Source organism: Tamandua tetradactyla, chromosome 24 (genome assembly GCF_023851605.1).
Source record: "Tamandua tetradactyla isolate mTamTet1 chromosome 24, mTamTet1.pri, whole genome shotgun sequence".
Taxonomy (NCBI): domain Eukaryota; kingdom Metazoa; phylum Chordata; class Mammalia; order Pilosa; family Myrmecophagidae; genus Tamandua; species Tamandua tetradactyla.
Genome location: NC_135350.1, coordinates 4,230,429 through 4,302,517, shown reverse-complemented (window position 1 = coordinate 4,302,517; position 72,089 = coordinate 4,230,429). Strand labels below are relative to the sequence as shown.

General features: G+C 35.9%; 2 long non-coding RNA genes across 2 annotated transcripts; both read right to left on the bottom strand.

Annotated features, from left to right (window-relative positions):
* Window positions 1–31,032: 31,032 nt before the first annotated feature.
* Window positions 31,033–37,907, bottom strand: LOC143667998 (uncharacterized). The gene is made up of 3 exons (XR_013168228.1): window positions 37,796–37,907; window positions 34,175–34,273; window positions 31,033–31,160 (listed from the first exon to the last, which is right to left on the bottom strand). It is a non-coding gene; the product is annotated as an uncharacterized LOC143667998 (long non-coding RNA).
* Window positions 37,908–68,981: 31,074 nt separating this feature from the next.
* LOC143668422 (uncharacterized) lies at window positions 68,982–70,488 on the bottom strand. The gene is made up of 3 exons (XR_013168437.1): window positions 70,173–70,488; window positions 69,848–69,889; window positions 68,982–69,269 (listed from the first exon to the last, which is right to left on the bottom strand). It is a non-coding gene; the product is annotated as an uncharacterized LOC143668422 (long non-coding RNA).
* Between the last annotated feature and the right edge of the window lie 1,601 nt (window positions 70,489–72,089).

The window sequence follows — 72,089 nt, the reverse complement described above, 5'->3', positions numbered from 1 at the left end:
AAGTGAATAGAGAACAATTCTCACAATTAAAAGTTTGATTTCTTATATGTATATGACCTTTAACAAATACGCATGGATTTTTAGTACATATTTGCATATAGTGTTTATGGCTGCTATTCAAAGAGAAGTTATAGTTACTAGAATTTACTATAAAAATTAGTCTCAGTCCTAGGAAAATTTTCTATGAATTTCTTTGACTAATGTTATATTTATCATCCCATGGATTTGGCACAAATTATCCTCTATGTATTAAACTCTGATTTAGTTTGCCTGTCCATATAGTCTCAGTTATCTCTGAGTTAGAGATGGGAGGCCCCACAGAGGCCGCATCTCTTACAATTCCATAACAATCATCAATTATGATAACTACTTGATCCATATGACATAACTATCATCCATTCCAACTTTCTCTCCCATCTAATAGGCAAGTATCTTTTGATTCCATAGAGTTAAAAGAGGGATATACATATAAGTAATTATGAGAATCGTTCTTGATCTTAAACCATGTAGTTTGATCATTTATTGTCACACACAGTAATTCATTACTTATGCATATGGGTCTTTCTAAAAATGGAAAGGTTAAATTTGATACTATTTTTCCTTCTTCCTTAAGTAGTTTTGGAAGCCTTGAATCTACTGGACCTGGGAATCCTAAACTAGCATTCAGATATATTGGTAAAGTTGGATCTGCCCATGTTAGGGCCTGCAGGAGAGGTGGGTTAGAAATATAAACCCAATAAGCATAATTATGTCCCTGCCCTTCAGCAATTAAACTTATATGTCCTTTAATGTACATTACCTATTTAGTTATTTTTGTCAGGGCTGATAGGTCTGGGTTTTATTCTTTTCAAGGGAATCCAAACTGAGGTTCCATCACCCCTCATATGTAGAGCAGGATATATATAAATTAGAAAATAAGACATCCTTGAACTATAGGCATCCTTGAAATATCTTTCCCAAATGGAATTGAGAAATGGGGGTTGTGTATCCACTATTTCTAAGAAAAAATGCTTGAGATCTTAGTAATCTTATTAAATATATTTTAGTTAGTTTCAAAAAATGAACAAGAAAATATCTTGAGTTGCTCTTAAAACTACTATTCTTTGATTTTGACAACATGTACAAAAGATCAAAATGAACAAATTAATTCTGGAGCTAAAAATGTTCCACATTTATCACAAAAAGCCAATCTTTTTTAAAATAACAAGCCCAATAAGCTGCTTCCCAATTGGTGTTTTTACAAACAAAATTCCATCATTGCCTTAATAAACAATTGTGATTCTAGGATTGTAGCACATGTTGGCTAATCAGTTATTTCTTATAAATCATTTTAATCATGGAAAAATTTATGACTTTAGAAATAAAAATTTTAGATGCAAGAATGATTATGTCATCATTCGTTTTGAACTTACCCTTAAACAGTCTTGGTGCTTTATGAAAGATATCTGCAAATTGTACTCTGGAAATTTGTGCTTATACTGCATGCTGAATCTCCAAAATAGAAATAGGGTATGTCTGTAACCTTAATGACCACTCCAGAAGCCTGAAAATCTATTCTCTCTAAGATTATGAGATAAATCAGTGTTCTGAGCAAGACAAATGAGAGGTCCTTGTACTGTTCATAATTGTGCCTTACCCTATACCTAAAAAGCAGCATAAATTATACTTATTGAAGTAATAAAATTTCCCTATTTCACATACTGTATTATTATTATTTTATTTATTTATTTATTTATTTATTTATTTTTCCCCTCCTCTGCGACACACCCCGGGTCCCCCGTCTCGTCCTAACTTGCGTGGCCTGTCCTTACTGGCAGGCCGTGATGTAGAGGACCTCCCTTAGGAAATTGTTGTTTGGAAACAACATTATTGTTTTTTTTTTTTTTTTTTTATTAATTAACGGAAATAAAGAAATTAACCCAACATTTAGAAATCATACCATTCTACATATGCAATCAGTAGTTCTTAACATCATCACATAGATGCATGATCATCGTTTCTTAGTACATTTGCATCGGTTTTGAAGAACTTTAATAATACATACTGTATTATTAAATGTCCTTACAATGCTGACTGATTTTGATACGGTTGTGTAAACACATAAAGGGAAACTTGATACATAATGGCAATTGGACATGTGTGAAGACGTTTCTTAAAACATTTTCATCAAACCCCAGGATTATATAATTCCAAGTTAAGCAACATCATTTGATGGAATATGCACAAGAGAGAAAGATTTTAGCTAAATAATCATATTTAGTAAGTATATTGTGTCAGACTGCTTATAGCATTTAGTAAAAGTGGTCTGAATTTACACAAAGGGTTCTCATGTCTTGAGCAAAATCATGGGAATGAGGCAGGAAGTTGTATTCCCTAAACTTAAAGTTCACCTAATCTTTTAGTTGTTCCTTTGGTTTTCATTATAATGTCTTTGAGAAATATGGCTTCAGGAAAAAAATAGCTGTTATCAAATACTACTCCTAATATAATATAGAGGCAAGCATAGGAAGGAAGGAATATTTAATTACTCATTTCATAGCTTTTATTGTCACAAACCTGTACACTTTTAGATGTTCTAGTGTCTACCCACCAACATTTTTACAGCATATTATATCTGGGAAATTGAAACAGAAATCTTTTAGTTCTTATCTAATTAAATCCTCAATTTAAGGCTGGTGAAATGAAGGTAGCTATTTTTATTCCCATTTCACCATGAGAATTCAGTTGTTCCAGATTAAATGAATTGCTTAAACTCATCGGTGTTTAATCTCTTTCCAATATATACGTTCTCCTATCATAAGAAAAATATACGTGGGTGTGCATTCACATGCAAAACAGTTCTGCTGAAGATAATACATACGAATTGTTAAATATTCATTAGGCATTTTGTGCCAACAGATGATTAGCAAAAGCCACATTCAACTTTAGTGATTTTTTCTTGAATGATTTTTCTTTGTTGTGGTTTTCTGGTTTCTAGCATTATTTTGCTGTCTTAGAGAGATTGACTCTGTTAAGAAATGTGTTTTCAGTGCCTCTAAGCAGCACACAACATATTCAATATTCACATAATATTTTTAATTTAACAGTGAAAACTTATATTCCCGAAAGAATGTCTCACTTTACACATGAAGTTTTATATTTTTTGTAATTTACTGAGATATTAACATGGAAATGGTGATGTTAAACAATATTTCTGATAGCTGTAAAAATGTAGTGGGAATCATGATTTCATAAGAAGAAAATTAGTTATGTCCGTAAGATTATTGTATAATTTCCCACAGGATCTCTACATCAGGATTGGTTTTATTATATCCTAAAATATGTTGCCTATATCCACTTTAGATATAATGTAATGCTGAATGCAACAATATTATAAGGCAGCTCACAGTGCAAGCAAAGATATCTGTTTATAGCACGATGAATAGTTATGAACTGTGGGGCTCAAATGGCTTTGCTAGCAAAGCATTGCCTCCTAATTTATTGTTACAGCAAATGGAGACCTCGTTTTATATGGTTTGGTAGTTTGCATTCAAATATACCAATAACTTCAAATACAATCACTACTATATAGAATATTTTATTGCAGAATATAAGATGGAATTGCTGAGCTGTTGAAGGGTAGACAGCTTCTCCATCAGCAGTTTTGTCTTAATTTTTTCTTGCTGTTTTCAATTAACTTTTAAAATGAATTGTATTTTTTTTAGGAAAATGAAGAAGTCTGATTTTTCAGAGGATGTCGTATGCTTTGCAAATGTATAAAAATGAAAAATTCCAAATATCCTTTTTTAGAATTTTAGAATTGTGTCATTAGTTTTCTAATATTTTCAGTAGCTGACAAGATTTTTATATTAAAAAATGGCAACTTTGATCTATCAAAATATTACATGATTAAAATTTATGGAAATAAAATATCTGTAAATAAGAGATACATGAAAATGGAAATTTTCCCTCAAAAAAAAAAGAGCATAAATGGCGGTGGGAAAATAATGTATTACCATGTGTACAAATTTAAATTTTCAAACAGGTTATTCTATCTATCCCTTTTAAATTACTTATAGAAAGGTGGTGATGTTAATTTGATATGTATATATTTCTATTTATCCATGATTAATGAATTATAAAATATGTAATTTTATTCTTAAGTATATAATTCATGACTTCTGAGTCAAAATTAACATTTACCTATAAGGTTTTTTCCAAGGATTGGTAAACTATTGTGGAAAATATCTCTAGGTTATTTTGTGTATGACATCATAAAAGTATTATTGGACAAATCATTTTAGCATGAATATAATTAGGAGTTCATCAAATTTCAAAATGTTCTTAGGTATAAACAATTAAATAAAACAAACTTTTACTTAATTAAAAGTAAATAGAATAAAGGTTGCACACTTGCAAGATTGTATAACAATAACAAGAAAATAATAGATAAAATGAAGTAATGACATGTTTTGTCATGTAAGATACTTATCATGATGTGGTTAGGGAAAAGAGTAGCTTGGATAAAGTTGCAAGTCAAGCTGACAGTAGAATACAGTAAAAATAACAAAATAATAATATATTACTTAATAAGATATACTATTAATATTGCCATTATATAATAAATAACAATAGTGCTATTATTATAATGTATGCATATTATGCTTTGTGCCCAAAACATTTTTAATTTCTTTTCATAAAGCAATACATTTAATCTCACAAAAACACTAACAGAGAAATACCATCATTATTCAATGTTGAAAAAGAAGTTCTGGAAGGAAAATAACATTAAATCATATAAATAGAATGATGAGACCAGTATTTGAATTCACCATAACAAATGTCAGAGACTATCATTATAACTGTGATTTATATATAGTCATTGTAATGGTTAATTTCCTGTTTTGACTTGGTTAATTTATGGTGCCCAGTTGTTTGGTCAATAAAGCATTGGCCAGATTGTTAGGTGATGGTATTTTATAGATGGATTTGCACCTATAATCAGTTGATTGCAGTGATCTACAGTCAACAAATGAGATTGATCTCAGCAATGAAGGAAGTCTCATACAATCAATTGGATGTATAAATGTAGAACTGAGGATTTCAGAAGTCAGAAAGAATTTTGCCTCTTCTTCAGCCAGTCAGCTTCTTTTACGGAATACAACTTCAACTTCATTAGAGTTTCTGTCTCTGTCTCTGTCTCTCTCTCTTTCTCTCTCCTTCTTTCTCTCTGCCAGTTCTGTTTCTCTGGAATCCTGACTCATAGATCTGACATGGTTGAAAAGAGACAATCAATATTAGTGTTTTGATTGGTATGGTAATGTATTTGTTTATAATTTTTGTTTATTTTTCTAAAATATAATGTACACTTTGCAAAACATAACAAGTCAGTAGTATTATGAATTTAGCAGATATTTCTTGTTTTATGCATACAAATTAAAAGTGATGTATTTAGAATAAGGTATATGCACATAATGTGATAGTAATAACCATATGTAAAAATAAATTTAAATAATTTGAAATGACAAAGTAAATGAAATTAGATTATTTCATAATATGTACTAGAAAAATATTCCACCTACTAATAAATATCATGAATGCTTCTTAGAAATCTGTTTAAAATACACTAAATTAATAGATTGTTAAATATTAAGTTTAATGAAATGTGGTCTATGAAAAAAGTTTCAGGAATGGTTGACTCCTCAAATTGAATGCCCTTTAGGCATATTTTGTTTCAACAAGACACCTATAATTCACACTTGACTAGACTTCAGTGTGACTTCTCTTTTTATTTTCAGTGAAAAATGATTAATTAGAAAAACATTCACCTATTTCAAGATTGTGACTTGTCCTTTTTCTTACTACTTCTTGAATATTTTTTTGATGTTCTTTGAACTTTCCTCCATAGCTCACCTTACATTTTTTCAATTTCTACACCTGTAATAATATTGGTTCTAGTAAGATCCCTTAAAATGTCCAATTCTTGCATTTTGTCCTTGCATTTAGTGGTTATATCACATAATCGCATAGGCATCTTCTGCAAAAGGGCTATGCTGGAGATTGAATCATGCTGCTCCATCCACCAAAAAAGGGGGGGGGGCATATTCAAGTCTCAGCCCCTGGTCCTGTGAATGTGAACCCATTTGTGGATAGGACCTTTGAAGATGGTATTTACTTAATGTGTGCCCAAGCTGAATAAGGATGGGTCTTATTTCAATATGGTTGAAGTCTTTATAAGTTAAGAAATGTCCAGAATCTGGACATCAACAGAAACCAGAAGAGAAAGGACAAGATGCTGCTATGTGCATTGCCATGTGATGGAACAGCCAAGGAACCCAAGATTGCTGGCTAGTCAGAAGATACTGACCCCGGAAGGATGCAAGCCATTTAGCCTCTGAAACCATGAGGCAATAAATTCCTGTTGTTAAGCTAATCCATTTTATGGTATTTGTTTTAGCTGATAGGAAACTAATTCAAGCAATATGATTGACAGTTTTGAACTTACGTCAGTATCAAAGGGATTTAATACTTTGTTGCAAGAGTTTTTATTTTGATAAAAATTGAATCATAGTCATCCTTTCCAATAAACCAGTAAATATAGTATTTTACATGCCTTCAAACAGTAAAGTGTGAATGTTTGATGGAAGATATGATTTGGAATCTTGGTTTAGTTTCAATGTTGGCTGTAGTTTTTCTAAGAAACAACCATCATTCTATAGTCAAAAGTTAGTTCTAGTATAACTATAGATTTGTTAGTAATATTAATAAATACATTATTCTATTGCACATATCCTCCTATTTCTTCATACAATTTTGGTTCCACCAGCCTAATATTTTAACTCTGTGCTATTTCTCAGCAAGGCCAGAGCTACCAGAATATTTTTCTTCATGAGAACAGATGCCACTTCAGCAGAGAAATTTGAAAATGAGAGTAATTTGTTTGTTGCTGCTCTTTAATGGTTGGGAAAATATTTTTAAATGAGGAAGGGCAAATTTTAGAGTAATTAGATGTTCAAATATATTATTGTTTCCTTTCGAGTCTTCTGTAGTCAAACATTTGAGAATAACTGGACAGAGGTAAGAAAATGTGTGCATTAAGCCAGTGATTAGTGAGAAGCTAACAACAAAGCTTAATAAACACTTTTTCAAAATAAGTTCCTTAAGTGTCATACCAGATTTGTATTACTGCCTGAGTAATTTAAAACTCTGTAAGAGTAGAGGCTATTGTGCAGATTTTATATTGTTGGATATACAACTAAGTTCTGCTCAGTAAATTAGATAACAGCAAAATCAGACTTTGAGACCACATCTGTTACTGTAAACCCCACTCTCAAAACTGGCAGTACTCCACTCAGAAACACTACTTCAGGCTTGGCAATAATACCATTTCCAGTTTTCTCTTTTAAGTTATAAAACTGGAGATTGAATCTACTATGCACCCCAGAAAAGCCATGTTTTAAACCTGACTCAATCTTTTGGGAGCAGCCATTTCTTTTAATTCTGATTCAATACTGTAGGATGGGAACTTTAGATTAGATAATATCTATGGAGATGTAACATGCTCGCTTATGGGTGTGAGCTTTTGATTAGATGATGACATGACTCCACGCATTCGAGGAGGGTCTTGATTAGTTTATTAGAGTCCTTTAAAAGAGGAAACATTTTGAAGAAACCTCAGAGCAGATGCAGACAGTTAGAGCACAGAAGTGACAGAGCCTACACAGCCAAATCCCTTGGAGAAGAAGAAAGAAAATGCTCCTGGCGAAGTTGTTTGAAACCAGAAGCCAAAGACCCCAGAAAATGCCAACCACATGCCTTCCTATCTGACAGGTATTCCAGATCCATCAACCTTTTTTAAATTAAGCTATTTCTCCCTGGATATTTTAGTTTGGACATTTTTATTCTCTTAGGACTGTGAACTTGCAACTTATTAAATTCCTTTATGAAAAGCCATTCCATTCCTGGTTTATTGCATTCTGACAGCACTAGCAAACTAATGCAACATGTAATTATACTTTTTTGTTTAATTCAATTAAAAATCTTAAAATATGTGACAATTTTGTCTTAAATATGCCCCAGTATTATTATACATTTAAATTAAATATGTAAAACTGTTAGTCTTTTGGAAGTAAATGCATCTTTTTTTTAATAGACATGTTAGCCTTAGATATTTTCATTCCTAAATATATGCACTATATACTGAAATGTTTTAAATATAATTTTTCTCATTTGATTTAGTAATACTACAGTGATGTGTATATCTGTGATTTAAGCAAGATTTGTTCAGATATACAAACATCTTTTCCCCACAAAAAATTTTGAAATAAGGGAATCCTTTAGGGCTTTTAAATTATTATATTATCTAATTCATTAAAACAGTAAAAATAATACTAAGAAAAATAAGAATAAAAATAATGCCCAATAGGTATTGGTGTTCTCAAAATACCAGTGTATTGTTCAAGCTGCTTTACTTGAACCAGCTTCTTATATAATCACAATTCTATACATTAGCATATGCATAGTTAATAGCCCTATTTTGATAAATAAGAAACAAAGTCGTAGAGAGATAATATATTTGCTAAGGTTACTATGCAGGACAGGAATAACGCATCATGTCCAGGTTGCTCAAATTCTGCACATTCCCAAGAAAACCCTTGTGTTAAGGACTGATCATGGATGATAATTTCTGAGCGATTAGATAATTCTATCTCATAACAGTATTTTTTATCCCTAAGGTTTTTCAGCCACATTATACCATTGTGACCAGACACCTTCATGTTAACAATGTGATTTAGGGTGGAAACCTGTTTTTGCTCAGAGAATGGAAGGAGACTGAGGTCTAAGTAGTGGAGGTTAGTTCCATGGCTTCTGTGCATCTACATGACTGGGCCTCATAGAGATTATAAACCCTGGACACAAAGGCACAGTGAGCTTCCCCAATGAACAACACTCCACACCTGTTGTCATACATCATTGCTGAGAGAATTAAGTGCCTCCCATAAAGTCCCTTTGGGAAGGGGCACCTATAACCAAGAGCCTGGTTTCTCCTGGACTTTAACTGTGCAGCTTTTCCTTTTGTTGGTACCTGTCTATATCATTTTCACTACAATAAACCGTATTATGAATAGATCATGTTTTCTAAATCCAATGAGTCCAAGAGAATAATCAAAACTGAGGGTGGTTTTGAGGATGCCCAACACAGTCGCATGACAAAAAAATGTCAAATCCAAGATTTCAAGACAAATCCTAAAGTCCCTGTTCTTCATCAAATTTGCAATGTTCTATCCATAAACTATACTATATATCAATCCACAAGAAGCAATTAATAGATGAAATAATTTCATCTTCCCATCATTTAATTTTTTCAATGAAATTATGATAAAGTCAGAATGTCTGAGACTTTTAATTGTGGTTTTAACTATCACTTCTAAATCCGTGACTGGATATCTTTTGAAAGAAAATATTTGTGGTGGTTTGGAGCTATGTACCTACAAAAATATGTTCCTAAACTTAATCCATCCCTCTGTTTAAATGTTTAAAAAGACATTTAAAACATTTTAAATGTTTTAAAATAGATGCTTGATTAAGTTGTTTCAGTTAAGGTATTGGTCAAATAAATCAAGGTAGGTCTTAATCCTATTACTGAAGGCCTTATAGGGAAGGTCATAAAGAAAGAGCTAGAGATAGAGATAGATGGAGAAAGAGAGAGAGAGAGAGTGGGAAAGAAAGACAGGAGACAGAGAGAAATTCCAGTGAAGGCAAGGTTATATTCAAGGTAAAGAGAAAACTGATAGTTAATGCAGTAAGGTCAAGGATAGTTATGAAGGGATAACTATAATTATGGAAAATATAATTAATGGAAAAATATCATGCATTGTTAAGCTTTCCTAAATGCTACAAAAAAAAAAAAAAACTGTGCTGGTTTCAATGTGTTATGTACCCAGAAAAGACTAAGCTCTTATTCATTCTCATGGGGGGAGAACTGTGCAAATGGGGCCATTGGATTAGGTTGTTGTCATGGAAATATGACCCACCCAATTCAAGGTAGTCCTTAATCCTTTCCTGGAGAGATTTAAGAGAGCTCACAGAAAGAACTTAAAAAGAAATCACCCCAGGAGAAGCTAAGAGAGAAAGAAATGCCCAGAGATATTTGGAGACAGCCATTGAAACTGGTCACCATGTGCCTTCCCTGTGACAGAGGAACCCTGGATGCAGTAGCCTTTCCTCAAAGAAGGTATTTTATTCTCAATGTTTTAATTTGGACATTTCCATGGTCTTAGAAGAGTAAATATGTAAACTAATAAATCCCTTTGGAAAAGCTAACCCATTTCTGAAATATTGCGTTGTCATAGCTTTAGCAAACCAAAACACCTACCTTCAATATATTGTCAATATATTCAATACATTCTCCTATCTTGTATTGGTTTATTATCCTATTTTTGTGAAAAAAAATTTATTAATAATTATGCTAAGGAAAAATTAAAAACAAATGCGGAGGGATGGGGTACAAGAGTAGTTCAGTGGTAGAGTTCTCACCGGCCATGTGGGAGACTTGGGTTCAATTCCCAGTCTACGCACTTCCCAAAAAACAAACAAACAAAAACAAAGACCAAACATAAATTCAACAAATGGTGCTGCAATAATGGGATACCCACATGTAAAAAACAATGAAATGTGACCCTGCCATACAGCATACAAACAAAACAAAACAAAAACAAATGCCCTGTAAAAATCTTAATTGTACAAGTTAAATTAAAACAGCAAGTAATTCACATGACTGCTTGGCTGAAAATCCACTCTTCCCAGAGAAAAATAACAGAATTCAACATTATACATAATTCCTTACGATGTTATCAATGGGATGGAACAGAAAACATGAGCCAAAGACAATTTACCAATGGTGAAAGTTGTGATTAGAAATTTTATAGAAAAAATATTCAGAGATAAAAAGACAAATCAAAATCCTTCAAAGCTTGTATAAGAATCAGGAATTATTTCTCACCTCATCTTCAAGCCTGGGAGAACACCAATAAAGATGCACATTCATGGTAGTTCTCTTAATGGATATAAGAGAATGAAATTAAAAGGTGAATTTTCAGGCATAAATGAACACTATTCTAATGTGTTTCATTAAAATTGAAAAATAGATCAAAAGTTATTATAAAAAATAAATTTGCTAAACAGCTTTCAGGAGTTAACCATATATCTGCTATAAGAATAAAAATTATTAATAGCATCTCAAAAAGGATGAAAAGGGTATTAAAATATCCTATAGCTATGTAGATTTTGGTATTGTGTCATATAACTCTCATGCTCTGTATTGTTATTTTCAATCTTATTTCTCTCTATGCCTTAATTTGTATAATTTCCCCTTTCCTGTCTTTATGTTCAGTAATTTTCATCTGCTGTGTTCATTCTGTTACTAAACCTATCACTGATTTCATGAGTAAAAGAGAATATTTATTTCAGATGTTATATTTCAGTTCTGGAATTTCAATTAGTTCTTTTCAGAGCTTTATTTTCTCTGCTAAAATGAAATTTTATGCTCATTATCCCAATAATTCCCTATAAATTTCTTCATCTGTTTTCAATGTTATTTTAAATGCCTTACATGCTCACTTTAACTTCTGGATTATTATAGTTCTGCTGATATGGATTAGTTTTCTCTTGATTATGGCTCACATTTATCTACTTCTTTGAATGTCTAATTTTTTTTATTGTGCATTTAACATTGTATTTAAAAGAAGAGTAGAACTTAATGTAGAAAATATTTTCCCAAGACAGAGCAGGTTTTACTTCTTCAGGTCATCTAGAATGAGGGGCTTTTCTCTGTTATAATTGTAAATTGAGATGCATTGAGCTTGTCACTTTAGTTAGTCTCATATCATTTCTGGCTTCAAAAATATTGAGCATGGTGTCAGCCCTATCTCCATGACAGATTTAAGATATAAGGTCCATGAAACTATACGAATTGGTGGCCAGTTCTGAGATTGTAATGCCACTGTTTATTCAGGAATATTCATTACTTATCTTAAAATCTCCCAGGGCATTTTCAGTCTTCAAGAGCCTGTGCTTTTTCCAAAATGCCTCCCTTTTAAAGGATTCCAGTAGTAGATTAAGATCCACCTTGAATGAGTGGGGTCACATGTCCACAGAAACAACCTAATCAAGAGACCCCACCCAACAATGTCTGCCACACAGGACTGGATTAAAATAATATGAATTTTGGGGGTACATAAAGGATTCAAGCCAGCACATTCCACCTTTTGGATTCCCGAAAGACAATTTCTTTCCATGTACTGAATACTTCATTCTATCACAATATCACAAAAGCCTTAAACCACTTCAGTAACAATACAAATACAATGCAAAGTCAGGAACAGTACAAAGTCTCATCAAATTCAGCTACAAGCATTGTCTGTCCTAAGGCAAAATTTTCCTCTGGCTGTGGATCTGTAAAACTCAGAACAAGTTATCACCTCCCAAAACTAAAGGAGGGATAACCATAGTATATATGTTCCCATTTCCATAGGGAGAAATTGAGAGGAAAACAGGGATCACCAAGCAGTTCCAAAAGCCTGCAGGACAAGCTCCCACAGATTTCAAAGTCTGAGAGTCATTTATAGGATGATATTTTATTGCCAGGTCTTGAGAGAGTGGAAATCCAACCATTTCCAAAGGCTTATGCAGCAGCCCTTCTCTGTCCAAACTTTGGGGTGAGGGTTGCAACATTGGGGAGTGTTGAGGAGCCCGCCCTGTTCTCAGTGGTACTCTTCCCAAGCATCTGGTTTGCACCTGGACTTGCTGTCGTCTCCAAGGCACACACTCAACACCTTCAGGATGGTGGGGTGGTATCCAGGCTTTCCCCAATCCCTGGTGAATAAGCCATATCCTCTCTGAGGCCTAAGGCAACAAAACCTTTCCTGAACAGTGAGGTGGAAGGCCCTGCCATCTGTCTCCAGGGCAAACATATCTCACCACATGCAAGGGTGGGTCCCTTCTACTGGCCTGAGATTTCTTGGCTCCATACCTTAGCATCCATGATTCTGCCATTGAAGTCATTTTACCTTCAATGTGTCCCTTTTCTGTCCCTTTTAGTCTAGATTGGCAGTTGATCCATTCATACAGATCATGCAAAAAATGTGTTGTCTTGGCATGCAACATACAGCAGTCACAACTGTCAGACAATGCAACTTCCCACAAATCTCTTCTGGATATCTCCATCTCCAAGCCTGGCTCAACCTGCCATGGCTAACTGGTTCCATGTTTGATTAAATCCTCACATGGAGCACTATTTTCTGGAGTCTCACATTCTGGAAACCTAGAATTTCCAGACCTTCAATTTATTTCTGGTTTCTTTACACCCAACAGATCAATTTCTCAGCTTATTTCTTTCCTGTGACATTTCACTATAAGCTAAAAGGAGAAGCCAGGCTGCATCTTCCACATTTAGTTTGGAAATTTCCTCATCTAGCTAACCAAGCTCATTGCTTTCAAATTTCTACCTTCCATCCAACACCAGGTCTCATTTTTTTCCAAATTCTCTGCCACTTCGAAAAAAAAAGGATCACCATTTTGCCACTTGGGAATGACACATTCTTCATTTCTATCTAAGACTTCTGCAGAAGTTTCTTTAGAATCCACATTTCTACCAACAGTCTGTTCAAAGCAATTCAGGCCTTTTTCTATCAAGCATATTGCAATTCTTCCAGAACCTTTTTCTTACCCATTTATGTAGCTATTCTGGCATTTTGGGCATTTGTGAATCACAGCGCAACACTTCTGGTACCAAATCTGTTTCCATTTGATAAAGCTGCTGGAATGCAATAGGCCAGAAATGGATTGGCTTTTCAAAGGGAATTTATTAGGTTACACATTTACAGTTTTAAGACCATGAAAATATCCAAATGAAAGCATCTACAAGATACCTGAACTCTGAAGAAAGGCTACCAGCATCAGAAACACCACTGAGCTGAGAAGGCACATGACTGGCATATGCTGGCCGTTGTTCCCAGTTTGTTACTTTCACTTTCTGATTCCAGAGTCCTTCTGTCATTATCATGTGGGTCGTCTCTTAGTGTCCCCTGGGTATCTCTCTCTCTAAGCATCTTTGGGCCCTCTCTCAGCTTCTACAGGACAAACTGGATTTTATCTCTCTGCTTTGCATCTCCCCAGACATTTTCTGTCTTCAAGCACCCATGCTTTCTCTAAATGTCTCCCTCTTAAATGTCTCCAGGAAGCAGATTAAGATCCACCTTGAATGGGTGGGTTTACATCTCCATGGAAAGAACTTAATCAAGAGGCCCAACCAAACTTTAAAAGACCTGGCTTATCTGTTTATAACAGATTCAAATCAGCACAATTTCCAAACTGGATGCCTTTATTTTTCTTTTACGTCCTTAATTCATCTGGTTAGAATATTAAGGAAAAGACTGGATAGAAGTGTTGTGAGTAGATATATTGTCTTGCTTCTGATCTTAAAGGGAAAGCTTTTATTCATATACTATTAAATATGATGTTAGCTGCAGGATTTATATCCTATGTTCTTCATCAGGTTGGGAAAGTTCCATTTAATTCCTACTTTGTTGACTATTATGTTTATGTAAATGAGTTCATTAATGTCAAATACATTTTTCTGTTTATAAAAGATGATCACATGCTTTTGGACTTTTATCCTATTAATATTAATATGCATTATATTTATTTATTTTGTGAAGTAAATAATCTTGTAATCCTATTACAAATCTTTGGTCATAGTATATAATCCTTATTGTATACTGCTTATAATACTTGACTCAGTTTTTGGTTATTTGGTTGAATATAGTTTTGTCAATATTCATAATGGTTATTTGGACTGTAGAATTTTTTTCTTGTGATGTTTTTATCTGGTTTTGGTACCAGATGTTAATAGTATCATAGAATTAGTTAGCTAATATTCTTTCCTCTTCCACTTTTTGGAAGAGTTTTTGAAGTAGTGACGTTTCATTGTTTTGTAAAATTCACCAGTGAAGCTATCTGGGACTAAGCTTTTTTTTTTGTATGGGGGCATAAGATATTTTAATTGTGACCTGTTCATTATAATACATTTCTACAGATTTTTTATTTCTTATTTAGTCAGTTTTTGCAGTTAGTGCCTTTTTTAGGAATTTATTTATTCCATTAACTAATTTGTTGGCATACTCTTATTTATTGTAACTGCTTATAATCTTTATTTCTGTAAGTTTGTATACATATAAAAATTGATTTTATTGGATAGCCATATAGCCATACACTAGCTGATGATGCATATATTGTTAAAGTGAGAATATTTCTGGGTTCTTTATTACTAAGAGAGTCAGTCTCTTTCACACACTTCTTTTTTAGCATTGGAAATGTGTTGTCAGGCAGAGTTGTCTGGGGAATTTTTTTTCATTTTCTCCAATCAGAGGTATTTACAATATTAGTCTATAACCTTGCATTTGTCTACTTTTGTTGAAAGTGTGGATAACATGCCCTTAGTAGATAAAAGGACAATAAGGCAAAGTTATAATTTTGCTTAGTACTAAGTATGCTTGTCTTTTCTCTTTTGGTAAACTGCCTAACATCTTGAAATTACCAAGCAAACTCAAATTGACTAGAATGTTTAGTTAGAATCAGTTAAACCTTTTTGAATCCAGATTTTAATTGCTACAACATGAAGGTATAATTTAATGCACCTGATAAGTAACAAGGGACATTAGAAAGCTGAAATCATCAACAAAACTAATAGTTTCAAATACATTCGTAGCATTATTTTTTACTTGTTATATCTCAGTCAAATGAAGGAATATGTAAAAAAAACAGCTGTTTTAGTAAGAACAGTTCATCTTAATTTGGTTTTAAAAAACAATCTTGAGCATGAATTAAGTTTCCCCTTATATTTACTCAAACTGCATTTAATAGAATTGGAAAAATATTAAGGAATAATTTAACAATGAATATGGATTTATTTTTTCCTTATCTCTCAATGTTCATCTACTCTTCATTATTTTTCCTTAGTTTGTAATTCCAAGATATTTACCAAGTTTTTATTGTGATATGTTTACTATAACTATATGCAATTCTTGGTTCTCTACTCCAAGTGCTTTGCATGTTTCTTAATTTTCCTTTCAGGGCAAAGATCTTAAAGGAAGGGAAATATTGCTGTTGACTTAAATTTTGCCTTAAAGTAATACAGATAAAGAGTACACTGCATGTGCAATGATTGTCACTCCAAACACCGGGAAATAAATAAGCATACATATATAAGTTAAAAGGCTGCAATAGTAACAATAAACTTGAAAAGCAGTGCCAGACTTCTCGACTGAGGTGCAAAAGAGCCAGTCCCACTGACATGCACAAAATAAACACACAGAGGGTAGTTTTCTAACTACTTAGGTTGGAAAATCAGGTTTTTGTTGAACATGCATAGAAACCCAATGCAATCTACTCAATCAAATGTACTTGGAACTAGAGAAAAAATGTGATCTCTAAGCAGTGTGATAAATTTTATCTGTAGCTAAGAAGAGATAAAAGAAAAATATTATCATAACCAGAAGACATTGAATTATTCCACAATAATTAACAAAATGAATGGGAAAAGGTCCATCAAGATGGCAGAATAAGATAGTTTAAGTTTGCCCCTGCTCCAAGGAACAGCTACAGAAGGGATGGAAAGGCCACTGGCATGGCAATTCCAAGGTGTAAGTGACCTGGCAGAGTCTTCTGCACCACATAGGGAAACCCTGGTTGCAAAAGTTGAAAAATTGAGACACAGAGAACCAGAGACCATACAGTTAGTGCAAACAGCCTAACATGCCCATTTCAAAATGGAAGCCCAGAGCCCTCAGGAGTGCACAGACAGGGAGCCTGAGACAAGGAAATAAGCCAAGCCACGTTCCTTGAAGGCACTACACTCATGCAAGCTGCCCCTGAAACATGATTCACCCCACCTTCCTTGCACCTGTACCCCATCACTCACCCACCACCACCGTGATCGAAGTGCCCCTGTGCTGATCATCCTTGTGTTTGAAAGGATGTATGCCCCCTAGAAAAGCCATGTTTTAATCAAAATCCCGTTTCATAAAAGTAGAATAATCCCTGTTCAATACTGTGTGTTTGAAACTGTGATTGGATCATCTCCCTGGATGATGTGATTTAGTCAAGAGTGGTTGTTAAACTGGATTAGGTGACGACATGTCTCCACCCATTTGGGTAGGTCTTGATTCATTTGCTGGGAGTCCTATAAAAGAGGAAACATTTTGGAGAATGAAGGAGATTCAGAGAGAGATTCAGAGAGAGCAGAGAAGAACTACATAGCCATGAGAGCAGAGAGCCCAAAAACCAGCGACCTTTGGAGATGAAGAAGGAAAACGCCTCCTGGGGAGCTTCATGAAACAGGAAGCCAAGAGAGAAAATAGCAGATGTTGCCTTGCTCACCATGTGCCCTTCCAGCTGAGAGAGAAACTGACTGTGTTCACCATGTGCTTTTCCAGATGCCAGAGAACCCTGAATATCATTGGCCTTCTTGAAACAAGGTATCTTTACCTGGATACCTTTGATTGGACATCTCTATAGACTTGTTTTAATTGAACGTTTTCTCAGCCTTAGAACTGTAAACTAGCAACTTATTAAATTCCCTTTTTTAAAAGCCATCCCGTTTCTGGTATATTGCATTCCAGCAGCTAGCAAACTAGAACAACTCTCCTTAATGCATCCCCCCCCGACACACACATGCACACATGCCTGCACCAGCCCAATTCACCTCTCCCATGCAAATGAACAGTCTTGTCCAACCCCTCCCAAGACTTGGACACCCATGCCCAGCCTCTCAACCCCCACCTCACCCTCCCTGCCCCCTGCCAGCAGTCACCTGTGCATTTGGGCTGTGAGTACTCACACTCATATCCAGGCTACAGGTCCCCAGCCCATACAGTCACTTATCCCTGCCCTGCCCACCCTGATCTCTGCACACATATAGATAATCATATGGTCTTCCTAGACCTGTTCATGCCACCAGACCATGAACTCTGGGCAAGCACTGACCTGCACATCCAGGCCAAAATTGCCCACAGCCCATGCAGGCACAACCCTGTCTGCTGCCCCTGAGCTCTGCTCGGGTGCACACCGGGGCCCCTCCCTACAGACCTGCACATGTGTACAACCACATCCTCCCTGCCAGGCACCCACACATCAACATCTTGAACACTGGTCTGCATCACAATCCCCTCCCCATACACATGCACACCCTTGCCCCACACCTCAGCAGAAGTGCCGTGTTCCCACACCCGGAAGATGCTTAGGTGTGCATCATAGCACCCTCATTTTGCATATGCATGCACCCCTGCCCCAGCTCCCCACCACATGTGCACTTATGTCAGGGCCCTGCCCACTCAAATCACCCACCCCGACACATGTCCTTCAACTGCCGTGACCTGGGTGCTGTCCCGACATACAAACACATCCTCATCCCAGGACCCCTGGATCCCTCCCCCTATACCCTGCCTTCTCACTGCCCTGACATCTATGCCACCTACTCCATACCGTGATATCCACAATCCCCAAGATCTAGGTACCAACCCACATACTGCCTGCGTACCAGGTACTGTTCATCTGCACAGTCCCCCATCCACCTCCCACCTTGCCCCATCTCTGTGTCTCACCTGCTGTTCACTGCTCATGTGCTTCAAGTCCTGGCTGAGCCGAACCATGCCCCCGTGAAAACTGCAACACCCCTCCACAAACCTGGCCCCACACCCCAGGCTCACAGGCACCAGTGCAGCATTCCCAACCCATGCTTACACCTGCACTTCAACCCATCACTGCAGTGTTGTGCCCCACACCATGTCCCGCATCCTGGTACACATCCACCCCACAAATACAAAGCCTTAAACTACTGATGGAAATCAACTTCCAAAGTAACACTGTCAAGATATTTACATGCTTTGAAGACAACAAAAGATCACTAAGCATATCAAGATGCAGACAGATATAACCCAGCCTTATGACCAAATTAAAATGGGAAGAGACACAGACTTTGGGACAACTCATCAAGATGTTCATATAGCTCTACTAAATAAAATTAGTGAGATGGCTAATGATATAAAGGAGGTCAAGAAGACACAAAGAGGAATTTGAAAGAATAAATAGAAAAATAGCAGATGTCACAGAGATTACATATGCGGTAGACCAAATAAAAAATATACTAGAGACACACAATAGCAGATTTGAAGCAGCAGAAGAAAGAGTAAATGAACTAGAGGACAGAGCAACTGATTTTGGACTCACAAAAGAACAAATGGCAAAAAAGATGGAAAAATTTGAATCAGATCACAGGAAAATGACAGACAAAACAAAGGACATATAAGAATCCACAGACGGAGAAGAGAAGACTAGGACAATTAGTTGAGGCTTTTTTTAGTTTGCTAGCTGCAGGAATGCAATATACCAGGGGCGGAATGGCTTTTTAAAAAGGAAATTTAATAAGTTACCAGTTTACAGTCCTAAGGCTGAGAAAATGTCCCAATTAAAGCAAGTCTATAGAAATGTCCAATCTAAGGCAACCTTAGATACCTTGAACAGGTAAAGATACCTTGGTTCAAGAAGACAAATGAAGTTCAGAGTTTCTCTCTCAAGTGAGGAGGCACATGGCAAACATGGTCAGGGTCTCTCTCATCTGGAAAGGCACGTGGCAAACACGGCATCATCTACTAACTTTCTCTCCAGACTTCCCTTCATGAAGCTCCCCAGGAGGCACTTTTCTTCTTCATTTCCAAAGGTCGCTGGCTGACGGAATCTCTGCTTCTCATGGCTATGTCGTTCTGCTCTCTCCAAATCTCTCTCATTCTCCAAAATGTTTCCTCTTTTATAGGACTTCAGAAACTAATCAAGACCCTCCCAAATGGGTGGAGATATACCTCCAGCTAATCCAGTTTAACATCCACTCCTGATTAAATCACATCTTTAAGGAGATGATCTAATTACAGTTTCAAACATACAATGCTGAATAAGGATTAGAAGAAGTAGCTGCCTCTACAAAATGGGATTAGGATTAAAATATGGCTTTTCTAGGGTACATACATCACTTCAAACCAGCACAAGGACATAATGGGGGAAAGCTTCCCAAACTTTATAAAGGTTAAGAATATGCAAATCAAAGAAACCCACTGAACTCCAAATAGAATAAATCCAAATAGGCCTTCCCTGATGTGAGGATGATCTAACTGGGACATCTGTCACCCAATTGATTGCCAGGGTTGATTCTGCTGATTTGGTTGGCTAGGCAGGTGTCCCCTTCCTCCCTCACTGCTTCATGTGCTTCCCTCCTGAAGCTGTGAGCTAGGTAGAAGAGGATGACTTTCTGTGCTAGAGGAGAGGACTGTTCTTAAGTCAAGGGTATATGAGTGCCCTTGCTAGAACCCTGCTAAAACAAAGAAGCTCCCAAATAAGCCTGCCCAAAGTAATATCCTAACCAGTAGGCTAAATATTGAAGAGAAGCAGAAAATCCTGAAAGCAGCAAGAGAAAAATAATCTACTACATACAAGGGAAACCATATAAAACTGCATTCAGAGTACTCAACTGGCACTATGGAGGTGAGAAGGCAGTGGTATGATCTATTTAAGATCCTGAAAGACAAAGACTTCCAGCCAAGAGTTCTGTACCCAGACAAATTGGACTTCAAAACTGAGGGAGAGTTTAAAATTTTCACAGAAAAACAAATGCTGAAAGAATTTGTCAACAAGAGTTACAAGAATTACAAGAAATTCTAAAGGGAGTTCTGTTGGCTGAAAAAAAGAGAGAGGCGGAAGGTCTGGAGGAGGTTACAGAATTGAAGAGTACAGTAAGGGTAAGTTATGTGTTAAAAGAGAATGAGGGAAAAGAATATATAGATCTGAAAAATAAAATTAAAAAAGATGAAATGGTGAATTCGAGAGGTTTGAATATTAACAGACTAAGCCTACCGATTAAAAGATGCATATAGGCAGAATGGATTAAGAATTATAATCTAACTATACATGTGCTTCTTATAAGAGATTCATTTTAGACATAAAGATAAAAATAGACTGAAGATGAAAGAATGGAAAAATATGTTCCACACAAGTTGTAATAAAAAAAAGATAGAGTAGCTAAAATAATATCAAGCAAGATGGACTCTGAATGCAAAGACATCATAAAAGTCAAAGAAGTACACTATACATTAATAAAAGGGACAATTCAGCAAGAAAAAATAACAACCATAAATGTTTATGCTCCTAATCAAGAAGCTGCAAAGTACATGAGACAAACATTGGCAAAACTGAAGGAAGTGATAGATGTCTCAACAATAATAGTTGTTGACTTCAATATACTACTCTCCTCTCTAGATGAAACAACCAGACAGAGGTTCAGGAAGGAAATAGAGAATTTAAACAATTTGAAAAATAAATTAGACCTAACAGACATATGTAGGTCACTACGCCCCAAAACACCAGGATATACATTCTTCTCCAGTACTCATGGAACATTCTCTGGGATAGATCATATGCTGGGGCAAAAAACAAGTCTTTATAAATTTAAGAACATTGAAATTATTCACAGTCCTTTTTCTGATCACAACAGAATGAAGCTGGAAATTAGTAACCACCAAAGAATGAGAACATTCACAAATATATGAAGATTAAATAGCACATTCTTAAACAACCAGTGGGTTAAAGAAGAAATTGCTAGATAAATAGGTAGCTATCTGGAGATGAATGAAAATGAGAACACAGCTTAACAATATTTTGGGAATGTGGCAAAGAGTATGCTAAAAGGGAAGTTTATTGCCCTAAAAGCCTATATTTAAAAAGAAGAATGAGCAAAAATCTAGGACTTAACTGCTCACCTGGAGGAACTTGAGAAAGAACAACAAACTAACCCCAAAGCAAATAGGAAAAGAGAAATAACAAAGATTAAAGCTGAGCTAAATAAATAGGTGAACAGAAGAATAGAAAGAATCAATAAAAGCAAAAGTTGGTTCTTTGATTGAGAAAATCAATTAAAGCAATGGGCCACTAGCAAGGCTGACAAAGAAAAAAGTGAAAGGATGCAAATGAACAAAATCAGAAATGATAGGGGGTTCATTATCACAGACCCTGAAGAAGTAAAAAAAAATTGTAAGAAGATACTATAGACAACTATATACCAACAAACTAGACAACTTAGATGAAATGGACAAATTTCTGGAAACATCAAAGCATGCTACACTGACTCAAGAAGAAATAGAAGAGCTCAACAAACCAATCACAAGTAAAAAGATTTAATCAATCATCAAGTTTTCCTGCAAAGAAAAGCCTAGGACCAGAAGCCTTCACAGGGGAATTAATCAAACATTCCAAAATATTACATTGATTATGCAGGATTAAAGGCTCTCATTCTTGTTAGTATATTAAGCAGATAATAAGAGAGTATATTAAGCAGATAATAAAAATGTGTTGGCAAAGTCCTTTGAGGGATGGGAGAAAAAATATGGAACTATTAAACTTTACCACCAGGGAAACCCCTGATATTCTGTCAAACATTAGGGGCACCCAAATCAATAGGTCGAGCCCTTGATCTTGAGGTTTATGTTTGTAGTGGAGAAGCATAGCCTACCTATAGGTATCCCTAAGAGTTACTTCTGGGGGACCTCTTTTGTTGTTCAGATGTGGCCTCACTCTCTCTAAGCCCAACTCTGCAAAAGAAATCAGCGCCCTCCCCCTATGTGGGACATGACATCCAGGGATGAAAGTGTCTCTGGCAGCTTGGGAAATGACTCCTAGGTATGAATCTGGTCCTGGCACTGTGGAATCAACAATGTCATCCTGACCAAAAAAGGGGAAAATTAAGGTAACAAATAAGGTATCAGTGGCTGAAAGAGTTCAGATAGATTTGAGAGACTATTCTGGAGGTCACTCTTCTTCAATCTCCAGTTCAACATTGCTACTGACCTTAACTTGTCAAATCCCAATCTAAACCATTCCAGGCAATCCTAAAGAATCCCTACAGTGTTATCTAAAATTCCACAAAGTTTCCATGCACTAGGGTAACTTTCCAGAAACCTACAACCTCCAGATTGGTCCCTGGACCAGATAAGTCCTAAAATGCAGAAATGCAGAGGTCCCATCCTCTCCAGAATATAAACTAGTTGCATTCCCTTATCCTGTGTTATTGACAGCCCCTTCTAACATGAAAAAGTTAAAATGGGCATAGCCCAAATATCCCTAAAGAGTGGGAGAAAGATCAAATGTGATGGTGGAGATACACAGAGAAGATAGGGTTTAACAAATGAGTATGATTTGTGAATTATATTACATTGTATTTCTTTTATACTCCAGTATTATAGAGCAACTGGAAGTAAAAACCTAAAATTGTGGAATTGTAGCCCATATCAAACTGAAATCTGTTCTACAACTAATTGTTGCCCTATGCTTTGAAATTTATTGCTTTTTTCACATATATTTTTCACACACACAAAAAGAAAAAAACACATTTCTTCTAGCCTCCAGTGTTTTGGAGTAGCTAGAAGGAAAAATCTGAAAAAGTGGAATGATAACTCCAAACAAACTCTGAAATCTGTTCTCTAACTACTTGCTGAGTGTACTTTGAAAATCATTGTTTTTTCTTTCTTTTTCTGTAATTATGTTATATTTAACAAGAAAAAAAAACCTTAAAGAAAAAAGAATGGGAGATATCTCACCTCATATCATTGATTTTTATTCTGATTAGTGTACTGGTAAGCTCTCCAAACTCTACAATACTCCGCTTCCCACATGAACCAAGCACAAAAAGAAATTCAAACTTAAGATAATAAGCTTAGTTGTTCATGGTTAGGGGCATTTTGCATTACTTGACTTATGCTTTTTCTTTTTATTTGCTATGACAATTTTCAGCTTCTTCCCATGTTTTGCATGAATTTCTGAATCAGCTTGAAGATTCATTGTTGTACATGATTTTTGCATGGCTTAAATAAAGAATTCCCTCTTCGATGCTCAAAAACAAATGGAGCACAATTCTCAGTGCCTGCTCATGCAAACAAACAAACAAACAAATGGAACAATAGATTTGTTTAGTTTTCCAGTTCAAGTCACTCATGCAAAATATTTTCAATATTACATTATAGCTTTATAAAGCAATGAATAATATTTCTCTACTATGGAGTCATTTCAAGAATGCATTATTAACTGAAAAAAGTAAGTGTAAAATAATGTTTACAGAACTTTACAATGTTTTTAAGAAAAAAATACAATATAAGGAAGAAACTGACTTACAGTTTATTAATACAGAAGGAAAATTCAAACAAACAAACAAAATGTTGCTTTATTCAAGGAGGGAGTGAAATAGAATAGAGGGACTGTAAATAAAAGTAGAACCTCTGTGAGGTAACTCTTGTTATACTATAGGTTTTACTATAAAATGTATAACTGGTTTAATGTCCTATAAAATTAAATTAAACTGATGCAATTCTTAAAATTAAAAAAATATATATGATGAAAATGAATCTGACTTTTTATTGAATTAGTGGCAACTACAGAAAGGGATTATTTCAGGTGTTTTTTGTTTGTTTGTTTTTGTTTTTGCATCGGCAGGCACCAGGAATTGAACCTGGGTCTCCGGCATGGCAGGCGAGAACTCTGCATGCTGAGCCACTGCGGCCCACCCTTTCAAGTGTTTTTAAATCACATTTATTTGACTCTACAATGTTGATGAAGTATGAATAAGGAATGAGCAGAATGTATGCACTGTCTTCACACATTCAAATACACACTAAAAATATTTAAATAATTATAGAAATATTCAAATAATTTCAGTAATTCTATTGTGAATAATGATGTTGATATTGTTACTCAAATTATATGAAAATTGGAGAGAACAAATAAATAGTTTTGTTAATATTATTGGAAACCAAACAATATTTTCAACATTAGAACAAAGAAGTAAAAATTAAAAAATCAGAAGAGATAAATTATATCTTTTAATTTAAAAATTGAAACTCATATTGTATTCCTTCAAAAACTATTTCTGTCTTCATAAAGGGGCTAAGAACAATGACGCAGTAACAGTGAGTATCACAGACACCCAGATTTCTTTCTCTTCCTCTATTTTCCCAATACATTTAATTACTGTTTCTTGGATGAATGATTGAATTCAGATGAGGGGCAGGAAAATTTCATCAAAAAAGGCCTGGAGTATCTTATCAGGAAAGAAAATGCATTTCCTATACTTCTGAGAAGGAGAAGGAGAAGGAGTTTTAAATGAACAAGATTGTCAATAAATTCATCAATGATTATGGGGTTAATGGTCCTATTCTATGATTACATAAGTTAACAGCATCTTTATAGAAGACATATTCCAATTATTGATTATGCAATTATTAAAGTAGCAAAAGAATAATTATCTATACAAGGATTTTAACAAAAATAATATTATTTTTAAGAAAAAAATTGCCTTTAGTAGTTTGGCTTATGCATTTTCTACCAGTTATGGGTATAAATATATATTATAAATATTTTCATTACTCACACTCAGAAAATCTATTTTCTAAGTGCATGACAGTAGAATACATTTCCATATTATATTTGAATAGTACCATTGGTGGCATAAAAATTTAAACCAAGATGCAAAAATTCCATTGATTACAAAATTTTAAGATCTACCATTTTCTAATTCTTCATAAATAGAAAGATAATTAAAATGATTTTGTGAAACATACTATTGCCCCCTCATATGACCATCACCCAGCTTAGTCTAGATGTAACCAAGGTAAAATGTTAATTTAATCACATTTTATAAAAGAATATGATTATTAGAAGAGCAGAAATGTTAACCTATAAATTATATTACTATGATATCCACTATTTGGCTATATTTCCCTGATTCATGACAATTTTAAAAGATCAAATATTTTAGAAAATGTCAGTATAGAGTAATTTCAATTTTCTTTCATGTTACCATATAACTATAAAGATAAAGAAGATTATATCTATGCTTACTCTTATTATTATAAAAAGCTATTTGGTTGTTAATAAAAGAGATGTTATTCCTTTTAATTTTAAAAGAAGAAATTATTTTAATTTGAGCCTTGCAAATTGTAAGCATTAAATTGTTACCTGCTGTGTAACAAATATCTTGCTGTGTAAGATATTTTTAAAAGCAAAATAGCTTCTCCTAATACACATCCATAATTTGGGGTCTCATAGAGATTAATTGTTCAATGCAGCTTTTTTCAATCAAATCTAAAAATAAATGAGCACTACAGTTTTCAGAGATCCTTAACACCAGTTTTCCTCAACATAAGCATTCTATGAGACAATTTATCTTTTATATATTTTTAGCATAATCTTCTTACAGAAATTAATGACTACATTTAATTTCATATTCCAAAGGATTTTCTTTCATATCGTCATTTATTTATGTGTAGCCACACATAATTCTTGCCACAAAATGTCTCAGCTGTGCAAGACATTGACATAGCATTCCTGTTTCATCTCACTGTAAGCACAAGACTTCATTGACTACAGTTAGGTTGGGGCCTCATGCTTAAGTCTACACAGGCCCTAAAACACTGCGCATGATTCTACATGGATTTTGTTTTTTGGCTGTCAGAAAGCAAAGCATCCTCTGGTGAATTCTCTCAAGGCGCTGAGAAATCCCAGGATGGAAGGATCCTGGGTGCCCACAGCACTACTTAACACGACAGCCTCCAGGAGAGTAGTCTGATAAACATCAGATGGTTATGCAAGAAAGATACAACTTTCATTGCAGTAAGTCTCGGAAAAGTGAGGCTGTCCATTATAAAAGTGAGCAGGAAATATCCTAGTATGCTGGATAAATGAAATTCTACAGAATATCTGGATTTGTTGTGTGCATTTGTGTAACCTTGCTATCAGCTTCTTTAATTGTATAAGGTTAATGTTTTATTGAGGCATTTTAAAATTAGAATCTTAGTATGCACAGGAAAGACACCAAAACTTTTAAGAAAATACAGTGCAACCAGAAACCATGAACTTTGAGGCTCAAAACAATAGCATCTAAAACTGAGTGTGTGTATATATAATACATATGCATATATATATATACATATATATTCATAAACCTTGTTCATGGATGATTTATAGTACATCTACCTATGAATGCAGAATGTTGTATGGGACAAGTCACCAGATCACATTATTTGTTGTAGTATCCACAATATTTCATCCAGTGCTAATATATAACAGATGCCTGAAAACATCTAAATAAATGAGGAAATCATTTACACCACTGATATTTTGCTTGCTCTATTATACAACAGCATTCAGCTAGATCTCTTCCAGAGAAGATTAATCATTGCAACACTTTTCTTGTAAATGCATTTTCTCATTAAAAGGCAGTTTATTAGTCAGTGTTCTTCTCTAGAGAAAGAGAACCAACAGGAATCAATCTGTAAATAGGAGATTTTAGAAAGTGTCTCATGCAAACTTGGGGATCCAAGAGTTCCAGAATCCATTGGGCAGACCACAAGCTGGCAACTCTGATGAAGAGCCTTCATGAACTACACAGGAAAGTCTGGCTGTTGTGGTGATGCAAAAATTCAAAATCCAAAGGGAGTCCAAATGGCTGGAAACTCCAATGAAGGTTCTAGCTGAACTCCACAGGAAAGGCTGGCTGGCTGAAGAAAAGAAAAAATGAAACTTCTCTATTTTCCCTTAAAACTCTTCAATTGACTGGATTAAATCCAACTGGTTGCATTCTCTTTGGGTGGAATTGAATATAGTTGATCATAGACACAATCAGCCACAGATACAATCAACTGACTGATGATGTAATAAACAAGCCTTCTGGTGTATCAGCCAGTCATGAAATATCCTGCAGTAGCTGTTAGGCCAGTGCTTGCCTGTCCAGACATCTGGGCACCATCACAGAGCCAAGTCGACACCTCAAAGTAACCATCACACACCACCCCTTTTCAAATCTGGCAGCTATATGCATCACTTTAAATCATTGATCTCTAAATAGAACATAACAGCAGACATATCTTTCACTTAAAAATATTCAACAATTCTGGATACAACTGGAAATCCATTAAATTTCCCCAGAATAGGGTGTAAGCCCTTAGGTGACATTTACTCTTCCCTTGATATCCTAAAACTTAAATACTATAACAGGAACAATACAATTTATTTCAAATGATAAGAAGAAAACAAGATATTTTCTTTAGGTACAAATACAAAAATATTTATAAAAGAAAGAGGAAATACTCATACCATTGCAGTCCTCATTTCTGTCACTGGTCATGTGGTTGTAGTTCATACTTATCACTACCTTCTTCCACTACCCATTACATGCTCCCTTTGCCCTCAGCAAACACTTCAGCTGGCTAAGGTTCTTTGCTTGGTGGGGTGACCCAAACCTTCATTCTTGAAGTTTCTGGAAAATTGATAATCCTGCCTAGATTGCATTGCTGCAGATTTCATTAACACTGACCACAAGGCATGGTAGTTCTAAGAGATGCTTTAGGGGGTCTTTTGTATTCCAGGAAAACTCTTCTTTACCACCATTGCATGGTTGCATTCCTATTTCTCCTTGGGATCAATCACCCAACAAGTATGTAGTAATCTTCCTCTTTGCATGTTGATTCAATGGCATAAGAAATCAAAAGTGGTCAGGTGGCAGTCCTAATGTTCGATGGAATCATTGTTGTGTCTCCCGGTAAGAGCACAATTCCTTTTGGAACTAAGACCTGTGTAGATCAACAGAGCTTCAGGTTTCCGGGACAGGAAGCAACAAATGTTTTCTAGTGGATCACTAAGGATGTTGGTGAGTGGTGCCACTCCCATTTCCATCCCTTAACTCCTGGACCTTTGAATCCTGGCCATAGGAGAAAGAGTGGCACAGAGCAGATGATGATTCAGAGCATACACAGCCTCCTGGGGAACACTGCCCCAATCCTACAAGGTGTTGCCACCTAGTTAGCACTGTGATTGTGTCTTTGAAAGACCATTCCACCATTTTATCAACCCAGCTGCCTTAAATGATGGGGAACATGGCATGACCAGAGAATCCCGTGAGCATGTGCCCATTCCTGCACTTCATTTGCTGTGAAGTTGGGTTTTTGTCCAGAATCAATGCTGTGTGGAATGCTATATAGATGAATAAGGCATTCTGTAAGTCCAAAGAAGGTAGTTTTGGAAGAAGCATTACATGTAAAGAAGGAACACTCATATCTATAGTGTATGCCCATTCCAGCTAGACCATACCACGGCCCCATCAATGATTGAAGTGGTCCCATGTAATCAACCTGCCACCAGGTAGCAGGCAGATCACCTTAGGGTACCCTGGGATCTACTGCAAGTCAGATTATTTTGATTGCTGCTTTGAGTCTGCTGTCCATTATGGTAGCCACAGCCACTTTGTCTATTACAATTAACTATTGCCATGTGGCTTCTGCCGATTTGGAATTTGCTCATCCCCATTGTGTTTCAGGATTTCAGCTCAGTGACAGTTGTTCCCACAGTAATGTCTGACCTACAGAGAAGGGCAACTATAGAACTCTTCAAGGATAATGGAGCTTCTCTCACATATTTATTCCTCAAAGTCCTGGCAAAAGGTGTGCTCTCTGGACATTCCTGGGGTGTGTGGGCAGTGTTCCATGATAAATCCACTCTAACATTCAAATCTTTGGATTCTTAATCTATATCTTACCAGGGCAGTTCTGGCTTTTCAGCCTCAGGTAATGTCTGCCACATTTTGATCCGTGTTTAAACCAACTGACCAACCAAAGTGTTAGCACCCTTCCTAACCTCTTGAACTATAACATTGAATGCCAAATCTCTGCTTATCAATAAATCCACCTTGATCCAACTTAATATTCCTTCCACCATTATCCCACACCCTTAATAACCATTACCACATATTTCCCTGATTTCTCTTTACATAAGTTGGAAAACTTACACAGTTTTTTGGAGTATAGCTTACCTCTTCATGGGTTACACTTTGTACCTCACTTTTCAGGGCCTGAAGGGACATTAGTCTAGTTATAGGTCTTTAAGAAGAGACAAGTGGTGGGGATGGGTCATGAAAATAATTAGAAATGTCTTCCAAGCCAATTACCTCAGGACATTCTATTGCAATTTCATCTGGGGAAAAGGATTAATTGCTCCAGACAGAGGAGTGGGGGCTGTTTCTCTAGGGGAGGTAGTTACAGTTTTGCCAGATGGATGTTGGATGGCAGATTTCTTAGGGCCTACTGGAGGTTGAGAAGCCATCTCCTCATGGCAGGGTAGAGGTTGGGTAGCTGTATTCTTAGGGCAGGTTGGAGGTTGGGTGGCTGTTTCCTCAAGGCAGGCTGGAGGTAGCGGGGGGTGGCTGCTCCTCAGGACAGACCATTGTAGGACTATCTAGCAAACTCAGCAGAATCCAGGTTTTCCATGTTCCCACTGTCATCAATATCAACTCATATCCCTTTCCAAGTTTTGGGATCCCACTCTTTTCCAATCAAAATTCTTACTTTAATAGCTGAAATAGTGCAAGGTTGAGAATTTAGTTTGTGCTGTAAATCTGTAATTTGCACAATGAGACTCCAGGTCTGGTTTTAAGAGATCTCAGGTCTGTGACCACAATATATAAGATTTTCTTTCAGGGCACACATAGAAACTTTCATATCTTTCATATAGCATTTAAGTTGCAAATTAGAAGCCTTCAGCTCATCCCTTTCTCTCACAACTGTATCCAGCATATCTAATAAAAACCAGTCAAATCCTTATACCTCTTAACTCTACAAAACTTTGTTAATTTGTCAAAAACATTGTCACCCAAAGACTTGTCTCATATAAGAATACGATTAGGAGAATCAAATGGTCATATTTTTTGGATTTCTATTGCCAACTCATGCCACGGACTGTCAGTGCCATCTTGATCACTGAGAATAGAGTCATCAGTGCCTTTGACTCTAATCAGAGTAGACAATCAATTGTGAAAACCCATTTTAAAAATTCAATTTCTCAAGAACCACTCCCAACACCAAGTTGTATTACTTAGGATACTCTAGAGGAACAGTAGCAACAGGAGATATTGGTAAATATTAGATTTATAAAAAAGTGTTTCATACAACCATGGGGATTCAAGAGTTCAAAATCTGTAATATAGTCCATGAGGCTGGAACCGCCAATGAAGATCCTTGACGAACTCCACAAGAGAAGCTGGCTGGCTGAAAAAAAGAAAAAATAAATGAAAATTTATCTTCTCCTTTAAGTCTTCGACTGACTGGCTTAAAAATCCAGCTGACTGGATTCTCTAGATGCAGAAGACATACCCTTAGTTGATCATAAATACAATCACCCACAGATGCAATCATCTGACTGATTTAATAAATCAGCCTTCTGGTTGATCAACCAGCCATGAAATATCCTTGCAGTAATGGTTAGGCCAGAGCTTGCCTGACCTAACAACTGGGCACCATCACCTGGCCAAGTTGACACTTGAGGATGTTTAAGAAGTAGCTGTGATGGCTGCTCTAATCAGGTATCACCTATTGAGGACAGTAGAATCACACATTCTCTACTGTGGTTCAGAAAACCTCTCTGCCCCTTGAGGGCATCATGTTCTTCAAATCGATGGAAAGAGAGCAGTCAAGGGAGTAGTCAAGTCTATGCATGTAAATATATAAAGCGTATGTATTCACACACTACTATTGACTCCAATTTAGAAGGTGCTAACAGATGGAGATGAGGGGAGAGATTCAAGGAATTGCAGCAAGTCATTTAAAGTGTTTCAAGTAAAGATGAAATTGTATGCAAATATTGATAACAATGTGATTAACTATTCATTGATACTCATCACACTGATGACGTAAATATGGAAATAATCAAGTATAACACTTTTTCTGGGGATAAAAATGAAACAACAACAACAAAAGAAACAAAATTATTCTTTTTGATTTTCATTATGTAAAAGTATTTTAATTTTTTTAAACAACATAATGGTATTTATCTAAACCTTTAGCTATGGAATTATTAATGAAAATAATGTTCTTTTATAGAATTTTTTAGCAAACTGGATATATTCATTTCTAATATGACTAATCAGCAACTTATCATCTGTATTGCTTTTCAGTTTAGCCTCTGTGTTTCAGATACAAGACCTCTTTGTAAAACAGTTGTTCCATAGGTATTTCTGCATTTATGCAAAGGGAAATTCTCTGACCTTGAAGTATTAGAAATTTGCTATTTCAGTTTGCTGGGGTTATTGCTGTGATAATGGTGTAAAAAAAACACAAATGGTCTGCACAAATTGCCTTTTTTAGTGTGAACTCCTGGCTAATCTATAATCATCTATAGTCAAGGTCAGCATCCCCTCAGCAACAAAACCAATTTTTGTTCTTATCCCTGCTTATAAATTCACTTTTAATAATACTGACCTTCTTGAGAATTTTCTACTTAGTATATAATCTAACCAATTGCTACTTTATCACCTCTATTGCCTATTTCAAACATTGCATGGAAAATAAGGCTTGAGGTACATAAAAGAAACCTGAGGCTGCAGCTTTATTCCTTCTAAAGTGTCAGGTATATTTATCTGCTTATAACCACAGGCTGAGAAGTGTTAGGCTCCTGAGAATTTAGAGCAACTCAAATGAAGGAAATCACCCAGGAGATTATTGAAGAAAGGATTAGTGGTAAAATTAGGCAGACTTGTGCGCCTTTCTATCTGCTTCATTACTTTGCACACTTGACTGCCTGAATGACAAAATGACCCATCTCTGCACTGTGCTTCAAGAAGCCACTCGGGAATTCTGAGTGCTCTTTTTTTAACCATTTGTAAAGTAGCACAAAGTATGATGGCATTATCGGTTTTCTTCTCCTGTACAAAAAGAAATCATTACATATAAACCCAGTTTAGCATTATCAGATACTTCAGATTATTAGTTACCAAGCTGTAAATTTAGAGTGACAATGGTTTGACAGAATTGCCATTATCCCAATTTCTGGAAAGATTTAGCATTGATCTACTTTTATCCTTGGTAGAGGACTCTCAAGGAAATAAGCCAAAATACCTGCTACCAGAGGCAAATATTTGATGAACTAGAAATAAAATTCTGAAATGTAGAAAGGAAAGAAAAAAAATTAAAACTAGGTTAAATTGCGTACATAAAACGGAGAGAACATTACATTAACTTGCTGTTTTATTAATTCATATGTCCACATACTTTCTTTAGCTGCGGTAGTACAAATTAATATTCAAGAAGATTAAATGGCATTGTCTTTCAGGGAAGTTGTATCAAACAATTCCTGAAGTTACTAGCTTGGAAATTATCCCACTATCCACATTTTTTGTGTTAAAAAAATACACACAAGAAATAATTGCTTAAGTAAATTTTACAGTCATTAAACATTGGATACCCCATGTGTGCCTATATAAATAAAATTCTAAGATCATTAGAATTCTAGAAATTAATGGTATTTGTATTTTACTGTGTTGTAATTATATAACTTTTTATTAATTAATTATAAATAAATATTTTATTTGGCATTTTTTTTGCTTCAATACTTTGTTTTCCCCTCATTCTTATGTTGAAAAGTTAGCCTTCTAAAATTTCATACCGAACACTTCCATTATTTTATTCAGCCAAGTGGTTAAAAATCTTGGAAAACTCATAGATTCTGAGTCTAAATTCAACTGCTCAGTTTTGCTTTGATTTTTTTCTCAAAACTTATTAAGACTTAACATTATGAAGAACTTACTAAAAGAAGCAACTGCTCCAGATGGTTTACATGTAGCATCTGTTAAGGATTGGGTTCATTATCCAAAACAGAAAACCAAATCTGGAGTGGCTTAAGTACACTAAAGAATACAAAGATAATTTCAGTTAGGCACTCCAGTGTTGGTGCCTATTTCATCTTTTTTGAGGCTTGACTTTTTTTCCCCATAATCTTAAGGAACGTTCAGTCTGCCAGGTATCAAATTGGTATTATTTGTGGAAGAGCAGTCTGAAAAAGTTTCCTGGCACTGTACTGCTTCCAACAAGGTTGCAAGTCTTCTAAACAGAGAGAATGGAAAGATGGATGCAAAGTATATCCAATAACGATATCTGCCATACATGGGTTGACTCATTTAATTTTTGATCTATCCTATAAAGTAGGTGCTATTATAACCCTCGTTTTTCAAAATAGGTAACTGAGGCAGGTAGAGATGAATTAACGTAAGACCAAAAAGTATACTTACCATTTTTTTCCGCCAATTTTTTTTTGCAATTTCCCAGTTGTATTTCCATAATGGGCTCCTCTTAGCTTTATTTGATCAACTTCCGACAAGCTTTTCTTCCTGGTTATGGAAAAGGCTTTTTAAAATGGCATACATTCATCCATTCATTCATTTATAGTGAGCAGCACATGAGCAAAATGACATGTTAATTCATGCATCTCAAAGACTATTTTATTATCTTATCTTCATATACAAAATTATGGCAATTTAAGGAAACCATGAATTGGTACCTGACTTTTAAGCTAATAAAGTAAAGCTTAAGTGGCTGGCAGCAGGAGAGCAAAGACACCGAAAGAGAAAGAATTTCCACTACAACTATCAAGTACCACATGTTTATCAATGAAGAGCAAGAACCAAGCACACTCTTTTCCCCAGAAGGTAAGTCAGTGCCACCTACAGTTGAACGGTGCTAGCTGCAGATGGTATGCTAGAGCAAAAATCCACAGATAATATATTTAATTGGGCATTTTTAATTTCTGAAATGAGGCTATGTTTTATGGATTAAATTGAGTATAGATATGAACAGAATATTCTACCAGTGACATAGAATAAGAATCCCCATTTAATAAGTTTTTAAAAGGGCAGTGAGAGATAAAATATAATTATATTTTTATTATACCCACACATTGTGATTATCCAACAATCAATTTGCATGATTATTTAAATATTCATATTATGTTTGCTAAACATTTTAAATGTACTTCTTATAATTGATAAACCTGCATTATTTTCTCTTCTATGGGGATTTTACCTTATATTATTTACATTTATTTTAGTTATTATTTTCATTGTAAGCTTGAAACAATTTTTCTAATTCATACAAATGATTTTTTGTGTGTTTTTTTTATTGATTTCAAGTTAAAAGTTTTTTATCCTTCTAAAGGCCAGGTAAAAAGGTCTATTACAATAATTTCCAAAATTAATTAATAATTTGCTTTACTTTATGCTTAAGATATAAACTATTTCATTGATTCCTATGTTATCACCAGTCTTTTCTCTTTGCTGTGAGTTTCTCTTAAAAGGTATTAAGAGGTAGGCCAGTTTCTTCTTTATCTGGCAGAAAGTCTTTATGTACTTAAATTTTCCTGATTTTCTTCTGTCCATCACATAAAGGATGAACAAGCTAACTGTGTTGGCTTGAAGCAGTTACATACCTCAGAAAATGCCATGTTCTTTTAATGCATTCCTATGAGTGCAGGCCGATTATATGTGGGATCTTTTCGTTAGGTTATTTCAATTGAGATGTGACCCAACCCACTCGAGGTGGATGTTATTCCTTTTACTGGTGTCCTTTGTGAGGGGATGTGCCACTTTGAATCTGTGGTGGACCCCAGAGAAGCCATGTCCTTCAATCCTCAGTCAATATTGCCGGCTGGGGACATTTTGATGGTTCCCAAGGAGATGTGACCCACCCAATTGCGGGTGGTAACTTTTGTCAGACAGCTTTGATGGATTTGTGACTCCTTTAAGGGAGGAAACATTGTGGAGAGAGTCCCATTTTAGAGCCACGAGAAAGCCACAGCAAAGTCCAGCAGCGCCATGAGGCTGAGGGAACCACCGAGTCCGCCAGCCAGCAACCTTTGGATATGAAGAAGGAGGAACACCCCTGCAGGAGCTTCATGAAACAAGAAGCTGGGAAAGAAAGCTAGCAGGCTGTCACCATGTTTGCCACCTGCCTTTCCAGTTGAGAGAGAAACGCTGAGCCCATCAACCTTTCTTCAGTGAAGAGAACCTCTTCTGGGTGCCTTCATTTGGAGATTTTTATAGCCTTGCTTTAATTGGGACATTTTCTCGGCCTTAGAACTGTCAACTAGTAACATAAAAATTATGTTATATTTTTATACTTTTATAATTATAAGTTTTTAAATTCCCCTTTTGAAAAGACATTCTGTTTCTGGTATGTTGTATTTCAGCGGCTAGCAAACCAGAACAGAGGATAAAAGACAGAAAAACCCAGAGAACTTAGACAGAGAGAAACCTCTGGAGGAGGTGTCCTAGATGCTGGCAGTCTGTTTTCAGAGAAGATGACATTTTCATGCTTTAATCTGGCCATTCTCATGGTCTTAAATCTCTAAATTTGTTAACTAATAAATCTTTATTGTAAAAGCCACTCCATTTCTGTTATATTGCATCCTGGGAGCTTTAACAAACAGAAACTGTAAACTATTGGGAGCTAGAAGAAAAAAACTTCTCTATATACTTTCATTGTATTTCTCAGATCTTTTTCATCCTAGGACTTTTTGTCTTTTTTATCTCCTACTGAAGGAAGTATATTAAAGTGTCCCCACTGTGATTATGAATTTTTTATTTGTCTTTTAGTTTTTCGTATTTTAAAATCATGCTATTAGATGCACACAAATTGAGATTTGAGAAATCTCCTTGTAGCTTTTACCTTTTCATCACTGTGAAATGACTCTCTGTATGCCTAGTGGTACTTTTTGCCTGATAATATTATACATGAATCAGCTGTTCTTTGATTAATGCTTCCTGGCCAATCCTTTCTGTCAATTTACTATCAATATTTGTGTTTTTTTATATTTGATATCTTTCTCTTTGAAGCTATATATACTGTAACAGCTTTTAGAAACAATCTTAGTCTTTCAAAAGAGCTATTGGTTCATTTAGTTTTAATATAATTATTGATGTAATTGAATTTATTTCTGACATTTCTCTATTTGGTTTTTATTTGACCTATGCCTTTCATTGTCTTTCTCTCTCTTTTCTTGCTTTTTTTTTTTGAGTAATCAAATTATTACTATTAGTCCATTTTTTCCTTTGTATACATTCTCTGACTATTCTTTTAGTGGATTACTTCACTTACAATGGACACTGTTGAATTATTGAAGGTTAATGGAAAGATTATTGTGATTGATTTCTTCAAAGAACACTTTAAACATATCCACATTTATATCTATATCTATATCGGTATCTATAGCTATATCTATCTATATCTTATGTACTTTAATGTCATCTAATATATGTATATATTGAAAGAGAGAGAAGATGTTTTTGTTTGCTTATAGCTGCTGGAATGCAATATACCAGGTATGAGTTGGCTTTTACAATGGGGATTCATTAACTTAAAATTTTCAGTTCCTATGTGAAAATGTCCAACTCAAGGCATCAATAGAATGATACCTGGATTCTGAAGACTGGCTGGTGGCATCTGGGACACCTCTGTCACATGGGAAGGCACATGGCCAGTATCTGCTGATCCTTCTTTCCCGGTTTTCATTGCTTTCAACTTCCAATTTCAGTTGCTTCCTCTCTTAGCTTAGGTGGGTGTATGCTTGTCTGTCAGCTTTTCTGGGGCTTCTTTCTATGAGCTTCTCTGAATTTCATCTTGTGTTATTTAGGTTTAGGTGTCAACTTGGCTCGGGGATGATGCCTGTTGTTCTGTTTCTGTGAACTTAAAATCATCAGTATGTGAAATTCATCTATGGCTGATTACATTTATAGTTAGCTAAGGGGACTACCTTTCTCAATGAGTGAGGTTTAACTTAATTAGCTGGGGCTTTAAAGAGAGATGTCAGAAGGTAGCTAGCTCAGTGCAGCTGAGTCCAAGCAGCTCAGCATACTCACCATTTGCAGCTCAGCCAGAAATTTGGAGATTCAGAAAAGAATCACTCCAGGGACAGCCACGGGGACTCATAAGCCAGGAGAGAAGGTCAACAGACATCGCAGTATGCCTTCCCATGTAACAGAGAGAACCTCAGATGAAAGATAGCTGCCTTTCCTCTGAAGAATTACCAAGTTTTAACTAAATAATTCCCCTTATTAAAAGCTAATCCAGCTGTGGCGTATTGCATTCTGTCAGCTTTGGCAGACTAAACACATCTCTTAGATTCTCTGGGGCTTCTCTAAGCTCTCATGGCTTTTCCGTTTTATCTTCTCAAGGACTCCTGTAAGGGGAGTAAGAGCCGCCTTGAATGGGTGGATCACATCTCAATTGAAATAACTTAACCGAAAGTTCCCACCTACAACAGGTCTGCACCCGCAGGAGTGAACAAAAAGAACATGGCCTTTTCTGGGGTACACAACAGTTTCAGATAGCCACACAGGAAGATTTCAGCTTTCAGCAATTTAGTTATTTTTTTCAGACTAATATTGTTATGTATGGTTAATACTCTGTCAGTATTCATTCAAAACTATGCATAATTTGCAACTTTCTTGGCCTCTTATATTCTGTCCTGCAATTCAATGTTTTCCCCTGGAATTATTTACATTCCAACTAAAAAATTATCTTTGTTATTATTTCTTTAATTATGCTTTTGCTAATAAAAATCAATTTTAAATTTTATTTTCTGAACTGTTTTTATTTCACCGTAATTTTTGAGGGATGTGTTCACTTGGTATACAATTTGAGGTTGTCAATTATTTTCTTTCAGTGCATTAAATATTTTATTTCATTTTCTTCTTGTCTGTACCTTTTTTGCCTATTGAAAATTTAGCTCTCAATCCAATTGTTCCTCATATGTCCATCTCCTTGCTTTAGCTGTATATTTTACAAAATCATAATATACTAGTTCTCAACCATGGAGATTTAGTTGCCTTTCTTCTGAAGAATTAAAAAGTTTTAACTAAATAATTTCCAGGGCACTTTTGGCAATTTCTAGAGATATTTTTGATAGCCACCAGAGGGTCTTATTACTGGTATCCAGTGACCCAGTGGAAATGAGACCAGAGTGCTGCAAAATATCATGCACAGTATACCTCCCCACAAAAAGATGGAATAACCAGGCCAACATGCCAGAATGCAGAAGTTGAAATACCCTGTTGTAGGAATTACTGAATACTTTAACTCCTCATATTTAATTCCTCAGATCTGGGTTATCTTGACCAGATAAGGTGCTTTCAGAACCTTAAAACTTGCTTATAGAGACAACTCTTCTTGAGAAATAAAGAAATTAATTTTGGAATTGTTTTTTGGTCATGGATTGGTTGATTATTGGAATTGCTGTTGAAAATTATTATTCCTCCTTCTCAAGCATTTACATATTTTGCTGTGGATACTGGCATCAATGTCCAAAGACTCTGTTTGTGTGTTCATGCACGTGTGCACATTATATGTGAATATGGCCACCAATTGTATATATATATATGAGTATAGTCACCAATTAAAAATATGTGTATAAAGCATGAGCGTTTTTTTTCTTAAAAGGAATTATTTATAGCTTTGATGCATTAAATTTGATATTAATTTCTAGTGAACCATCTTGTTTATAATATCAGTTTTACTTTAATTATCATACAACTATAATACTAGAAAATTTTAAAATAGACTATTTCAAAAGAATAATTTTGGCCTACATTCCAGAATTTATATATTTTTTAAAATCATCAGCACTCTACAAGAATATTGCACCTGCCTTTTAATTGAGTTTTATGTGGCAAGGTTCTCATTGTAAAGGTCAACATTTTAAAGAAACTGAAAAGCAGATATAAAAAACTGAAAAAATAATTTTTTAACTATATAATCTTAAAGCATCTTAATGCTCTCTATTTAAATTGTTTTGAACAATGAATATATGATTGTCTAGAATTTTTAAGAATATTATTTTGTAGTTGATTATATGTTCCATACATAATTTGGCATCGCTATATTTTTGACCAATGTGATATTGTTTTTCTTATTTTTCCTTTACTAGACAAGAGTTGTGGGTTTACAGAGTAATTGTGAATAAAATACAGAATTCCCATTTACCATACCAACAACAACGCTTTGCATCGGCGTGGAACATCTGCCACAATAGAAAACAGCATATTTTTATAATTATACTTTTAATTAAAGCCCATGCTTCAATTTAAGGCACACTTCTTGTGCAGTGTCATTGCATGGAATTTTTTTTTAATTTTAGCCTTTTACCATAAATACAGTCCAACAATTCTCTCTTCAATCACATTCAGTGCTGTTAATTATGTACATAATGTTGGTACTACGATCCCACCATTCACTACCAAAACATGTCCATCATTCCAAAGAGACCCCTCTATATTTTAAACTTTAACTTCCTATTCCTTATACCCAATCTGTCCCCTTGTAACCTATATTCTAGATTCTGACTCTATGAATTTCCTTATTCTAAGTTTTTTCAAATCAGTGAGAAAATACAATATTTTTCATTTTGTGTCTAGCTTAATTTAGTCAACATGTCTTGAAGGTTTATACATGTTGATCCATGTATCAGAATTACATTCCTTTTAATGGCTGAATAATACAATGTTGCATGCTTAGACCACATTTTATTTATCTAGTTATTGGCTGATGAACAACTGGGTTGCTTCCATCTTTTGGCTATTTTGAATAATTGTGCTATGAACAGCATTGTGCAAATCTCTGTTTGAGCCCCTGCTTTGAATTCTTCTGTGTACACAGCTAGTAGTGGGATAGCTGGGCCATATGACAGATCTATTCTGGGCTTTTAAAGGAGATGTCCAACTGCCCTCACAGTGGTTGTACCATTTAAAATTGCTACCAGCAATGAATAGGTATTCCTATCTCTCTGTATCCTCTTCAGCGTTTATTATTTTCTGTGGTTAATAACAGTCATTCTAATTGTTGTGAAAGGGTATCTCACTGTGGTTTTAATTTGCATTTCCCTGATGACTAATGACGTTAAGCATCTTTGCATGATATACAGATGTCTGTCTTCTTTGAAGAGATGTCTATTCAAGTCTTTTATCCACTGTTTAGTTGGTTCACTTGTCTTTTTGCTGTTTTGTTGAAGGATTTCTTTATATATGCTGGATATTAATCCTTTGAAAGATTTCTTTATATATCCTGGGTAATAACCCTTATTCTGATATGTGGTCTCCAAATATTTTCTCCCCTAATGTAAGCTGTCATTTTATAGTATGAGAAGTCCTTTGAAGGCCAAAAGTTTTTTGTTTTGATGAGGTACCATCTATCTCTTTTTTCTCTTTTGCTGCTTGTGCCTTGGGTATAAAATCTAAGAAACTGTTGCCTAAACCATTGTTTGCTGCGATCCTCCTTTTCTTCTTGAGTCAATGTAGGTAGTTTGTGTGTTTCTTAGAATTTGTCCATGTTATTTAGGTTACCTAATTTATTGTCATGCATTGTTCATAGTATCCACTTACAGTCTTTTATACTTCATCAGATTCAGCAGTCATAGTCTCTCTTTTCATTTCTGATTTTTGTTATTTGTATTCTCTCTCATTTTGTTTGTTACTATAGCTAAAGGTTTCTCAGTTTTGTTGATCTATACAATGAAAAATCTTTTGATTTTGTTGATTCTCTCTATGGTTTTTGATTTTCCATTTCATTTATCTCTATTCTTACCTTTGTTACTTCCTTTTTTCAGTTTGCTATGGGTATAGTTTGCTCTCTTTCAATAGTTCTTCCGTTTTGATGTCTGGTCTCTTATTAGAATTCTTCTTTTAATGTAAGCATTTAGAGCTATAAATTTCCTGCTCAGCACTGATTTTGCTGTGTCCCATAAGTTTTGATATGTTGTATTTTCATTTTCCTTTACTTCAAGATATTTCCTAATTTTGTTTGTGATTTCCTCTTTAACCCATTGGCTGTTTAAGAGTACACTGTTTAATCTCCACGTTTGTGAACTTTCCCTATCATTCTCTATTATGGATTACTAGCTTCATTCCACTGCATTTAGAAAATATACATTAAATAATTTCAATGTTTTTTAAATTTATTGAGACTCTTTTTCTGACCAAACATCTGGCTTGTTCTGGAGAATGCCCCATGTGCACTTGAGAAGCATAGATATCCTGTTTTCATTGGGTGCCGTGTTCTATGTATGTCTGTCAGGTCTAGTTGGTTTAGTGTATCATATAAGTCTTATACTTCACCACTGATTTTCTGACTAGATGTTATATTATTGAAAATGGTGTTTTAAGTCTCTTACTAGCAATGTAAAACTGCTAGCTTTTCCCTTCAACTCTGCAAGCATTTGCTTCATGTATTTTAATGCGCTGATGTTAGCCACAGTTACCTCTTCATCTTGAATTATCCAGTTTACAGTATATAATGACCATCTTTGTACCTCATAATTGTTTTTTACTTATATTCTATTTTATCCAGTATTAGTATAGCCACCTCAGCTCTCCTTTGGTCCCTACTTGCATAGTATATTTTACCATACCCTTTCACTGTCAATCTAGTTTTATCTTTGACTTTAAGGTGAGTCTCTTACAGACAGCATATAGTTGGGTCAAGCGTTTTTATCCATTCTACAAATCTATGCCTTTTGAATGTATAGCTTAATTCATTTACATTTAAAGTCACTACTGATAATTCAGGTCTTTCTTTTGCCATTTTGTGACCTAGCCTTTGTAAGTCTTATAACAATGTTGTCCCTCACTTCCACTAAAGCTTATTTTATATTTGTTTTCTTTCTTGAATTGTACCATATTGAGTGCATTCTCATTTCTAGCTATATATATTTTTCACCTGTTATCCTCATGGTTACCATAGGCTTAATATTTAACTGCTTAAATGTGTAACAAATACATTTGGTTTGATACGAACTTAACTTCAATAGCATGCATGGATACTTTTCCTATAACTTTCTATCCCCCAGCATTGTTTTTGTGCTTGTTACTGCTTATATCATTGTACAGTCTATGTCCAAAAACCTACATTTGTTATTACTCTATGAATTTGCATTTTATCTCCTATAGGAAATTAGAAGTAGAGTTACATACCAAAGAATGTAAGACAATAATGCTAACATTGATAAATATCCAAATGATCACTTTTATTGCAGACCTTTATTTCCTTGTGCTGCTGTGAACCACTGTCTAGTGTCCTTTCATTTAAAAGTCTGATGAATTCCCTTTAGCATTGCTTGTAGGTCAGAGCTAGTGGTGATGTACTCTCTCAGATTTTTTGTCTGAAAATATCTTAATCTCTCCCTCAGTTTTTAAAGAGGGTCTCATTGGATATAAATTTTTTGATGGGCAATTGTTTTACTTCAGAACTTTAGATATTTCAACTTCCTGCCTTCTTGCATCCATGGTTTCTAAAGAAAAATTGGTACTCAATCATATTGGGATTCCCTCATACCTAACATATTGCTTTCCTCTTTCAGCTTTCAGTACTATTTTCTTGTCTTCTGCATTTGATTGTGTAAATAATATATGATTGGGTATATTCTTCTTTATGCTTATCCTGTTTGGTGTTCTCTGGGACTCTTAGATGCACAGTCATATCTTTGATATGTATGGGAAGTTCTCTGTCATTGTCTCTTTGACAATTCCTTCTGCCTCTTTCTCTCTTTCTTCTCCTTCTGGGACTCCCAAAATGTGTATTTTGTTATACTTGGTGGTGTTTCCTAATTGCCTTAGCCTATTTTTAATTTAGTATTTCTTTTTTTTCTTTCTTTCTGCCCCACAGCCTGACTCATTTCAAGTGCTTTGCCTTCAAGTTCACTGATTGTATCTTATGCCAGCTAAGATCTGCCCTGGACACCCTTCTGGGTAGTCTTCATTTCAGCTATTGTGGTTTCACCTCCAGTGGTTTGGTTTGGCTCCTTTTAGAAATCCCTGTCTCTTTACTTAGACTCATATATTGTTTATTTATTGCTTTCCTGATTTATTGCTTTTCTTCTTGTCCTTTCTCTGTACTTTTCTTCATCTCTTGAAATGTTTTTTAAGGTCGTTTCTTCAAAGGCTGTTCATTATGTTCACATTGTGGTTTTCTTCATTGCTGTTTTCTGTATTTTTATCTTTTTCCTTTGGACAGGCCATAATTTCCCATTTCTATGCCTATCTTGTACTCTTTTGTTGCACATGGTACATTTTGATATTTTAAAATGCTAACTCTGGCATTTACTCCTTAGGATGTATGTTTCTTGGTTTTGTAACCAGCTGGTGTTAAGACAGAGTGTTACTTGGGCATCAGCCCTTTTATCAGGAAAGTCTGCCCAAAGCAAATGCACAGAGTATGATTTTCCCTGTCTCACAAGGGACTTCTACGCTTTCCTGGGCTTTTGCTTTACAGGAGTTAAGTTGTCCCCTCTGTTTCCCAGGGGACAAGTCTCCCTCTCCTGGGTATCTGAAGCCACCTTGTCTTTGCCTCAGACTGTCTGCCTGTATAGATTTTTACACTGCTTTTATGCTTCACTCTTATTTTGCTTGGAGGGTAAATTCTGGGAGAAGTGTTACCCTTGTAAGGCCTTTCCCAATTCAGTTGTCCTAACCCAAGGAAAGCCAGGGATCCATCCGTTCATCGAACCCCCTGTAGCCCTGAAGAAGCCTTTTATCTTTATAACTCAACTTCCTCTGCCTACTTTAGGGAAGGGCGGAAACAATGCTTCCCACCTCCTTTGTCTGTTGTAGGCTGTATCAAAGGTGCCCCCAGGACTCATTGATCAGAATTTGCTAATCAAAAGCCATGATCAGGCTGGGCCATGGTGGCTCAACAGAGTTCTCACCTGCCAGGCCGGAGACCCGGGTTTGATTCCCGGGGCCTGCCCATGTACAAAAAAACAAACGAACCAAAAAGCCATGATCAGTGACTACACACCACTGTTCTTGGAGAAGATGATTTTCTGTTAGTGAGGTCCAATCTGAAAAAAACAAACAAAAAAAATATTCAAAAAAGTGGGAGTTCTGATATATATTTTCCGTATGAACATTTTTTTTCATCTAAAATAAAAGTAAAACAAATGCTCTTATCCAGGTGCCAGGTGTCAATAAATTGGCCAGTGGACCAAATCTGGATCACCTTTTGTTAGGGATGATTTTTACATTTTAATGCAATTTTGTTGAGATATATATTCATATATCTTATAATTATTCAAAGTATACAAAGTGTACAATCAATGAGTCTGTGCATTCATCATCACAATTGATTTCTGAATATTTTCATTACTCTAAAAAATTAAAATATGAATAAAAATAAAAGTATAAAAGAACACCCAAATCATCCCATGCCCCCATCCCCTATATTATTATTTCTTGCCTTTTTTGCTTACTTAGCTGTATGTACACTGAATAAAGAAAATGTCAGTCAGAAAGTTTTCACCATCCCATGGTCACATCTTTGAAGCTCCTGTCGCAGCCCCTCAGTTAGTGAAGAAAGAAAAACAAAAACACAATGCCCTAAGCTGTTTTGATTTCTTCCTTTACCGAATGAGCATGGTTTTAATAGCTGGACATGGGCCTACATTGAACACTGCCCCTCTTGTCCCTTGCCCATTCTTAGAGCAGCACCCCCACCCATTCCATGTTCAGCATGTCTCGTGCCTAAGTAACAACTAGCTGGCTAGAAATTTGAAACTTTTCTGTAAACCTGAATTATGTTTTGGTGTAAATTTTTGCACTCTTCTGTTAAAGTTGCATAGTTGAGCTCTCTGGCTCAACTTATCTCTAGGGAATATGAACTGATGTTCTTAATTAAGATTTAGGGTTTTGTTTAGTATACTATCCACTACTCTTTAGTTTAGCCAGAAATTCTTTAGTAATCTGAAGCAATGCGACTGAATACCAGTTTTTAAATTATGTGTTGGCGAGTTGCCATATATTTAAAAAGAAAAAGAAAAAACAAAGCCTGATTGTGTTATACCAAATGATAGCAACATGAAGTCCTAATTTATTGTTTCTGCTTGCTTTCCTGCCATCTATGACACTGGTACCTCCTTTCCCAGAGCCCTCGGGATTACCTGCAGCTTCTATATAATGCCAATGCCTTCTCCCAAAGTGTTGGCCACCATCTCACCCAGGGCCTCTTCCTGAGTCCCACTCCTCTAAGTCAAAATTAAAGAGCATTACAATCTCTCCTTCCTTTTTGTTTGCTCTCCCAACAAGATATTTTTTCTGAATTTTTTTCTTAAATTCCTCTCCCCATAAGGGAAGCTGGCATTTTAAGAATTGGACACCAACTAGAGGGCTTTATGCCAAACAATCTCAAACCCATCTCTTTCTGTGTAGGGGTACAAGTTTTGAAGCTCTCAATTCCACCCCTAGTCTGCATGGAAAAATGTACTGTGATTTCCACCCCCTTCCTTCCAATTAGCTCTCACCTTTGGTGTGAGATGTTTCCTAATCCAACCTGAGCCTCTCCCCACCTGCCAACCAACCCTAGACAGCAGTAAGGGTCCATACTATGACCTCCTATTCGATACACTCCTGGCCTCATCCCACACTATCCTAGGGAATACCTTAATTCCCTACTCTATCCACATACTATAGCATTTGTTTTCCATCTCCCTCATCTTCTCACCTGTGGTTTATGGGTGTGATGAGGTTTTTAAGGTTATTATAAAGCAGTTAAAAAAAGTTATATAGTTAATCTTCTTCAAGAATCAAGGTTATTCTAGTACAGTTTAACAGCTTCAGGTTATTCCCTCTGGCTACTCTAATACAGCAAAATCTGGAAAGGATTATCCATATGCTGCATAAGAATAACCTCCAGAGTGGCCTCTAGGCTCTATTTGAAAGCTTTCAGGCACTGAAACTTTATTTTGTTTCATTTATAAGGTTTTCTCACTCCCACAAGGCCAAGGCCAGGTTCATTTCCAGGAGTTATGCCCAATGTTGCCAGGGAGATTTACACAGCTGGAAGACATGCCCCATATAGGGGAAAGGGCAGTAGTTTATCTGCAGAGGTGGCTTAGAGAAGCCACATCTGGGAAACAAAAGAGATTCTCTTGGGCTGACTCTTAGACATAATCATAAGTAGGTTTAGCTTCTCCTTAGCAGGAATAAGTTTCATGATGGCAAGCCCCAAGATTGAGGGCTCAGCCCATAATCAACTTGGCAGTCCCTAATGCTTGTAAGAATATCAGGTCTCCCCAAAATGAGAACTTTAACATTTCCACCTTTGTCCCAGTCCATCAAAGGGACTTTGCAAATGCATTTTCATCTTTTGCCCAGATTACTTTAGGATGTTTTGAGGCATCCCACCAACCTGTACAAACCAAAAAGATCTCATTCCTTACTCAAGATTCCATTTAATTACGGTGTTTGAATAAACTGACAATTCAAATTAAATTGGTTGTATGCTACTGAAAATATAAATTTTGCACAAATAAGTATCTTCCTTTAGTCTCACACAGAAGTTGAACTTTTAAAATACAGTCAATATCTTCTTTTACCCTTTAGTCTGTTTTGCTTTATTCCTAACCATATATAATTGAAGTCTGATCATTTCATTTTTTCAGTGTATTTTTACAGATGCTATATGGGGTAATGCTGACTTTCTTAGCTGCAGAATGCTAGCTCTGAGTTCCATGTTCCATGCAAATACCTGAAATTCCAGAGACTGATCAAGTTATATGCAAAGAACTGAGCATCTCAGAATTTAAAAATAACATTTGCAACTCTGGAATAGTTGTGACTGCTGTAAGAGCTTATACTCTAAGAACAATAGGCCTTCACTGACAATCTATGCTCTCAAATTCAGCTCTCAGAATTTGCACATTATGGTTAGTACACATTAGTGAGGAGTAACAATATTTGTCTTTTAATTTCTGGCTTATTTCACTCAACATACCGTCCTCAAGTTTCATTAACCTAGTCATATGCCTCACAACATCTTTCCTTCTTTCATTCACTCAATAATTCATAGTATGTATACACCACAGTTCCTCCTTCCATTCCTCATCAGTATACCCTTAAGCCACCTCTATCCAATGCAAATTGCAAACAATTCAAACTAAGGTCAAGAGTTAACAGTAACATTGTAATATGCTTCCATTGAACATAGTGAAGACAATATTCCAAGGCTAAATACCAATAAGAAGGAATATATGGAAGGGTTATGAGATTCTTCGTGGAAGAAATGGAAATGTCATGGTATAGATTGTGGTTGAGAAGGCATGGCTCTGTGATTATACCAGGAATCTTTGTTTACTTAGGTTGGATTGTAAGATGTGTGAATAAGTGTTTAAAAATGAACAGAAAGATATAGGTGCTGGTGAAAATATGAAGAGAGAGAGATGTACCCGTTCACTGTTGGTAGGGAAGTAGAGAGGTACAGCCCCTCTGAAGGCAGTGTGCTAGCTCCACAGGAGGCTAGGTGTGGGGTTGCTGCATAATCCTTCAACTCCACAGTTCGGTGTCTCCTTGGAAGAAATGAGGGTGGGGACACGAATGGACATTTGCACCCATGTGTTCATGGGGACTTTACATTTTTAAAAGGGTGATAAAAAAATGAAGAGTAAAGTTATGTGACCTACAAAATTATGGCAAACTGGTGTTTTATAACCAGAAATAAATTTTATTGGAAAACATCCAGGCTAATTTGCTTGCCTATTTCCTATGACAGTTTTGATGGCACATGCCAGAATTGGGTAATTGAGACAGAGACCTTATGTGGCATTCTCACAACTTCATACAGCTGCTGTTAAACCACAAATCCTAGTTACTCAGCTATAACTGTATTTCCAAGGATCATAAACTGGTGAGCTTATATTGAACTCAATATCAAACTATAACTGTGTTATGCAGTTTTTATGTGCAGATATTAGCACAATATAAAGTAAAATGTACAAAATTTTAAAGTATTGGTTTCATTTAGAAATGGAATAGTCAAGTATAATTTTATCTCCTAAAATCTACAGTGAAAGTTCAAGAAGATAGGTTTAGGACTTGCAGCTGTATTCTTAGCTAATACACATTGGACATACTGTTGTAAAAACATAGATCTTATTTTTTTTCTGATATATTAGTGTTCTGGTTTGCTAGCTGCTGGAATGCAACACACCAGAGACAGATTGGCTTTCAATAAAAGGGGGTTTATTTAGCTGATGTATAGTTCTTCAGAGGAAAGGCAGCTAATTTTCAACTGAGGTTCTTTCTTACATGGGAAGGCATAGGGCAGATCTCTGCTGGCCTTCTCTCCAAGCCTCTGAGTTCCAACAACTTTCTCCCAGGTGGTTCCTTTCTGCATCTCCAAAGGCCTGGGCCAAGCAAAGAGTGTTGAGATGAGGTATGCTGAGCTGCCTGGCTGTGCTACATTGAGCTCTCTCATTTAAGCACCAGCCAATTAAATCAAACATGATTCATTGCAGCAGGCACGCCTCCTAGCTGACTGCAGATATAATCAGCAACAGATGAGGTTCACATGCCATTGGCTCATGTCCACAGCAATAGAACTAGGCACCTTCACCTAGCCAAGTTGACACCTGAACCTAACTACCACAATTAGTTTCAGTAATGTCTCATACTCTTATTTAGTTGTATTTGTTGTTTGTTTCTAACCCAGTGAGGAACTGATTTTTAAAATTGTCATTCATTTTTTCTACCACCTCCATTAATAAAGTGTATGTATTAATGATGTCATAATTTCCTGAAAATAGAATATTAATAAAAAGGAGAAAGGATGTCATTTTGTATGATTATCTATTGCTCCCTGTAAATATGTAGCAAAGCAAACATTTTAAGAGATGTTCGTTTCTTTATAACTCTACTATGGAACATTTGAAGCACTACATTGCATAAGTAATGCAATGTAGATTGAAATTTCATTTCATGTTTATGACCCATTTAGTCTGAATTGAAAATGTAGCCAAGGGTCCAATTCTTTACCTCTCAAATTATATGGTAAATGGTATCTTAGTGTATAGAAAATGAACATCTCCCTCTAATCTAAAATACTAAATTATCATATGCCTTGGAAAATGCTGACAAAAGTTTAACAGCTCTGAGAGAACATGATTTCTCAATGAAAATAGTAATTAAAAACCTTTAATAGAGCTGCTCTTTGAATTGTAAACCCAAGGGCTTTCAAATATGTATCCACGTATGTACTAGGAAGAAATTCTATTTCTGGAGCTTACTAATCAGTTGAACTAATATTTGATAAGTATAAAGTATTAATTTGAAAATCATTGCAAATTTCATTGTGTTCTTATGAGTATTGATGTAGAGTCGATGTCTGGTTGTTTCTTTTAAATATTGATTTAATGAAAATTACAATTGCAGAAATAGTAGTAGAGCCCGTTTTGTGGTGCAGGTGGTAGATAACTAAATATCAATGCATTAAAAAGTAGGAAGAATTAGAGGATTGCAGCCTGGCAGCTGGGGATAAGGTGGGAAGGGGGTAGTTGTGTTGTGTCCAGTTGTATGGAAGGCAAAGCTCTAAGAAGAATGAGTCATTTTAAAGTTGCTTCCTCTTCTGCATTATGCTGTACTTTCATTCCGTTAGAAATAGAAACAACGAGAGTTGGAGCTGGACAGGACAGTCCATCTGCCTTACAACAACCCTCCCCTGAGGCCAGCTCAGATGGCATCACCCAGTCAGCAGAAGGTTGTTACTGACTTCTAGGGAAAAGCTAGTAACAAAGAGTGCTGAGGCCCATTGTTATCAAGAGGGAATCAAAACAGTTGTCTATTCACAAAACCCTTTCCATCCAACTATATTTGTTAAAGGTTATCCTTGAAATGTTGACCAAGAAACATTTTTTTAATCAGAGAAGTTGAGATTTTACAGAAAAAGTATGCATAAAATATAGGGATGCCATACATCACCCTATTATTCATACCTTGCATTAATGTGGTAAATGTGTTACAATTGATAGCATATTTTTATAACTGTATTATAATTAAATTCCATGATTTAACTTAGGGTCACCGGGTAGTGTAGTTCCGTGTTTTTTTTAATTGTATTATCACCACATATACAATTTAAAATCTCTGCTTTTATTCAAATTCAGGTGTCTATTTCAGTGCTGTTAATTGCATTCACAATGTTGTACTACCACCAGTACCTTTCATTACCAAAACCTTTCCATCATTCCAAATATGAATCCTGTATATTCTTAAACCTGAACTTCCCATTCCCACCCCATCCCATGGTAACCTATATTCCAGAGACTGACTGTATTAGTTTGTCTATTTTAATTGTTTCAAATACACTATTTGTTGCTTTGTGTCTGGTTTATTTCATGCAATATGATGTCATCCAAGTCCATCCATGTTGTCACATGTATCAAGATTTTATTCTTATTTATAGCTGAATAATACTCTATTGTATGCATGTACCACATTTTAAATATCCATTCATCAGCAGATGGACACTTGGCCTACTTCCCTCTTTTAGCAATTGTGAATAATGCTGCTGTGGACATCTGTATAAAAGTACCTACCTGTGGAATGAGGTGCTATACAAAGGAAATAACCTATTTATAACTTACACAGCAAAATGAGCAGGTGGAGAGATCCTCTTATGTCAGTTTCCCAGTGAGGGAAACTGCGTGGGTCAAGATCACTGCACGTCAGCTCCGCAAAACTCACTGTGTCAGAGGTAAGAAACAAATCTATGCCACTTGAGTGTTGAGTATTTAACCACCCCAGTGGAACATGGCCCTGCTGCTGTCCCTGATAGGCATCTGGAACTTGCTGTTCCTGGTTTCATATGTTCAAGATATGGTCTGGCCTTTTTATTAGACTCAGTGTCTCCCCTGGGTTGCATAATGCAAATAAACTGAAAAATCTGCACACAAATAGAAGAAGAGGTATGGGTACATGGAGGATGGGAGGTGGCCACTGAATTTGTGTCTGATTTCCCCAGCAGTAACTGCCCTCAGAATTAGGCCTCTGGCCATCTGAAGTAGCAAAGGAAAGACAGTGATCAGCACTCAGTCTGTAAACTACCAGATCTTGGAGAACTGGCTCTATCTACCTTGTGGTACCAGCAAGCTTGCACATTCATTACCTTACTACTACCTGCTCTGAGGTTGGGCGATGCCTGATACTTGCTGTGCACAGATAGAGCACATCACTGGTATTTTCCAGAATTTACCATGATTTTCCTTCTCCTCTTCTTTGTATGCTGCACAGTCTTTTACTGGACTCTGGAGTTTTGAAATAGTTGATTCAATTAGGTCATGTCTGTTTAATTGTTTTTGTACAGAAGGTACTAATTCCTGGAGCTTTACTCCACCATCTTCCAACAATCCTCTAAGAAATTAATTTTATTATATATTTATTGTTTCTGATAAAAATATAATAGCCTAAAAATCCAGCAAATGAATCAATCTCAAACTGCGAACATTAGAAATAATTATGCTCAAAATTTGGTGTACAAATCATCTCATTTCTGGAAGTCTCCATTATATAGAAAGCATTACTGTGGGAATATAGAAATGGCAATTTCTTCTTAATCACCCAACCTCATTCTATTGCATATCTACTAAACTTTGGCTGCTTTCAGCTATATTTCATCCAAACTCTTGAATCTCTGGAGTTAATAGACTGTTGGTTCTTATGATACTTATTTTGAATAAGTGTTTTCTGTTCAGTCTTAGAATTTCTGTGAGAGTTCTTATATCTCTCTAATTTAAATCCAAATTCTATAGTAATTGATGATATGAAATTTGTGGCATGAAATTGTCTCCCTGAGTTGTGTGGCCTTTGTGACCTTTCTTTTGTGTTTTCCTTTTTCTTTCCCATGGATTTAAATGAAGGTGAGAGGAGAAGAATTCCTCATCTGTGCTGTATCTGTATAGCATTTCTCAATATTTAATGCTAATTAATTGTCATTAGTGCATTTTCCAATTTTACAATAGTTAACTTTTCCTATACATTTTCTAACATGCAAACATGATGTAGCTCCAGTACTCAAATATATAATTTGAAAATCCTAAGTCATTGTAGAAAATTATCACGTCAACAACCATTCACATCCATAGAAGGAAATAGTATGAGAAATACTTCTTTGTTTACTTCTCACTTTAATTGAACTCTGTTTCATCAGTACAGCATGACTTCCCATAAAACCCTTGAGTTTGTATGTGTGTGGGTATGTGTTTGGGTATACATGCTGGGAAGCCTATCATGTATGATATAAACTGCACAATGAATCTGATTAAATTTTTTAATGTTAAAACTAGCTATATTTCTTAGTGTTGCTTGCACTTTCAGTATTATATCAAATAATCCACTGTCAAATATGAGGTCATGAGGATTCCCCCTTATGTTTTCTTTGAAGAGTTTTATGGGTTATTTCTTATACTTACATTCTTGATGTATGTTGAGTTAATAATTGTATATAATGTGAAGTAGGGATTCATTCTACTTTTTGCATATGAACACCCGATTTCTCAACATCTTTTGTTAAAGAAACTAGCCTTTTCCCAGTTAATGTATTTAGCACTCTCACCAAACATTAGTTGACCAAAAATGTGTGGGCGTACTTAAGAATTCTCAATTCTCTTCCATTGGTCTACATACCTATTCTATTTTCCATACTATACTTTTTTGATTAAATAATGCTTTGTAGTAACTTCTGAAATAAATAACTATGAGTCAAAATTTTTCTTTTCTTTTTATAAATGTTGTTTTGCTTATTATGGTCCCACACAATTCTATTTCTCAAAGAGAAAGTTGCTGGAATTTTTTTTTAATTATTTATTTATTTATTTATTTATTTATTTATTTATTTAATTACATGGGCAGGCACTGGGAATTGAACCTGGGTCTCCAACATGGCAGGCGAGAACCCTACCTGCTGTGCCACCATGGTCTGCCCAATTGCTGGAATTTTTATAGGAATTGCATTGAATCTGCAAATCACTTGGGTAGTATTGACATCTTAACAGTATTATTAACAGTACTTGGTAAAATTGACATCTTAACAATGTTGTTATGGAAAGATATGCACAGGTCCTGATGTCAGCCCTGTGAATGTGAACGCATTTGTACTCATTTAAAACAGGGTCTTTGAAGGTATTAGTTAATATGAGGACAAAGTGGATTAGAGTTGGCCTTAATTCAAAATGACTGGAATACTTACAAGGAGAAGAATTTGAACGGAGAGAAACTGATGCAGTGACAGAGAGAATGACAGCATGTCCTGCAGACAGAGATCGAGTCATGGATTGCTAACAAAGACATCATCAGAACCCTACAGACTTCAGAGGAAGCGTGGGGTGCTGGTTTGAAGCTGTTATGCAACCCCAGAAAAGGCAATGCATTTTAAACCATTTGTGTGGGTGTAGACCTACGGTGGGTGGGACCTTTAGGTTAGGTTATTTCAGCTGATATGTGACCCAGCCCATTAAAGGTGGGTCTTAATCCTGTTGCTGGAGCCCCCTACAAGAGGATTAAAACATAGAAAAACCCAGAAAGCACAGAGAGAAAAGCCCTAGAGATGCCAGAAAGGACCCACAGAAACTGAAAGAGCCACTGAAGCCAAAACCTGAAAGTTATGGAACCTAGGAAAGAAGGATCAGGAGACACTAGCCATGGGCCTTCCCATGTAAAAGACACGTGTCAGATCCCAGCAACCTGTCTTCAGAGCAGGTATCCTCCTGGTGATACCTTAATTCAGACATTTACATGGTCTTAGAATTGTAACTTGTAAGCTAATAAATCCCCATTGTTAAAAACCAGTCTATTTATTGTATATAGCATTTCAGCAACTTTATGAAGCCAAAACACAATGGCCATATAGACACATTGAATTTTGACTTTTAGCCTCCAGAACTGAGACACAATAAGTTTCTGTTGTTTAAAGCCAATTACTTTGTGATATATTGCCACTGCAGCTCTTGCAATCTAGGAGAGATTTCAGTAGAAGGATGTGAGGTTCTGCTGTTACAAATACCTAAAAATGTGGAAGCCACTTTGGAATCAGATAATGGGATAGAAACTGATACAATTTTGAGGCATTTGATAATTAGTCTTGATTTCCTTGAAGAAATTGTTGGTAGAAATATGCATGTTAATGGTGATTGTGGTGCAGCCTTAGAAAGAAATGATAAAGGCATATTGTAAATTGTAGGAAAGTGACTCTTAATATAAAGTGGCAGAAAATTTGGCTGAATTATGTCCTACTGTAAGATTGAAAGGGGAATTTGTAAGTGAGGTACTTGGACATTTAGCTGACAAATTTTCAAACATATTGCAGAAATTGTGGCCCAATTTCTCCTTGAAAGTTATATTAAAATATGAGAATAAAGAGATACATTGAGGAAGGAACTGTTAAGTATAAAGGAATCAGCCCATGTTAATTGGGAAATTCTAAACCTAACAATATAGCACGTTCTGAGACTAGGACCAGAAGCAACCCTAACAGAGACATGCCTGAGATCTCAGGAGTTGAGTCCTGAGATCTGAACAATACTTTACTAAAGAAATAGACATATGGCACACAGACCCAATCAACCACCTCAGTGTATGTCAGGAAATGTCTGAGAAAGATCCTTTTGTCTGATGGCTTGGAATCCCATGTAGATCAACAGAAATTTTGAGAAATTTATACCTGCAGAAATGCTGTCAATCTGAATGTAAAGTGACAGAAACAGGGTATCGTGAAGGAAAAATGGCTGCAGAATAGAATAGAGCAAATATACGGGCCGAAGTGGTCTCCTCAAGCCAAGAGAGGGAAGCTGCTACTGAGGTAGGTGGAGAGGATGAGTTCATTCCAGTGTAAACAAGGGTGGGGAATATCACTTCAGTACTCAGAGAAGACAAAGCATGAAGCCACAGATTACTCTCAATCCTTTAAATCTAATGGAATTTGCCCTGATGATTTTCATACTAGCTTGAGGCCTGAGAAGGTAAATTTTACCTGACAACTTGACCAGATTATTGTGTCCTGTCATGCAAACATTGATGATTTTTGCTGTGAGGATATTTCATAGTTTAATTAGACTCTATAGTCAGTTGGTTAAATTGTATGAATTTGTTTATTTGCTTTATTAGTTTTCTTCTGAATTCCTTGGGATTTTATAGCTATGGGATTATGGCATCTGCTTATACAAATATTAATATATAATCGATCCTGGAGAGTGATCAATGCACACATAAGAGGAAAGTGTATTCTGCTAATGTTGGATGAAGTGTTCTTTAATGTCTGTTCTCATAATTTTATAGTATTGATATAATCCTCTATTTCCTTACTGATTTTTCATCTAGATGTTCTATCCAGTACTGAGGTTGTATATTGAATTCTCAACCCATTAACTTAGAAATTTCTATTTCATTTTTTTCAATATTTCCCACATCCATTTCCAAGTTCTGTTTATAATTGCTTGCGTGTTTATAATTTTTATATCTTCTTGATAAATGTATCATTTTGTCATATATTATGTTCTTATTTGTACTTGGTCACATATTCGGTATTAACATTCATTTTGCTAGCATTAAGTATATCTTCCCCAACTCTCATCTGGTTACTATTTGCATGAATTCCATCCTTTCACTTTCAGACTATTTCTGTCTCTTATGAAGAGTGAATGATTGCATCATGCTTTTCTATCCATTCTGCCATTCTTTGACTTTTTTTTTGCATGTGCAGGCACTGGGAACCGAACCCAGTTCTTTAGCATGGCAAGCGAGAACTCTACCTGCTGAGCCATCTTGGCCCCATTCTTTGACTTTTGATTTGGGAATTTAGTTCGCTTCCATTCAAAGTAATACATAAAAAGATGGGACTTACCTCAAACTTTTACCTTTTGCATTTTGTATATCTCATGCTTTTTTGCTGTCGTTTCCTTCATTGTTGCTTTCTTTGGTGCATAGCTTAATTTTCACTGTAAACCAATTTGAACCACTTTTTCATTTCATTTTCCTTTTCTTTCAGGTTAATAAGGGGGTTGTCTTTGATATCCTAAGTATATAGCAATCTATTTCAAATTGCTACCAATTTAACCTAAATAGCATGCACAATCTCTGTTCTTTTTGCCTTCTTTATGCTTTTCTTGTTACAAATTTAATGCTTATACATTGTGGATCCAATAAAATAGTTTAAGAATATTTTTATTTCAAATTTTGAAATTTAAAATGGCTTCATGTACTGTTTAATGCCTTTCCTTATCATCTTGAAGGACATTCATTAGCATTATTTGTAGGGCACATCTAGGGATAAGAAATTCTCTCTGTTTGTCTGGAGTTGTCTTGACATCCCCATCATTATTTTTTTGGGGGGTGGGGTAAGTATGCATGGTCTGGGAATCGAACCCTGGTCTCCTGAATGGAAGGTAAGCATTCTACCACTGAACCATCTATGCACCCTAAGAGTATGACATCCCCATTGTTTTTGAAAGATGCTTTTGCCAGGTATAAGATTTTTGGTTGACAATCTTTCATGTTCAGCACTTTAAATTTGTCATCCCACTGCCTTTTGGGTTCAATAATTTCTGATGAGAAATCTTTTCTTAATGTTAATGAGTAGTCCTTGATCAGTCACTTTTCTCTTGCAGCTTTAGAATTCTCTTTTGGTCTTTAATTTTAAGCAGCTTGATGGGAATCCTTTAGATTTATCTTTGTTGGAATTTATTGCCCTTCTTGGAAATGTAACTTCATGTATTTCATCAAGTTAGGTAAGTTTTTGGCTATTATTTCTTCAAATATTCTTTCTGTCACATTTTCTTTTTCATCTCCTCTAGGACTGCCATAATATATAGCTGGTATGCTTCATAATGCCCTACAGATCCTTTAGCCTCTGCTTAATTTTCTTTGTTCTGTTTACTTTCTGCTCCTCATATTGGGTGATTTCAATTTTCCTATTTTGCTGGTTTGAAATTTTATGTACCCCAGAACAGCCATATTCTTTATCCTAATCCATTCTTATGTGAGCAGACCTATTCTCTTGTTGGGTGGGATCTTTATGATTAAGTTGTTTCCATAGAGATGTGACCCACCCAATTGTGCATGGGATCTTTTGATTTGGTGGCTTTGATTTGGTGGAGATTTATCTCTACCCATTCAAGAAGAGTCTTAATCCATTTACTGGAGTCCTTTAAAGCTTCAGAACTGACACAGATAGAGACATTCAGAGACGCGAAAAGAAAATGTCCCTGGGGCAGTTCTTAGAAACCAGAAGCCAAAGAACCTGCAGACACCCACAATGTGACTTCACAGCTGACAGAGGCGTTCCAGATGCCATAGGTGTTTCTTGAGTCAAAGAAACAGGATGCCTTAGTTTGGACACTTTTATGGCCTTAGAACTATAAATTTATAACTTAATAAATATCCTTTATAAAAGCTTACCCATTTCTGGTATATTACATTCTGATAGTGGTAGCAAACTAAAATATATTTTGGTGCCAGAAGGTGGTGTTGAAATTTTTAAATAGTAAAAATGTTTTTTAAATGGATAAGGGGAGATTCTGGAAGAATTGTGAGGCACACTAAAGGAAAGACCTAGAATGCTTTGAAGAGACTGTAGCTAGAAATATGGATGCTAAAGGTGCTTCCAATGTGACCTTAGAAATGATTTATATGTTATAGAAAACTGGAAGGAAAGTGATCCTTGTTTTAAAGTGGCAGAGAATTTGGTAAAATTAAGTGTGGATGTTGGATGGAAGGCAGAATTTGAGAGTGATGAACTTGGATATTCATCAGAAAATATTTCCAAACTAAATATGGAAAATGCAGCCTGGCTTCTCATTGCAGCTTATAGTAAATACTACAGGAAAGGGATAAGCTGGGAACTGAGCACTGAGTACAAAGAAGAAACTGATGATCTGGAAAATGCTGGGCTTCCAGAAAAGGAGACTCCACAGAATAGTTCTCCACATGATGATTTAACCAGACATGGAACTAGTCAGCTATTAAAAAAAAAAAGCCACAATTGTAACTGGAGTTATCCAGAAAGGATTTATGTAAAGTCTGAATAGCTGATGATTGTGATATGTGTATACAGCAAGGAAAACTGATAAGTTTCTTGTGATACCTTTATAAATGGAACTACTGTTGGTCTGGACTAAAAGGAACAGAAGAGGAAAAATTATTTCAAAGGTAGAATCATGGAAGATAAGTCTGAAGTGAAGAAATATCAGGCCAGTGGAGTGGACCTACCCATGCAATAAGAGAAGGTGAGTTTGTCCTGAAAACAGAAGGCTGGCCTTCTGCCTCAATGTTCAGGAAGAATTTTGGTGCCCCAGGCCTGAGAGAGGGTGGAGTGTATTCCTTGGGTATTAGGGAAAGCCTTCCTTGGGTGTCTGCAACAGAGATGGCAGAGAGTGCACGTGCATCCCCAAAGCATGGAGAGAGTGGAGCTGAGAAAAAAGTGGTCTCTCCAAAGTTACCTATGGTTGTAATCCTCACCCCAGCATTTGGAGAGAACAGGACTACTGCACAAGCCATTGGAAAGGATGAGACTGCTGCTCTTCCAATCCCCAAAGACAAAAAATGACTCTCAGACTATGAAATCTAATGGGGTTTGCCCTACAGGCTTCCAGAACTCTTTGGGTCCAGTGACCCCAGTGTCAAAATATTTAAAACATGCATATATTTAACTAGTTAAAATTATAGATTTTAAAAATAATTTTCAACTTTCTAGAAAAAATGAATACTTTTTAAAACTTTCCCTTGGAATAAAAACTAAATTTAATATTTTTTCATCTGAAAATGTTGCTAAGCACTTACGGAAGCAACTGTCATTTTTTTGTTCCATTTAACAAATAGAAATCTGAAGTGAAATCAATGGCCATTGAAATATAAAATCTAAATTGGGAACTTGATTTCCCACAGAGAAGCTCTTCCGCTTTCCATTTTTCACCATGTTGTTTGCAAGGTGAAGACATTTGGATTCTCTGCAGACTATGTACTGCAGGTGCTTAATTGTCTAGTACAATCACTTATCTGTGAAATAAGACCTGTAATGATACTACAGCTTTGGAGAAGTGAAATTACCATTAGTCTCAAAGGTAGCTGCAAAGTATTTTAACTGCAGTATAAAGTATAATTTGTTTAATGATTAATAGCACATAGTTTTAAGATTACCTTCTAGTACCTTAGGAACAGAGCATGCACATAACTAATTACCATTTGGCTGATGTTTTAATTTCTATCCAAGATAGAAGTTTCTTTTGCATTGCACTTGAGCTAATGTAACTTTAGGTAAATACATGAGAATATATATTGAATTTCTCCTAAAATATGGTCAGAGAAGAATACAGGAATCACAGGTGGCCCAGATCCTGAAAGATTAAAAATCAATGTTTAATCAAAGCAAGTCACTTTTAGACACCTGCCTCCTCTTGATTACATGATTTCTGACAGCAAGTCTACTGTAATTCTCATCCTTTTTCCTCTTAAGTTAGGTATCTTTGAATACCCGCTGCCTTCATGGTGATGATTGCTTGTTTTATCTCTTCAGTGTCAAAGAAAACTGTGCTTGTTAATGATAAATAAGGATAACTTTATTCAAAGCAATACGTGACTGAATAGAGAGAACAGAAGGTTATTTGTGATAGGGAGAAACAGAGACCAGTAAGCTATCACGATAGTTGGGGGAGAGAGAGAGGATTCAATTCTTCTGAATCAGAGGTCTGAAAAGTTTTTGAAGAGTACTTGAGGGAGAGGATTACATGACGTTACCTCCTGACTTACTGTTGTGGCCAGGTGGAACAAGTGCTGTCTGGATACTTAAAAGGCAAATATGAAGGAGGTCTGAGTCAAGAGAGGCCCAGAGTCAAGAAGAAACCCGTATACAATTTTCTGAAGCTAAGGAGAAATTAAGGTCATCTTGGGCAGGAACACAATGAATGTTGGATCCTTTAACCTATGCTGTATTCCTGGAATCACACGGTGCAGGTGAAACCAACATTATTATGAGATTGAGTGTGTGAATGATTTGCCTTTTGTATGCCATTATTTTGGGGATTCAGACATTGAATAGGAGAGTAGATGTTAAGGAAATTAATTATTATGGTTGGATATGAGCACAACTTTCCTTTTGCTGGCTCAATATAGTACTTTTTTAAACAGTTGTATTGATAAATATTCACATACCAAACAATCCTTCCAAAGTGTACAATCAATGGCTTTTAGTATAGTCACAGAATTGTACATTGTCACCAAAATCAACTTAAGACCATTTTCACTAATCCGAAAAGAAATACTCCATACCTTCCAGCAGTTACCCCTTGATCCCTCTCTTTTCCCAGCCCTTCATTACCACTAATTTAATTGTCCCTATGAATTTATTTATATTTATACTTTATATAAATGGAATCCTACAATATGTATTAGTTTGTGTCTGTTTTCTTTCATTTAGCATAATGCTTTTTACATTATTCTTATCTATTGTTATTTTTAACTAGAGACGTAGCATGTTCACAGAAAAGTCATGTATAAAATACAATGCTCCTATATACCCCTCTCTTGTAGATATTTTCCATTAGCATGGTTCATTTGTTACAACTGATAAAAGAATATTAAAATATTACTGTTAATTGTAGTCCATAGTTTATATTGAGTGTATTTTCCCCATGTACCACCCTATTATTTACACTTTATAATAGTGTCATACATTTGTAGTAATTCATGCAAGAACATTCTTACATTTGCACTACGAACCACAGTCCATCATCCACAACATAGTTAATTGTGTTATACAGTCTTATGTTTCATCATCTAACTTTCCTTCTAGTAACATACATGACCCAAAACTTCTCTTATCAACCACATTACATACATGATTCAGTGCTGTTAATTATACTCACAATAATATGCTGCCATGATGCCTATCCATTTCCACACATTTACAATCAACCTAAAGAGAAATTCTGCATAAATTAAGCATTAGCTTCCCATTCACTATCTGTATTCTATCCCCTAGTAACCTATACTCTAGATTCTAATTCTAGAAGTTTGCTTATTATAATTTGTTCATATGAGTGAGGTCATGCCATATTTGTCCTTTGTGTATGACATAATTTACTCAACATAATGTCCTCAAGGTTCAGCCCTGTTGTTGAATGCATCAGGACCTCATTCCATCTTAGAGATGAATAATATTCCATCTTATGTATATACCTCATTTTGTTAATCTATTCATCAGTTGATGGACACTTGGGTTCATAATGACACTATGAACATTGGTGTGCAAATGTCTGTGCTATTTAAAAACAGAAAAACTTAAGCCCCGTTTTCAGTTCATCTAGGTATATACCCTAGCAGGATAGCCAGATCATATGCCAATTCTATGTTTAGCTTCCCAAGGAATTGTTAAACTGTCTTTAACAACAGCTTTTCCATTTACATTCATAATAATGGTGAAGAAGTGTCCCTATTTCTCCACAACCTCTCCAATACTTGTCATTTTCTGTCTTTTAGATAGTGACCATTATAGTAGATGTGAAATTATACCTCAAGGTGGTATTGATTTGCATTTCCCTAATACCGTGTGATGTTAAGCATCTTTTCATGTGCTTTTACACATATGTATTATCTCTTTGGAAAAGTGGCTATTCAAGTCTTTTGTCCATTTTTTAGATGGGTTGTTTGTCTTTTTACTGTTGAGCTGTATACTTTCTTTATATATTCTGAATATTCAAATCTTATCAGATATGTGGCTTCCAAATATTTTCCCACCATGTATGCTGCCTTTTCACCTTTCTGATAAAGTCCTTTGATGCACAAAAGTATTAAATTTTGATGAGGTCTCACTTATCTGTTTTTTCCTTAATTGATTTTGCTTTAGTGTAAAGTCTAAGAAACCCTCTTACCACAATATCTTGAGGATGCTTCCCTACATTTTCCACCATGCGCTTTATGGTTCTGGCTCTTTTATTTAGGTCTTTGATCCATTTTGAGTTACTTATTTGTATAAGTTACTCTTTCATTCTTTTGGGTATGCCTATCCAGTTCTCCCAGCACCATTTGTAGAAAAGATTTTTCTGTCCCACTTGAGTGGATTTGGCAGTCTTGTCAAAAATCAATCAACAATAGATGTCAAGGTTGATTTCTGAACTCTCAATTTGATTCCATTGATCAATATATCTATCTGTTTGCCAACAGCATGCTCTTTTGACTTCTGTATTTTGAAATAAGCTTTAAAGTTAGGAAGTGTGCATCATCCAACTTTGTCATTTTTTTCAAGATGTTTTGGCTATTGAGGGTACCTTACACTTACAAATTATTTTGATAATTGGCTTTTACATTTCTGCAAAGTAAGGTGTTGTCATTTTTACTGGGGTTGCATTGAATCTGTTTATCAATTTTGGGAGAATTGACATCTTAACCATATTTAGTCTTCCAATCCACTTCAAAGGCTGTCTTCCCATTTATTTTCAGTCTTCTTTGATTCCTTTAGCAATGTTTTGCAGTTTTCTGTGCACAAGTCTTTTAAATCCTTGGTTAAATTTATTCACAATTTGATTATTTAAGTTGCTGTTCTAAATGGATTTTTTTTTTTTGATTTCCTCCTCAGTTTGCTCCTTAATAGTGTATAGAAACCAAACAAATTTTTGGCATGTTGATGCATATCCTGCTATTTTGCTGAATTTATTATCTGTTGTAGATTTTTCAGGTCTTTCTGTATATAGGATCATTCATCTGCAGATAGTGAAAGTTTTACTTCTTCATTCCCAATTTGGATGCCTTTTGTTTTTCCCCTAGCTGCTCTAGCACTCCTAACTCCCCTTCAATTTGTTAATGTGATGTATTACATTAATTGATTTTCTCATGTTGAACCATTTGCATTTTGGATAAAACTCACTTGATCATGGCATAGAAGTCTTTTAATGTATTGTTGGATTAGATTATCAGGTTTTTTTCTTGGGGATTTTTCATCACTATTCATTAGAGGAATAGGTCTGTAATTTTCTCTTCTTTAGTGTCTTTATCTGGCTTTACTATTAAGGTCATGCTGTCTTCATAGAAGAGGTAAGCAGTGTTCCTTCCTCTTCAATATTTTTGGAAAAACTGTAGCAGGATTTGCATTAGTTTTTCTTTGAATGACTGGTAGAATTCACCTATAAAGTCATCTTTTCCTGAGCTTGTCTTTGTTGGAAGGTTTTGATGACTGCTTCAATATCTTTACTTGTAATTGATCTGTTCATATCTTATACATCTTTTAGAGTTAGTGTACACTGTTTGTGTTTCTAGGAAATTTTCCATTTCATCTAAGTTGTCTGATGTGTTGGCGTACAGTTGTTCATAATATCCTCTTACAGATATTATGAAGCCCTGTTTTGACTTATTAAAGCTGATGAAATGCAAAATACCAGAAATGGGTTAGCTTTTACAAAGGGATATATTAACTTACAAGTTTACAGTTCTGAGGCTGTGAAAAAATGCCTAAATTAAGGCATTACCAGGCCTCTGAAGACTGGCTACTTGCAAGTGTAGGCTCCTCTGTCACATAGCAAGGCAGAAGGTGATGTCTGCTGGTCCTTCTCGCCCTGGTCTCATTGCTTCTATCTTCTTGCTTCAGTGCTTCCTCTAAGTTTCTGTGGAACTGTTTCTTTGACCTTCTCTGCAGTTTTATCCTCTTATGAAGCACTCTGGTAAGAGGATTAAGACACACCCTATAGCGCGCCTCAATTAAAATATCCTAATGTTACACCCACAACAGGTCCAAACCTACGGGGATGGATCAAAAGAATATGATCAACAGCTTTAAACTACCATAGACTTTTTTTAATAAAAAATAGTAATGTCCCCTGTCTCATATGTGATTCTTTTTGTTTGCATCTTCTCTTTGTCAGTCTATCTAAGGTTTGGTCAATTTTATTTATTTTCTCAAGGAGTCAAATTTTGGTTTTGTCAATGCTATCTGTTGTTTTTGTATTCTCAGTTTCATTTATTTCTATTCCAATCATTGTTATTTCTTTCTTTGTGCTCATTTGGAATTAGTTTGCTGGTTTTTTTTTTCTCTAGTTCCTCCAGTTGTGCAGTTAGGTCTTTGATTACAGCTCATTCTTTTTTAATAAGGTAGGCAATTAGGGCTCTAAATTTCCCTCTCAGTACTGCCTTCACTGCATCCAATAAGTTTTTATTTTAGAGTAAGTAGTAAAAAATGTATTAGATACACAATTAAGAGAACAAGTGGGCACTCATGCAAAGACAGAGGTGTGGGAGGTAAGAGGCAATAGGCAATATGAGAACATTTACTTTCATATATTAGATTTACATATTCTTCTTCCCCTTTCTTTGTTTGGGATTTTCTCTGTTACCCTCCATATTAGTTTATTAAACTACCAGAATGAAATATACCAGAAATGGAATGGCTTTTAAAAGGGGAATTCAATAACTTACAAGTTTACAGTTCTAGCCTATGAAAATGTCAAAACTAAGGCATCCAGGTAAAGATACCTTAATTCAAGAATGGCTGATGGGTCTTGGAAACTTCAGTCAGCTGGGAAGGCATGTGGCTGGCATCTGCTGATTCCTTGCTCCTGGGCTCTGTTGCTTTTGGCCTCTGTTCCTGTGAGTGTTCCTCAGTTTGCCTCTCTGGGGCTGGCTTCTCTTGACTTCTCTTGGCTCTCTTTAGGTTCTGACTTGCTTAGCAGATCATGAGAAGGCATACAGAAATGTCTGCTGGGCTCCATGCATCTTCAAACATCCATTTCTCTGTTCTCTGAAGCAAACGTTCTCCAAGCATCTACCTCAGCTCTCTCTGCCAGATCTGCCATCTCCAAAATGCTTCCTCTTTTAAAAGACTCCAGTAAACTAATCAAGGTCTAACTGGAATGGTGGAGTCACATCTCCATTTAGTCAAGAGGTCAAACCCACAGTTAAGCATGCCACATCTCCATGGGGATACTCATCAAAAGTTTCCACCTACAATATTAAATCAGGATTACAGAAATGGCTGTTCCATAAGATTGGATCAGGATTAAAATATGGCTTTTCTGGGGTACATAATAGCTCAAACCAGACCATTCCACCTTCTGGACCCCAAAAAGACATGCCTTTTTCCATACACAAAATACATTCATTCTATTAGTATATCCAAAGCCTTAGTACATTTCAGTTAGAATACAAATACAATACAAAGTTAAAACCAGTACAAAATTTCATCAAAGTCATCTACAGATATGGTTTGTCCTAAAGCAAAATTTCCCTCTGGTTCTGGACCTGTAAAATTCGTAGCAAGTTACGTGCTTCCAATATACAAAGGAGGGGTAGTCATAGGCTACATGTTTCCATTGCCATAGGTAGAAATCAAAAGGTAAGCATGGGTCACTTGTCCTAAACAGTTCCAAAAATGTGCAGGGCAAATACTATTGGATTTCAGAGTCTGAGTCATTTGTCATTGGGGTTTTAGAAAGTGGCAGTCCCACCCTTTCCAAGGGCCAAAATAGCAGCCTTACCCTCTCTCCAAATGCTGAGGTCAGATGCAAAACAGGGGCATATTGGAGGAACCCACTTTTTCATGGCTCCACCCTCTCCAAACACTGGGGCAACACCCAGGTTGACTGCCATCTCCAGGGCACATGCTCAAACCCTCCAGAACAATGTGTTTGCACCCAGGCTCCCCAACCCTCAATCCCCAGTTTATGTACTTCACCTTCTCTGAGGTCTGAGGTGTACAAGTCTTTCTGATCAATGAATAGGGAGGCCCACCCTCTGCTTCCAAGGCAAACTCACCCTTTCCACATGTATGGACAGGTTCGCTCTCCTGCCCCAACACTTAGCTTCCATGGTTCTGCCTCTGAAGGCATTTTTCCTTCAATTTATACATTTTCTGTCCCTTTCAGTCCAAACTGGTGATGATTCTGTTAATACAAACCCACAGCACTCTTGTTGGTTTTCTGTATAGGATACTGAGATCATACCCATCAAATAATAATACTTTCCAAAATTCCTTTCTGGACAAGTTGTTCTCCAATCTGGATGTTTTATGAAATGACTGATTTCTTCCATATTTGGTTAAATCCTCATGTGTGGACCTATTTACTTCTGGAAAGCTTCAATTTCTGGAAGCCCAGAATGTTCCATGCCATCAATTTCTGTTTTCTTTGTACCCAAGAGTACAACTTGGGTTCTCAATTTATCTCTTTCCTCTCACACTTTACAATAAAGCAACTTATCTCTTTCTTCTCACACTTTACAATAAGCTGCAAGGAGCAGCCAGACTGAATTTTCCACATTTAGTTGGAAATTTTTTTCTGCTAAACATCCAAGTTCCTCACTCTTAACTTCTGCCTTTCATCCACTAAACAACAACTTCCTTTCAGTTTGCACTGATATATTCATCATTTTTGTCTAAAACCATGTCAGAAGTATCCTTAGAATCCACATTTCTACCAACAGTCTCTTCAAAACATTCTAAGCCTTCACTATCAAGATCCTCAAAAATCTTCCAGAATATTCCCCTTATCCATTTCAAAAGCTGTTCCAACATGTTTGGTATTTTTAAACCACAGCAGCATCCCACTCCTGGTACCAAAACGTGTATTAGTTTGTTAAGCTGCTGGAATGCAGTATACCAGAAATAAAATGACTTTTAAAAGGGAAATTTAATCAGGATTACAATGTAGCTTTTCTGGAGTACGTAATAACTTCAAACCAGCAGACACTTCCTTCACTCCAGAGTGTTGCCTGGTGGTAGGTAGAGCATTTAGCCATGTTCATTTGTTTCTACCCTTCTCCATAGATGACCCACTTAAGTTTGGGGTCATCTGGTTCCACCTGTCTCTGTAGATATCTCACTTAGTTGGAATTCATTTGGCTCCAAGTGGGTTGGCTGTGGCTGGGTGTTTCCAACAAGTGAGTGACACCCAGGCAGTGTTTCTGTGGAGACAAAGGCCTACTTGATATTGATTAACTATCCTTGCTTAAGCGATTCTTCATAGTCTTTACTCTCAGCTCTCTCCCTGTTTTAGCCTACCTCAAATGCCCTTTCAGATAATTCTTGTCCCTTAATCTTAAGGGCTGAGGGATGAGGGCCTGTCTTCTCTAGCTGCTTCTGGCTTGTCTGGGGTTGTAGTTCCTGACTGATGGGGTTTAGAACTTTCTGACTATCTCATTTAAGTTGAGAAGGGAGGAGTCCTTAGGGCACTTTGAACAGCTGAAAATCCCAACATCAACATAGGTTTGGTGTGAAAGGCTTCTAGTTTGGAAGAAATAAACTTGGGGAGAAGCTTAAAAATGCAGGGGCAACATGCAAGGGCAAAAATGCAAGAAGCAACAGAAAATGCAAGTGGATAGATGCGTCCAGGCCTATGAGAAGTTTTAGCCATGTGAGACTAGGGAGGAGGGAAGAAAATGTCCATTTTTAGGTTTGAGAGTGAATCTTAGCATGGTGGCTCATTCCTGCTTAAGTGAGAACAGGAGGTTGCATAAGAGGTGAGGAAATAGGATGTAGATTGATTGAGCTGGGTCTTGGTTGTCATATTGGGCCAGTTATTCCCACAAGAGATTTTAGTATTATTTTTGATGGCCAGGGCAATGAACTATTGCTATTTTCGGTTGGTAAGAGTGTAGCATTTAAGAAATTGAGTATTTTTTTGTAATATTTAATTGGGAGAAAGCTTTACTCTTTCTAGACTACTGCATGATCATGCAAGAAAAGAAAGGCATGGCCATTTTCCATTTCCTAGTTCTAGAGCTCAGGTGAGAATGAGTTTTGCTTTCTGAGCTAAGGTTCCTGGGGTCAAAGCTTTGTATTATTAAATTAGGAACCATCATTGTTTAAGACCATGGAAGGAATTCCCCAGGTGGGGATGCTCAATACTATTATTTTTGTTGTTGTTGATTAAGGGACATTGCAAATATATATATTTCATGTTTTCCTTAAAATATTTTGTTTTTTTTTTTTTTTGGTCTCACACTGAAGTTAAAACTTTAGAGTATAGACAATATTTTATTTATTTTAGTCCTAACTAGATCAGCAAATTTTATATATTGCTATATGGAGTAATGCTCACTTTCAGAGCTGGAGAACTTTAACTCTGAGTCTTGGGTGTTGCATAAATACTTAATGTTCTAGGGAACTACTAGGTCATAAGAAGAGCAAAGCATTTCAGAATTTAGAAATAACAGTTGAAGCTTGGGAATAAATGTGATTGCTGTAAGATCTTACACTTTATGTTTTAATTTTTGTGACCATTTAAATGAATTTACTTTTAGAAATAAAAAAAATTTGAACTAAGCAGAAGTTTTGTCTTGTTTTGCCTCTACACCCTTACTAGCATTAGGTTAATTAACAGGTAGAACATTGTTTGTATACTTGCCTTGTTTCTCCTTTAAAGTCCTTTTTGTTGAAGATGGAGTTCCGATTTACAGCCAATGACTTGTATTTTTAGAGAAGACTTAGAGTAAACTGGTGTAATACTTCTTAACAACTTTTTCATGTAATATGTTAAACTATTTTACATTTTTCTTTTATAAGGTGAGAGGACAAAACTTTTGTAAGTTTTCCTTTAAGAGTGAGAAGTCTTGTTTTCTAAAATAAAAGATGATAAGGTTAAAATAAACATTAGCAAGGGTGGTATTCTGATATGATATAATTTTTTTATCTTTTAGCTATAGTATTCAGATTGTTAAGAAAAACATTTTACAACTGTTCATTAAGAGCAGTTTGACAGACAGCAGCCTTAACTAGGACAGACAGAATTCATTTTTATAAACGCTTAATAGATTCTTATAGTCTGCAGTGACTACAAATAAAACTTACTTTCTTAAATTCTTCACAACTTTGCACATTTATCCAGGACTTGTAGTCAGTGGTGATTGCAAAATTCACTTTCTTAAGTCTTCTGCAACTTTCAATACCCATTCAGTTGGTGATTATTACAACAAACAATAGTTCACTTAGGAATAGGTGAATTTATAAAGATAACATATTGCAAAACTGTTCTTTGAGGCAGTCACAGGCCAGTAAGGTCTGCTGCTAAGGTATTTTCAGAGATGTAGGGATTATTTGAAACCCTTGGGGCAGCATTGTCTAAGTGAGGTGGATGGGAAACTTAAAATGCAGACAGGGGTACTCAGTGGACTTGTCCTGGGATTCCTTATACTTACAAAATTTTTGGAGGGTGTCAAAAGGCCTCGCTTTTTAGGAACCTTGAGAAAAAAAGGGGTAAACATTAGCTTGGTTTAGTAGTCTTAAGGTGGCCCCCAAGGAGTGAAGAAGATCCCTCCTTAGTAGGGGGGTGGGATTCAGGGACATGAGAAATTGATGTGATGCTAGAATGTCCTCAATCCTAAAATGATAGGGATGGTGAAGATTTTAGATTTGGCATTATTGTCAACTCCCATAATTAGGTAAAGTCTAGTGGTAGTAGGCCCAGAGTGGCAGTTTAGGACAGAGAGGCTCCAGTGTTAATTAAGAAGTTAATCATCTTGCCTGTCACGTCAAGTGTCACCTGGGGCTCCTGTAATTAGTCAAAAGTGAAGTCAGCAGAGACATATGCAGCCTTGAGCTTCTTTACTTGCAATGAGTAGGACTCAAGGGGCTGTTCTTCCCCCTTCAGGAGACAGTGTAGTCCCTGTGCCTGAAGCGCATGTTGTTGACATCTGGCACAAGACCCCAGTGGGTCCAGAGGTTAAAGGTTTTCTTGAGATTTCTGGCAACCTCTTTGCCAGTGGCTCCCTGGCCCATACTTTAAGTTTGGGCTTTCATTTACCCTGCAAACCTTGCTGCTGGTTGCCAGGGGGAGACATTCCCATAAACCAGAGGTCACGTTCTAGAATGTTAAAACACCTTGTTTAAGAATCCTTAGCCCAGAATTTTGTTAGGAAAGTTGTAATATCTCAGAAGGCATAGAAAGCTGACAGAAGAAAAAGATTTTCATGAAGACAGTGGAGAGGACCTCTGTGGAGGAGGTGAAAGAGCAACAGATTCAGCAAGAAGAAGACTCTGGGTTCTCAGAGGCAAGAAGGAAAAGAGTGGGGAGAAGTTTTGGGGAGCCAAGGGGAGGAGAGAGAGAAAAAAAAAAAACGAAAAGAGAGAGAGGACATATGGGGATTTAGCTCCTGCTCAGCATAGGGAGAAGCCCCCAGTCAGGACCCAAGGGGTGGGACCCATGCCCTGCGCCTTCTTAGATCCACATGGCATGGAGACGGGGCTCCTGCCACCTCCGAGGAGGGAGCATGAGGCTCAGGGTGACCTGAGTTTGTGTCCTGTGGGAGCTGCGTGGGAGCCTCCACATTCCTAGAGAGAGTAGTGAAAATGAGGGCAAAAGAGAGAATAGCAATGAGCAAAGTGAGAAGGAAAAGTGACAGTACATGCTAAGCCTCCCAGTACTCACCAGTTCAAATGGCTGGAGAAAAGTGCCTCCTGGCTGGCCTTCCAAGATACGTTGCCAGATTTTAGCTTTCAGGTTCTTGACTATGTTATGAGAAAGAATTCTAGGGCACAACACAATACAGAGTAAGTGGGCAGAAAAGGTAGTAGATACACACATAAGAGAACATTCAGACACTCTTCAAAAGACAGAAGTGAGGGAGGCAAGAGGTCACATCCCATAAGTTCTCATATTTTATTTTCTCATTTTCATTCGTCTCATGTTATTTACTGATACCTCTTACAATTTCTTTTTTGACCCATTGGTTGTTTAAGAGTGTGTTGTTTAACTTCCATATATTTGTGAGTTTTCCAGTTTCTCCACCTATTATTGATTCCCAGCTTCAGTCCATTATCATCAGAGAAAGTATTCTGTATAATTTCAACATTTTAAATTTATTGAGACTTGTTTCGTGACACAACCTGTGGTCTATAGAAGGAGTAATCCATGAGCACTTGAGAAGAAGTATGTCCTGCTTTGGGGGTACAATGTTCTATATATGTTAGGTCAAGTTCATTTATCATATTTTTCAAGTTCTCTGTTTCCTTATTGATCTGTTATCTAAATATTCTATCTACTGATGACAGTGGTGTATTGAAGTCTCCAACTATTATTGTAAAGGCTTCTATTTCTCTCTGCAGATTTGCCAGGGTCTACCTCATGTATTTTAAGATACCATGGTTAGCTGCATAGACATTATGATGGCTATTTCTTCCAGGTGAAGTGTTTCTTTTATTAATGTACAGTTTCTTTCTTTGTCTCTCATAGTATTTTTGCATTTCAGGTCTATTTTAACTGATAATTAAATATACTAAATAGTTAGTATAGCTGTCCCAGCTCTCTTTTGTTTATTATTTGTGTGGAATATATCTTTCCAATTTTTCACTTTCAACTTATTTGTGTCTTTGCATCTAATGTGAGTCCGCATATATTGGATCATACTTTTTAATCCATTCTAACGATCTGTGACTTTTGAG